This window comes from Hibiscus syriacus, unplaced genomic scaffold, assembly GCF_006381635.1.
Source record: "Hibiscus syriacus cultivar Baekdansim isolate YM2019G1 unplaced genomic scaffold, ASM638163v2 tig00110548_pilon, whole genome shotgun sequence".
NCBI classification, from domain to species: Eukaryota; Viridiplantae; Streptophyta; class Magnoliopsida; order Malvales; family Malvaceae; genus Hibiscus; species Hibiscus syriacus.
This window is the reverse complement of record NW_024062775.1, coordinates 1,731,026-1,803,114: the sequence shown is the minus strand read 5'-3', so window position 1 is coordinate 1,803,114 and position 72,089 is coordinate 1,731,026. Positions and strand designations below refer to the sequence as shown.

Sequence of the window (72,089 nt, the reverse complement as noted above, 5' to 3'; positions counted from 1 at the left end):
GCTTGTTGAAGCGTTTCCCCATACCTCTATGAAAGATCTAACACTACCTGGAACAACTAGTTTTATATTCCATGAACACCACCACTTAGTCCAAACAGATCATGTGACTTGGCAATGGCAGAATAGATGAGAGATGGTTTCCACCTTTACTTTGCAGAACGTACAAATCTGATTTTCAACAACCCTTACACCACGCTTGCCTAGTTCCTCAAAAGTTGGGATTCTTTCATACACTAATTTTCATACGAATGCTTCAACTTTTAGGGGAACAAGGCTTGCCCACACTATCTTCCATATCTTATCTTCCACCGAACCTACGTCAAGACCATTTCACAAAAGCTTTTAGAACGATAAATTCCATTGACAGATCTTGTCCACTTTGTTGTATCCACTGAATATGTAGTGTTGAAAGCATTAGTAAGAACTCCCATGAAGTTTCCCCAGATCAGAATTTCCCATTCAAATAAAGTTCTCCTGAGATCGATATTCTAGCGCCACTTGCCCTCATCTTTAACCCTAAACTCAACTATTTTCCCTGATTTATAGAGTGCTACGGCGAACATTCTTGGGAAGGCCATCTTTAGAGATTTAACCTCAGTCCAGTAGTCGTTCCCGAAGTTAGTTAATATACCAAAAGGTTTGAAAGGACCAATTTCACCAACGTGAGTCAGCCTCTCAACGACAACGTCTTGCCTTTCCACTCGTCTAACTGACTTTGAAATTTGTCTCTGATCAGCTTCCAAATTGTTGTGGAGTTACGATGATGGCCAAGAGGGAGGCCTAAATATTTTGTGGGAAACTGATATACACTACAATTAATTGAGGTTGCCCTTGAACCAATGAATCCTTCAGATTCACCCCGTATAGCTTTGTTTTTTAAGCTAAGCTTTAGACCGGATGCTAGTTCGAAAATCCTCAGAATGCATTTGGTGTTGTGCACATACTCATCTTTTGACTCTGTTAAAATAATTAAATCGTCTGCAAATTGCAAGTGCGAAATACGCATCTCATTGGCTCCAATTGGAACACCCTTCACTAACCCTTCTGCTGCTGCTCAATGAATTATGACGCACAATGTTTCCCCAACCTAGTTGAACAAAAGCAGAGATAGAGGGCATCCTTGACGAAGTCCCCTCTTGATATTAATTTTTTAGTATGGGACCTATAAACAGAATCGATAATGAAGCTGTCAATACGCACAGATGAATCTGTTTTCTCCATCTTTGTATAGAACTCATTTTCTGCCTAACTAAATCCAAGAAACTTCAATCGACGGTATCATACACTCTCCTAAAATTTCTTATAGAAATTGAGGTTAAATCCATCAGGTCCCGATGCTCGATTCTCATCTGACCTTTCAATGATTGCCCAAACCTCTTCCAGAGAAAATGAAGCTTCAATAGAAGCAATTGTGACAGGATTTTAACACTTTCAGATGCCCTCAAAACTCAACACTGGGATGGTGGGCACTTCATTGTACATTGCATGAAAATAACTTTCAAACGCAGCAGCGACGAGATCCTGGTTTGACAAAGAAACATTGCCCATTTGAATTGAGTTGATGTGGTTCTTCTTGTTCCGAATTGAAGCTGTTAAATGAAAAAAAAATTATGTTCTTATCACCTTCGACGAACCATTTCAACCTTGATTTTTGTAATCACTCTTTCTTCATTCCTGAACTTTTTTCTTAAGGACGATTTTAACGAACTGATCTCTGTTCGACTTGCATATTTAACTTTTTTTTAATTATGAATTTCATCAATTTATTATATAAAAGTTGATAAATTAATCTTTCTACTTTAATTAATAAGATACTATTTTTTTTGAATTAATCACTGGTATTCGATCTATTGACCGACTAATCCAGATCGGATATTACAGAGGCGAGGGCGACCCTCCCAACCCAATTTTCTCCATTCACAAATGCCAAGATTCGAACCCCTGACATTGCATTACTGATTTAGTTGTTGTCAAAATGTAAACTTGTGTTACTGATTGATTCGAATATTTTCTACCCTGCTGCCTAACTTATAGTATATCATCCGAATTGTTCTTTCATTTTCGTAAAATTATTGCTTTGCTTTATAAACAAATATTTTTTGGTCAATTTTTAGTATTGGTTTTTATATTATATATAAGCAATATATTTTATTTGTATACTCTTAATTATTTTTCATTATTGTATATTATGAGTTATGAATTCATTAATCTCCCGACTTAAACAATAAACTGATAATGTGATTAAATTAAATGAACTTTAAATAATTAAATCGAAGAACATGAATTAAGTTTATAACAAAAAATTAAGAAATATATGGACTAAATTCATAATATACTTACAATACAAGGATCAACATAAAATAAGGGTTTATAGATTTTTTTTAATTGACAAATAGTATTTTAAATTAGTATATTTATTTTTTGTCCATAATTAGTGTATTTATTATTATTCAAATTTAATATTAAAATATTTTATCAAACTAAAAATACACTTTGTATTCATATTTAATTTCATGTTTAATATGGTTTAGACTATATTTAGTTTTGAATCCATTTAGTAATTTCAGTTATTAAAAAAGTATTATTCTCTTAGAGTTCTTGAGTTCGAATAACTGTATTTATATGATATGTCTATGTTGTCCACGGTTAAGAAAGAATATGAATAGATATTTACCTTATAATTACTTAATTTTTTTTATGAAATAAAAGGTCGAAACTTTCTCATTTAATCAGATATATTTAATCAAATAAAACTTTTGAAATACTTTGCGTACAGACTTTGAATCAAGTAAAGTTGTCTTGAAATAGAAAAGTTTTTAAAAAGTAATTTATATGTTTTATGAAGCAAAAGAAAAGGACATTGCTTTTCCAACTGAAAGTTTGTAGAATCAAAGACCAGATTCTTGTCCTACTTGTATGCTTTTTTAATTTGAAATAGACAACATTCTGATTCCAAATCCTCCTCTAAAAATGTTATCAACTTTCTTCGACATGACATAAAAATATTGGTGCTTGGTGCTTGCTAAATTCGAGCCTTTGATTCTGATGGAAAACAATAACATAATCATTTGGTGACAATAAAATGAAACATGCACCGTAGAATTTGGAAATATTTTTTTTTTATAATTTTCGATACATTAATTTGCCTCTGAATATTTAAAAATTTATTAAAAATAATACTTTTAATTCAGTTTATTTCATTCACAATAATATTAGTATTAAAAAATTAATTTATTAAAAAATTTAATATTTTATTTTATTAAATAGAATAATAATTGGTACATCTAAAAATAACTATCGGTTATCTTACACTTATTTAAAGATATTGCGATTTATGTATGAGATAAGACTTACATCGTTTAGATTCTTAATATCTACGAACTTTATACTTTTATTTATATCACACTAATAAGTGAATTTTATTTGTCTTTTCCGACCGACGACGAAAGTCAAAGTTCTGGTCGCCAACGGTATTCACTCCCCATTGTCGGAGACGGAAATTCAAAATATTTATCAAGGGTACGATGTTTCATAAATATTTTGTTTCCATTATTAGTGATCAAAGAGTAAGTATTTCCGATCTGTACTCGAGTAGGTGTCTCTAGATAGACACGATAAGATATCTATTTGGATAAATTCTATATTTAGTCACCAATCTATTATTTTGGTTATGTTTTGGTCAGTAAACTATTTTCTCAAAATCGTCACTAACATTATGTTTTGATTTCATTTTGATCATCGGTCACTAAAAAATCAACGGTTATATTAACATGTAACCATAAGATAATATCAAGTGACTCATGTCATCATTGAAAAATGCCATATCAACAATCATGTTAATTTTTAATGGCGGCTGATCAAAATTAAACGAAAATACAAACTTAGTGATTATTTTTTAAAGATAAACGATCGAAATGAAACTAAAATGATATTTAAGTGATTAAACATGTAGTTTATGTTATTTATTTTGTGATAGTGTTGCGAGATTAAACGTTTTAAAAAAGTATTCTTATCATATACATCAATCTTTAATTACTATCTTATTAAGTTTTCAATTATTTATTACTTTAAAAAAATTAATAATTAGATTGAATTTAAACAAGAACTGTGAATATCTTAAGTTGTCGTAACAATAATAATAATAAAGATTAAGAAGAAACATTCTACATACATACTTATTATTTTATAAACTATATATTACGTATCTAATTTATCGCAATATAAACAGAATGCCATCCTACTTTACATCCAAATATTTCAAATATTAATATTTATTATTTTTAATATAATCATATTAAATTAATTAATTAAATTAAGGCATAAAGCCCTCAAAATTTTAATATTAGTTAAGTTTTAATTTTTTTTCACTCAATTAAATCCTCAATCCAAAAAAAATTAATTAATTTTTTAAAACCAAAAGTTGAATCGATTAGATCTTTTGATCATTTTAGAGCTTCAATTATTAATATTTTTTAAGGCATTTCTATCAAATGACATGTTGTGGTTATGCTATGTGGAATCTGTTGATTTTTAAAGAAAGTTTTTAAAAAATGTTATTGAAGTTTTAAAATAATTTTAAGAAAATCTAAAATATTAAAAAGTTAATATATTTTTAAAAATATCATTCAATAATATCATGATGTGATATGTGGTATCAATTGATATAAAAAAATTGTTAGATTTAACTATTAACGTTAATCAAATAAATGAATTGATAAAATTTTAAAATATAATAATTTAATTAGGTAACATCTAATTAAAAAAATAAAAAATAGGGTAATGGAGTTCTATTATGTTATCAGCATATGTTTTTAATTGTTTGAGCAAGGTTCAAATTTTTTTTTTTTTGTTCTCTAGGTAAAAGAAAATGACAAGTTTTAAAAGTTTAATTTTATCACCTTATAGAATCTGAGCTAGGGCTGTAAACGAGTAGAGTCGAGCTCGAGTATTGTTGAACTCGACTCGACTCGAAAACTCATGAGCAAAAAATTAATAAGCTCAGTTCGAACTCGAAATATAATATTGAAACTCGACTCGAACTCGAAAAAGATCGAACTCAAAAAAATTCAGAAACTCAATTGAAGCTCGAGACTTGAGCTCGATTCAAGCTCGAACTCGATTCAAGCTCGAACTCGATTCAAGCTCGAACTCAAACTTGAATTTGAACTTACAAAATTCTTATATTACATTTAAAAATATATTTTTAAAAAATTTATAATTATCAATAATGTATTTTTAATATATTTTTAATAATGTAATTTTAAAAAATCTAAAATTATAATATAACATTTTTTCGAGCAGCTCGTGAGCTTTACGAGTCGAGTATTAAGTAGCTCGTTTTAATTCGTTAAGAATTCGAGTCGAGTTCGAGCTCGAGTCGAATTCATTCGATTAGAGTATTGATAGAGCTTTGACCGAATCGATATCGAGTAACTCGTGATCTGTCTCGTCTCATTTACTACCATAATTTCCAATTCCAAATAAACTCCGAATTATTACTCGAATAAATATTCTTTTATGGTACATGCCTATCCCCGAATTTCTCCATGGAATAGCCGTTACCATGCCACTGCCAAAAGCATCACATCAAACCAAATATGATGCTGGTTTAACTCACGCGCCATGATAGCTGGTTTGAGCCACGCGTTAACTCATTATCCCGCGAAACACATTTATTCGCCTTCGCCTTTCACATTCTCCACCTTTGTCCCCTTCCTCGCCCAGGCTCTTAGATAGCGCTTAAACCTCACTCTCCTCCTTGCCAAGTATATCAACTTTCCATTGAAGACGAAAAGAGTGAAAAAAAAGGGAATTCCGTCGGAAAATGACGTGAGATATCAATATCTGCAGGAGGGGTGTGAGTAGGTTAAGAGGAAATGGAGCGTAGGATAAGACGCCACCTGTGCGCACATAGCTATAGTGGAAAGATAGCATTTTTTTATGTATAAAATACATAATAGTTGATAAATAAATTTGTTTAATGATAATGCTGTTGAGTCCGTGTAGAGTGTAGATAACGATAACACGAATACAAAAATACAAAGGTGATAGTTTAAAAAAAAAGGAAAATTATACGAAAAAATACAAAGTATTTGATGCAAAAACATTTTAAAATCAAATATAAAAAAAGAAAAAGATTGCGGAACAGTGAAAGGGGTGTATTAAGGTGTGGTGTTCTCACTGAGACTGATGATAGGAATAATGGGACTGAGTGCGATTTCGGATTGAAGAAGAAGCCATTGCTTGTTAAAGTTTCAACATTTTTTTGCTGTTTTTGGTCCTATAATTTTAGCGGGAAACTTGTTCTAACGACCCTTTCAACGAAAAAGGTTGGGTTTTTTTTCCTTGTTTATTCTCTCTTTTTTGAAAGATTTTGGTGGGTGTTTGGTTTCCGGGAAAGCAAGGGAGAAAACCATTGGGAAAACATGATATCTAAAAGCTGGTTAAATATGATTTTGGTCCTATAATTTGAGTTTTGCTATGCTATTTTAGTTTTTCTATAAGATGGAAATTATGAAAAGTATTGATTTATTTTTAATTTTGATTTTTTTGTTTACGAAAATAGAATTTTTCTGTGAAACAAGTTGTTGGGAAGCAATTTTTGGGCTAATTTGATCATTTATGGGTTTAGCGTTTAATGGTTGGCCATGCATCTTTTGATCTATTTTATCTATATTGAATGAAATATTGGCTATTAGAGTTAATGATTTACTCTTTTCATATTTGACTTTCTGGAGTTATTGAATGTCTCAAATATATGTTCTGAAAATCCTCTTGATCATATTCGTATTCGTATGTATAATTTATTTATTTATTTAGGGTTTTCTTTGAACTCTACTTGTATTTTTATTGAACCTGTGGCGATTTCATTAGATTTGGAATTGTTTTCAGTGCCATCCTATCTAATTCTGAAGCAGAAGAATCTGTTTTCTTTCTGCAAGTTTTGTTCTGTGCATAATAGGAAAGTTCCAGTGGAAGAAAATCTTTGCTAGTTTTGATGGTAATGGAGAATTTTAGGACTAAGAATTGGTCCACCATGAACACTAGAGAAAAGTTAACAGTGAGCTCCAATAATGGCAACAGTTTACATCTTAAGACATAAAGTGGATAGAGGAGAATCATAATTGGTTTTCAATCTTTTCTTACACTTGGACTCAAATAAATCTGTGTAGAGGAGAGAGCACTAAATTCAAGTTGATTCTGCATAATTGATTGCTTCTTAGTGGGATCGTAAATGGGATGGGGAAGCATAAAAAGATGTGATGGTTCATGCTTGATGCTTTACTAACTATTTACTATAATCTACGACCGCCGTGCAGTGCATTCACCACTGTTGCCGGTGCTACTATGCAGCATAGACTTATCTTCGTTAACTGCTAAGCTTCTATAATGTCTGGAATAGAGGGAACTTTAACTTCATGATAGCAAAATTAACGGAAAGGGGAAAGAAGTTAAGAAGAAAAGATTGCAGGAGCTTGCAGAAGAACCAGGGTCGTGATTGTTCAAGCTGTTATACTTGCATAGGAGCTTGTAAATGATTCTTTTGAATTGAAGTTTAAACTGAAAATCAAAGTTTAGATTAGAGCGATTCTTTTCTTTCTATTTCTCGGTAGCGTTTACTTCTTTCTCCTTTGTTCTTACAGTTGAGAAATACGTTTCTTGTGTACTCTTGCAAATTTACTGTTTTTTTTCCTCTATAAGATGTTTGTTGAGTTCTTTAACTAAACTTCGGTGGTGTCGTTGAAGAGGTAACCGAGACTGGTTATACTCTCTTTGATGGCTTCATTCTATCCGTAAAATCTTGCAAATTTACCATTTCTCTTCCAACTTTTATATATGGAGTGGTTCTGTATTTTAGTCAAAGCTGTCAATATACATTAATTTTAGCAGTATATCTAATGTTTTGTGTAAAAGCTAATCACAGAGATGCTGCATATTTTAGGACAACCCCAATCAGATACTCTTGCATCAGTTTTCTTCTTTAGTTAAACATCTTGATTTATTGATGGGCGATTCTCAATTGAAAATATCGTATCTGATTAGCTTTTATAATTATGTTCTTTGTTGCTTGTTCATGTTGTTCTTCTCCTCAAGCTTATACATTTCGATGTACTGTTTCCTTACAGACTTTAAGCTCTCAAATGCCTACAATATCAATTTAACTTGTACAAACGCCTCCTCTATTATCAGTTGAGGAAGTATGGACTTCCCGTCCACCCAGTTTGTGCCTTCCAGAACCATGGGTACCTATGAACCTATCCACCAGATTGGGATGTGGGGAGAAAATTTAAAGGGTATTGGCAGTCCAAATATATCTCCATCAGTGATTGTCGATGTGGCTAATAAACTAGAAAACGAGGTACAGATTTTGAAAATATTGTTCTTTGCTCAGTATCAAATCACATATATCCTATTTTGGAGACAAGTAACATTTTATTTGAATTTTTCAGTCAGAGACTACTTCACATGAATTGCTGGCACCTTCTAGCAAGTATGACCAAGAAGCAAGTAAACCTTTTGATAAGGTACCTGTGAATTGTATGCGATGGTGATTATTTATTTCTTTTCTCATATTAATGGACATAAATATTGTCTGGATCATACTGTATGATATTGGATCATATTAAGGTACCTTCTTGTCATGTCAATGATGACCCAGGCATGCAGATGGTCTTAACAAATCTAAATTTAAATGGAAAAATATGCGTTCCTCAAAGCACTTTGAGCATTTTACCTTAAATAGAGCTAATCTGCTTTGTGCATTTTACCTTTAATATCTATAGATACAAAGACGTCTTGCGCAAAACCGTGAGGCCGCTCGTAAAAGTCGTTTGCGGAAAAAGGTAAGATAAAGATAAATATGGATTTGCACTGTAATAGGTTACCAGAAGGCAACATTCAATCTTTTTTAAGGACTTGATTTTGCATCATCTTTCAGGCATATGTTCAACAATTAGAAAATAGTCGCTTAAAGTTGATTCAATTGGAGCAAGAGCTTCAACGAGCAAGGCAACAGGTTTGAAGCAGATTAATATCATATCTATTTTCATTTTCTATTTGTTTTTTTGTCATTGTTGAACTCTTTAAAGCAACTTGATAAATAAAACTTTTACAGCAGGGTCTTTCTGCTGGTGGTGCAATAGAAGTTGGTCATCTTGGAATTTCTGGTGCAGTAAACTCAGGTTTGTTTGTTAAAATGCTTTCAGTTATCACTACTACTTTTAATCTTATGTTTTAAATATTTTTCTTGTTGAATTTTTATATGATATTTCAGTTGTTTTGTTATTTGACATTTCGGAATGCATTAATGCTTGTAACTTGATCTTGCAAGCCGTGCCTTATTAGTTATTTATAGTTCTATAAAGGCATTTTTAATGTCTTCAATATTGACAGTTGGTCTGTAATTGGCAGACCACATTGAAAATGTTTTGGTATTATATGAAGTTCCATTGCATCTGATGTGTTAAATGCCATCTTTCTGCAATAATTCCCTTTGGCATCATTTTCTTCTGGTTCTTAGTTGATTTCGTTCTTTAATGTTATTCAATGATTAGCCCATCTGAGGATTCTGCAGGGATTGCTGCATTCGAGATGGGATACGAACGTTGGATGGAAGAACAAAATAAACAAATATGTGACCTCAGAATTGCTTTGGATGCCCAGATAAGTGATATAGAGCTTCACATACTTGTGGAAAGCGGCATGAGCCACTATTTGGAACTGTTCCGCATGAAATCAAGCGTTGCGAAGGCTGATGTTTTCTATGTGATGTCTGGTACGTGGAAAACAACAGCAGAGCGATTTTTCTCATGGATTGGAGGGTTTCGGCCTTCTGAACTTCTTAAGGTGATGCATTATTTAGTTTAATTAACTTCTTAAGGTGATTCCTGTTCTAGGTCTTTTGAGGGGAAGAGAACCTATAGCACAGTATCTAACTGCAAATCCTTTCCGCTTGGTCTTTTTACTCACATGGTTACAGCTCAATCAATGGTACTTTAACCCATGTTACTCAAACTCGGATGCAAGTATTGGGTACAAGAATTTGTCCCATGAGTATGTTTGGTTCTTTTAAAAATTTTCATGTATTCGAAGGATCATATCTTATATCCATGTTGCTTGAAGGGCATAGTTTCTTGTGTTTTTCACCGGAATTCTGGTCCAAGCTCTATTGCCAAATGTGGAATCATTTTTTGTGTGATTATATTTTGATTACAGGTGCTAGTGCCTCAAATAGACCCCTTGACAGACCACCAAATTTTGGAAGTTTGTAATTTGAAACAATCATGTCAGCAAGCTGAAGACGCCCTTTCGCAAGGCATGGAGAAACTCCAGGAAACTGTGTCTGCAACTTTAGCATCGGGTCAAATGGGTCAAGGTACTTACCTTCCTCAGGTGGCTATGGCAATGGAGAAGTTAGAAGCTCTTGTCAACTTTGTGAACCAGGTAATGATATACAATCATCCTGCGGTCTCATAGGTTTAATTCAAGAACTTAACACTATTTTTGGTTTTTTTTTTCCTTGCATATGCTCTTCTCATCATTGTTATTATACCTGTAAAGCTGTAACTAACACTTGGGTCTGACACTATTAAGATATGTGTACGGAAGTATGAATGAACAATCCTCTGAATATGAAAAACAGAAAAATTCAATGTTTTTAAATCATCCGGTATAAGCACAACATGGTCCTATTCCATGTCACCTTGACTTGGGGTGTGTTTTGTTAATAGATGTCAAATATAAATACTTAAAGAGAAAAACAAGAGTTCGAATAATATAAATCTTGTTTACTAGAATCCTTGGTGATGTTTTATATACGAGAAACAAGATATCTGGGTGATGTTTCAAAGTTTCAACTAACGTCTGATATTTTTATATATGCAGGCCGACCACCTACGTAAAGAAACACTACAGCAGATGTCTTCCATCCTAACTACTCGACAAGCAGCTAGAGGCTTACTTGCTTTGGGAGAATACATCCAACGTCTTCAAGCTTTGAGTACAGTTTGGGCTAATCGTTCTCATGAACCGGCCTAGCCTTACGGTAGAAAACATTAGATGATCACTGCAAGAACTGTTCTTCTGGCAAACAGAGACGGCGTTTGGTAAATGCCATTATAAAGATAAGTAACATCAATTTATGCAGCCCACAATTTTTTTGAAGCAGTTTATGTTAATTTTACATGGGTAAGATTGAGATCAAAACGATTTTTAGTATGCTATGTTGTACATTACATATAATCTTGAAGGTGTGTATATACATACAGATATATATATATATATATATAGGTTCAACATTTGAGTGATATATTGCAGTTGAAATTTCTATGTAAATTTTGTGGAAATGTTGTATCTATACTATGAACATGGCCAATGAGTAATTGTCAAAAGTTGCCCATGTAATGTAATGGTACATTCATTGTTAACAAAACTTCACTAATTCATTGGCTCTTAAAATGCTTCCGCTCTGAAAAAGCACAATATTTTGTTTTCATTCTAGTGCATGGCCAAGAGTTTTCTTAGTCTCCAGGCACTTAGCCGGAATCCAATTAATATTAATCAAAGCTTACATTGCATTCTATAGGAGGATGGAAGTTGTTTTGTGTTACTCGTACTCGATCATCTTCTGCTTCTTTCACTGGTATGCGTGAGATTGAGCTCGCCAGTTGCAGCTACTTCTCCCTTAGAATCTTCAATGTGATATATAGCTAATTAGCATTTAGCATAGTAAAGAAGATAAGGACAATAATCTTGTACCAATCCAGCTCGACCAAGAAGGTCAACCATCAATGCATAATGGCTCAGTGTTGGTTCAATTTTGTGATCATCTTTCATCAAATTATAATACCTCCAGTCCAACATGTGTACAAGCAGAGAGCACACCTACATATGTTATATGGTCAGCAACTTCTCAAAATGCCATGTTGAGCAAGAGCCATTATCATGGATGCCAAAGATACAATATCTCTGAACCATTGTATCTGATTAAATACTTTCCTTGCACAATTAATGCTTCCAGCTCTAGCATGCATGGTAATTTGTATGAATTTGTTTGCCATGATTCATTGAAGTCAAACTTGAACTGACACTCAGCAGCATGGCTGCCAGTGCAGTTATTTGGTTTAGGACTTTCTCCAACCATCAACCTAAAAAGCTCCAACGCATCATTATTCAAGCCATTCTGCAAGTACCCAACAATCATTCAACCATGTCAGCAAAAAGTAAGAATCCGCTTAGGATCGGGATTTTGAACACGACGTGAATCGAACACGGATCCACGGGTGAAAACTGATGACAATAAAATATATATCACTTTTAAAAACTGGAAGAATGCCATAAGACATCGAGTAAAGTTGCTGGAAATCTGCAAATGATATCACTTCTATTTTGGAACTTCTTTAAAATAATTTATAGATGTATTGGTTATATATAGATATATATATATATTACAAATAAGATACGCTACAATCTGTAGATGGTACAAGTTCTGTTCTTTCCATCCACACATCCGAGTTTTTTTTTTAATTTGGTTTAAATGCATCATTATTTTTCTAAAGTATGTTACTTGTATCAAGTTATTTTTTAAATTATATTTTGAGTTTGAAGTTTAAATCGTTATCTTGTTTGCACCAAACTATTAATTCGGTTAAAAGAAGCAAACTAAATTATATATTTAATTACTCGATTATTTATATGATTCTTTTCATCATCAAACTGTTTTTTCTTTTAAAATTATTATTAAACTTAAATTTTTATTCCATTTTAATTACTCAATTCAACTGAATTTATTTATATTTTAAGTTTATATCACATGTTTTTTTTACTTGATACATAAATTTAATTTATAATAATAAATAATATTGTAACGTAAATAATAAATAATATATTAAAATATTTGTATTTGAAATTTTAATAAAAAAATATTAAATGTTAAATTAAAATATTATAAATATTTTAAAAAATAAAAATATGAATGAGTCATTATTCATTTGTAAATATACATATTCAATACAATTTAAATCTCACATTTTGATTTGGATTAATTTTTTTATTAATTTGTGGTAAGTACAAGACAGTATATGTTCAAACATAAATCTCAATCTTTCGACATTGACGCTTACACCCCTGACATCCATAGTGCTTGAATCCGAGTACTCAATGAATAACAACAATTCTTTTATCACATATACCACTTGATGAATTGATTGCTTTTAATATACGTTGATTGCTTGTAGTTATGATCTTCATTATAAGTTTGCCCCATTAATGGAAGACTGAAATTTCAACTACAACTGGTATTTATAGTTAGCCCCACTCAATGATCTCTTTTCGGTGCAGCTAACATCGTTACAACTACAACTCCACTTATTGTAATTACTAAATTTCAAAATAAATTTTGAAGTAAGACCCGAACAAAAATTGGTATTTATAATTACCTCTCTTTGTCCATTGAAGACATGAATAGGGCAAAGAAAAAAAAGATGAACAATTTTTGTTCGGTTATATCTTCTATTGTGAAATCTTCTGTTGTCTTATGAGAGATAAAAAAATGATTCTTATCTCAAGGGTATAGGGTTTTAATAAAGAAATTTTAAGCAAGACAAGATTTTTTCATGAGAAACTATGTCAATGCTTTGGGTTTCTAAGGAAACTGTCTCGAGCAAGACAAAATTAGTTTCTAAAGAAATCATCTCATATGAGATAAATTTTTTAATTTTGAAAGTAAATTGCCTTGAGTGAGGCAAAATTTGTTTAAGTTTTTGTTTCAAGGGAAACTGTGATAAGCAAGATGAAATTTTGCTTTAAGAGAAATAATCTCAAAAGATACAAACGAGTTGTTCTTTCGCATTGAGGAAGTTTAATCATTGTTTAAACATATTTGGAAACAAAACTGCTCCTTCGTGTTGAACATATTTGGTCGCTTCTGGGTGATTTGCTTGATATTAAATCTGGTGGTAACATTACTCTTTCGTATTGAGGAGATCTAGTCTATGGACGATATTGTTCCTTCGTGTTGAGGACGTCTAGTCACATTTGGACAATTGTACGTACAAAGACAACATTGTTCCTCTGTGTTGAGAAAGACTGATCGTCTAGAGATAATTTGATTTTTCGAACGATATTGCTCCTTCATATTGAGGAGATTTAATCTGGGGACAACATTGTTCCTTCGTATTAAAGACATCTAGTCGTATATGGATGATTTGTTTTTTCGCTTGTGGAAGTCAGATTTGAAAACAATATTGCTCCTTCATGCTGAGGGGATCTACTTATCTTTAGATAATTTGTTTGTCGAAGACGATATTGCTCTTTTAAGTTGAAGAGATCTAGTCGTCACAAATCATTTCTTTCCTGAAATGTCTGTGAAAAATGGGCATATACGAATGCAACTATCTTAAATGTTTCCATGGTTGCTAGGCTAAAATCCATCTGATATATTTTTATCTTTTGAAAATGATCTTTTGAATTTTTTTATCACGAGAGGAGAAAATAGTCTCACTTAAGACAAAATTTCAAGAGAAATTTTAAAGGCATCCTCGTGAGATGGAAGTCGAAGTTTATTATGTTGCATGTGATGACGAATGTATAATACAAATATGCAAATTCATGAGATAGGTATGTCCATGTTGATGCATATTTTCTTGATCGATAGTCAGGAATGGACGCACGAGTAGTCTTTATTCTCTTCCTGGTTTGGTTGTCTTTATTTTTTTTTACACTAGAGTGTACCTTTGTAATTCTTGACTTGTGTAAACCTATTCATTGTTCCCTAGTAAATCTTGCCCAAAAAATTACCATCTTTTCTTACCCCAGTTCTAATCATGATCTTATATGTTTGAGAGATATTTTTCAATTTCCACAATCTACTTTTTGAGATTGTCTTGTTTAAAAATGTTTTCCTTTTCTTTATTTTTCAAAAGGTGAAAAAGTTTGACAAAAAGTTTGGAACATGTTTTATGAATGATTTTTGAAAAATGTTTGAGAATTTTTTTTTTGAGAAATGCTTGATGAAAGAATTTTGAAGAATGTTTGATAAAAGAATTTTGAAAAATGATGCTCGTTACTTTAAGTTCACAATTGAGACAAATTACAAAACAATAATTCATTAAATATCAAAAGGATTAACTACTCTTAATCTTTCAAAGTAATGATTCATTGACAAGTGTCAAGATTTGGCTGATTGATTTTAGGTTGACTTCCTAAATTTTATATGGTTTATATCATATAGTTTTTATTCTCTTTTCAGAACTTTGAACATTTTGGCATGCTCCTCATTCTTGATTTGGCATTATAATCGGATGCAGACAAAATGATGTAATTAACATACTCAATTGCTAGACTTTTTAAAACACTTCTATTTCGATTCTCTGAAATCTTCCATTTGTTCACGCTTCATAGACTCCTTTAGTAGAGACATTGCTGAGACATCAGTCTAAAAATGAAACTTCTGAGTGCTAATGTGAAGTTGACTATAGCATATGTTCCTCAACTCTCTTAGTTCATCTTCACCGAAACTCCTTATTTATTTAATTTAATTTAATTTTCCCTTGTTCGACTAGCTGAACGAATTTATCCATAAAGCCAGAGCTTTTGACCAATTGCTTTAGAGAAATAGCTCAATTTTATTGTATATATATACATATATATATTTCAATTATATTTGCCTTTATAACCAATTGCTTTAGAGGGATAGCTCAGCTTTATTATATATATATATATAATTACATTAACTTCCTGGGTATACGGATTCAAGTTCTTAAGCTCATCGAGAAGAAACTATTATAGTCTAAGTGCCATTGAAGGTCATAAAATTTCATCCTTAAAGTTTGCTTCCCAAGCAACTGACCTAAACTAGATTATCTACTCCATTATTACATCCATGAAGATTAAAATCATTATTGAATGTGTAATCTAATATGCTTTACAACCTCATATGCAAGATGCCTCATTTTGTCTGCTCCTATACATACCTGAACGACAAGCCCTTTGACCATCTTTTCGTAGGTAGAGAAGGCTATTTTTTTCCGTGCAAGAGAAAGGTATAATGTTTGGGTATATCTTATGTAGTAGGATTAAGGGTCCTTATTTTACAAAGATTCAATCTTGTCACTTGCCAAGGAGGCTATAGCTTTGATTCTCAAGCGATCATTTAGTTTAACTGATATTTAAAGAACTTCAAGGTTAAAACTTGTTTCATTGCTCATAACCTTAGAAAGTAGCATTTTATTTAACATGTTCTGATGTCAGATGCCTTTTAAACTTTTTAAACAGAGGAAGAAATAAAAGCAAGTTCAAATACGATGAAATATTTTTTCATGCAAGTGCAGTAAAGCTTCATTGTGGATACAATGATTCATTCTCAATTCGCATCAAGAATAACCCATTATTCATTGAATGTCCATGCCCCTAAACCAAACGGATTATGTACCTTGCGCTTTAGTGCCTTCCAGTTTTTAGTAGTGTTCCATGAGCTTCCTAAGTGATAGCTGATATAGCATCAACATCATAGCCTTCGGGGTATGTTGGCTCTTTTGGTTTAGATCGGATTAGAGTCACAAGGTTTTTCTCAACCAGTGTTGAGAGAAGTTCCTCATAGGGTTTTGGAATTGGGTTTATATGAGTCTTATCTCAGATTAACCTAGGAGGCTTGGTCCCTTGCTCAACTGAATAGAATCCTAACATACTGATCTCAGCTGCTTTCTTAGAGTCAATACTTTTGGTGCCCACTATTTTACCATTATTGATAGCTATTTCGATCATCTCTCCACACATGACAATGTCGGAGAATTGCAACCGACGAGGATGATGAAGATGAGACATCCATGGAGATTTCTTCTCTTCTGAAACTACCCTCATTCTCCTCTCCAAGTTTCCACCATGTCCCACGTACTCCCTCCTTGTGTTCCTCCTTCTCATCTCACTTCCTCATTTCAGAACGTATCCTCTCGCTCTTTTTTCACTAGCCCTTTCAACACAATGAAAGGATTATCCATTTTAAATTGCAACACTTCCATCAATCATTGTTGTTTCTCATCCGAGGCAGCTGTTGAGCAAAAAGACCCAGATCATGTTTTGGTAACTACCGTGATTGATATTTTTACTAGATTTAGTGATAGGGATGATATTAAGAGAGAATTAGAGTTAAATGGTGTTATTTTTAGCCATGAAATGATTTTGAAAATGCTGAGAAATGTCTACTCCTGATGTGGCAAGGAAAATTTTTAATTGGGTTTTGGAGACTGATGGGGAGAGACTTAGCTCCAAATCATATAATCGGATGTTAGGTATTTTGGGTGTCAATGGATTGGTCGAGGAGTTTTGGGGTTTAGTTGATGTTATGAAGAAGAAAGGGTATGAAGTCTCTGGTGCCGTGCGTGACAGAGTTGCTTTGACATTTGAGAAAGAAGGGTTGGAGAGCGATTTAGAGAAATTGAGAAGGGTGTTTGCTTCTGGATTGACTGATAATTCAGTCGAAAAGGTTTGTTCTAGGATGTGTAAAATTATTAAGAACCAGTTGTGGGGTGATGATGTTGAGGAGAGGTTGCTCGATCTAAATGTAACATTTTTGAATGATTTGGTGAAAAGGGTATTGGAAAATCTTGCTTCAGAGCCAGCAAAAGCTTTGATATTTTCCTGATGGATCGATGAGCGTGGTTTGGTGAAGCATGATGAGCGGAGTTATAATGCTATGGCGAGATCTTTGGGGAAGGAAGATTTCATTGATAGGTTCTGGAAGGTTGTTGATGAAATGAGGAGCTTTGGGTATGAAATGGAAATGGAGACTTTTACAATGTGTTTTGAGCACTTTTGTAAGAGGAAGATGATCAAAGAAGCTATAGATTTATACGAGTTTTCAATGGCTGGTTCCCATAAGACTACCATGAGTTGTTCTACCTTTCTGCTGAAGAAATTAGTGGTGAGTAAACAATTAGACATGTATCTGTTTACAAGAGTTGTGAGGACTTTTGTGGAGAGAGAATGTCGACAGATTCTATGGCTGATTCAGTTATCAAATCTTTGACTAGTGTTGGTAGACTAGGAGAATGCAACAAGGTTCTAAAAGTAATGGGAGGAACACAGATTCGATGCCAGTGGTAATTTGAAATCTAAAATCACATTTAGCCTTGCTAGTACTGGTAAAAAGGAGGAGGCTGTTGAGTTTATAGATCGTGTTGAAGCATCAAATACCAATTTAGATCCCAAGGCATGGGTATCTTTAATTGAAGGGTGTTGTGCTGCCGGGGATCTTGAAACATCATCAACTCATTTAAAAAATATGGTTGAAAAAGAAGGGGCCTCTCATGCTGGCTATGCCTTTGAATGGTTAGTCTATTCTGATCGCAGTAGGAAAAGTGCAATGGATGCATGCAGGCTTCTACACAAGTATGTTAGTGATTATCAGTTAAGGCCATGACATGACACCTACAAGGAATTGATAAGGAAGTTATTAGCACAGGGTGGATTAATGATGCTTTGAGTGTAACACCCCAATTTAGGGGCTAAAATTAAGAAATTATAAAGTGGTGGATTTAATTTGGTATTTTGAAAGAAACAGTGGGTTAAATTGCAAAATTTTAAAGTTAGCAGACCGTTTTATGAAGTACAGGAAGTTCAGTGGCTAAACACTTGGTTTAATTATTTTTAATTATGAGATGATATAAACCCCTAATTTCCCGTATGTTTCTGGAAATTTTTCCAGTTTTCCCTCTCCCGTCAACCCCTCTTTCAACTCCGATCTACTCGCCGTTCGACCTCTGATCGACGAGCCGAAACCACCATCGTGTTCGTTGTCGAGCGAGGAACAAAACCCCTCAAAGCTTTTGTCGTGAATCGTCGCCGTTCGTCGTTAATTTCAGTCGGAAGTATCGTCGGTAATAACTCAATTTCAATTGGTTTTTCGTCGATTCATGACGATCCGAGCATCCGTTTACGACACATCCCGCACCATCATGTTCCTTGCATCGTTCTGAGTCTGCCAGTGTCATCCTTGGTCTCCGTCGACGGCGGCGCGTGAGGAGGTGAAGCGGTCAAAGTTTTCAATTTGTTGAAATCGATTCTCCGCCGTTCAAAATTGTGAACCGAGCTTTGTAAGTATCTCGAAATCGCTCAAAATAATTTTTAGGAATTTTTCCGGGAATTTAGCACTGTTCACGCACTCCCACGCGCCGCCGCTGCGCGTGGGGAAGGAAAAAGTGACCGGTTTGACCAGTTTTGGAACTGTTTTGACCGGTCATAACCCGACCCAACCCGTTGACCCGACCCGATCTGTTGACCCGACTCGTTGACCGTTGACCGGCGTTGACCACTGTTGACCAAAACTTTGATAGGCTTTGACCGGGCATTAAACGACCTTTGACTTTGACTGAGTATACCTATCCTAACATTTTTTGACGTTCCAAATCCGATTCCGTAGTCTATTTTTCGAAATTCGGACCCGAAGGCCTCGATATTGGCAGTCAAACCCATTTACTTTAATTGTGACCGAAAATTCCAAATTTTTGAAAAGTCATATTTTATGCTTTCGACGTCCTGAATCCGAATCCGAAGTCTGTTTCGCCAAATTCGAAACTGGTAAGCTGTTTTTCACTGATTTATCACCCGATTCGATCCGTTTATCGTAATTAAGCTCCGTTTTTTATATCATTTATGTTGATATGTATCTGAGGAATTATTGGAAGTTGAATTCAAGATCGAGGGGGTTCAAATGGAATTTATTGGTCGATCAGTATTGCACGAAAATCGAGGTAATACTTTACTACCTCTTTATGCTTTATAGAACATGTTGGTATTGGTAAATGCATGAATGAAAATGTTTGGTCTCATATGTGTAATTAATGAAGATCTACACTAGATACGAATACGGTAGAAAGTAGGTAATTGAATATGGCTCAGATGACTATTATAAGAAATTGAAGGACAGTTGGAATTAAATTACAAGTTCTGGAATTAAGTGATAAAAGAATCAACCATAGATATGTAGATTATAATTTATCTCATTAAAGGTACTTAGATGATAAATTATGAGAATATTTCGATTAGGTAAAATTACGAAATTACCCTTATGTTGGAAAATGACAAGAATTATCCCTGGAAGTGGATTAATAAATCTGAAAAGAATTACTGATCTGCTAAAACTATTGATGTGCATAAGAAATGTTAGTTTTACTTGGAAATTATGGATAACCGGTTTTTAACCCCAAGAAGGTTTATGCTAGATACTAGAAGTCTTTTAAGGAATCATTTCAAGATCAAAGAATGTTCGAGGAAGCAATTAATCATAGGATCTCTATATTATATTATTTTCGTTAAGAGCTAATATCAAAATTATATGGTTAAGAAATTACGAAAATGCCCTTGAGAGGTAAAATAGTCAGAATTGACCCTGAAGGAGAAAGTACTTTGAGGATTTGTACTTAACTCGATTAAGTACGAATTTAATTATTAAGATCTGATCTTTGTAAAGAAAAATTCAAGATTTTTCATTTGTAAAATCCGAGAAGGCACTTGACCAAAAAATATCCGAGTTATGAGTAAATACCTAAAGAACAATTTATTGGAGGGTGCTCTTTTATCAGAATTGTTCGAAAGGACTGGAATAAATGATAAGTTTGAATTAAATAATAAGACCGAATAGAAAGAAATGATTGAAATATTCTAGATTTGTAAAATAACCAAAATACCCCTGGAATGGAAATGACTCAAGAATGTCACCAAGCTCAGGAATGAATGGATATACTCAAGCTTTGAAATGAATAGAAAAAAGTTGAGCACCAAAATGACCAAAATACCCTATTGGCCTAGAATAAGTAAATGTCTTGGATTAATTAAGGAATCCAAATAAACATGGATGTTGTACTGCTCTTAAAAGTTATGGAACACAACTTAAGTGATCAACCAACGTTAGTGCTATATCATTACCTGAATGATATAAGTATCACTTGAATGTTTGTTCATCTTCTCAAATTTGGATCGATGATAATTCTGGAAGTACTTGGCTCAGCTCAACTCTAGAGCGCATATAATACTAATAAGTGGGTATTCGTGAGTCAAATCAACCACGAATACCAGAATGACTTTATTGTATGAATAAATTGAACTGAAATGAAGTACAACGTGTATTTGAAATTCAGAAACGTCTGAATTATTCTGGAAAACTTTAAAGTAATCGGGATAGACTTGCTTACTAAACGAACTAAGTAACATCAATGACTGAGGATTAAATAGGTGATTGGATGAGTTTGGAAACACTGTTGAACTTACATGATGAATTGTCCTTATGGGTTATGAGCCATGGATCAAGTACGTCCGTATTTCCTGATATTTTTGAAACGTGGAAATGAAATAAAGACCGTTGGAAGATTTATTCAGTGATGATTATGAGGATGATCTATGGATCTGCATTATGGTATTAAAGAGTGAATACACTGGAAGGATAATGAATTGACTTGTTGACATGCATCAGTTTGGGAGTTGTGTAACTCGAGTTGTTTGATAATATGATCGATAGTCATAGATTGTAAATGACTTGAATCTTCGATTCTATATTTTCATCTAAAATCACTTCGGTCATGTTGGAAAACGCAAGTAACGCAGAAGGAAAAGATTATGAATACCTCATTTGGTTCAATTGGGTTGAAATCCTATGAATTCAAAGTATATTCTTGAATACCCCTGATTGTTTGGGTAATGGAATCACTCGCAGTAAATCTGAATTTAGAATTATTCTGTATAAAGGTTCCTAAACGTTTTCCAGATGCATATAGAAACTTAGTGGAATTCTAAAAGTATCAATCTAAAATGTCTGATTAGATCAGTTAGAAATCTATTCTCTTCAATAAGATCTTATTATTGGAATCCGATCAAATTGCACAAGTTCATGTTATCCATATTGATAACTACAAAATGCATCTGAAAAATAATTGGATTCTCTAGTGTGTTCCTTATATTTTGAAAAATTGTTTTATTATTTTAACATGTGGTACACTGAAATATATGGTTACTGTTTTATGGAATGCACCGACTTAACAGTGATGGCTTATGGATTTGTATCATTGTATAAACTGTATCTTGGAGATACAGATTTGTAAAGTACAACTCTGATCAAGCTGGAAAATTTTTATGGACCTAATGTGACTCTTAGGTAGGCTCTGCGGCCCTGAGATCATTCTTGGGTAGGCCCTGCGGCCCTAAGATGTGTTCTTAAGTAGACCCCACGGCCCCGAAATCTATCTTGGGTAGGCTCTCAGGCCCTAAGATATTCCCTTAGGTTAACTCTTTGTAAGATGGTTTTAAAATACGAGTTTAAAAAGCTCCACTACAGTATGGTTTATGGGATTTTACTGAACTATCATTTGATTAGTGTACCTATTATGGTTTTATCGTACTGATGGAACACACTAGGCATCCTATTCGACCTCATGAAAACGTGATAGTATGAAAGGTTTCTTATGAACTGAGATTCATGGCTTCTACTCGATGAACTTCTAAGTGAACCCCAGATTATTCCGCCCACTGGTATACGTATGATTCAATAAGGAAATTATGACTTCTCATTTATCTGCATGTCATATAACATCATCTGGTAGTTCTGTATTACTGAGCTTTCCGAAGCTCACTCTATTACTCAACATTGCAGGTTAAAAGAATTGTACCAGTGCAGCTATCGACATCAATAAGGGAGTTCTTCCGGCGTTGTTTTCAGAGTATGATACATGTGATTAGGGGGCATGTACTTGTATTTTGTTTTATATATGAGTCTGAAAATCTGTTTTATTTCTGAATACTAATAAATGATTTTATACGTTATATGTTTTAAGAAAAGTTTTAAATTTTCCGCTATTTTTACAGTGGGTCGCTCCGGTGGCCCTAATGTGACACTCCAGATCGGATCGGGTTACTCGCATCGGTCTGAGGGGGTTACATTGAGTCTATTGGGTTTGAAGAAAAACGATGGTTTCCCACCCTTTGTGGATCCCTTCATTGAGTATGTTTCAAGGTCCGGCAGTAGTGATGATGCTATTACTTTCCTAGAGTCTGTGACATGGAAAAAGTTTCCATCCATGTCAGTCGTTCTTTGCGTTTTCGAAGCGTTTCTTAAAGCCGCGAGGCAAAATGAAGCACAGGATTTGTTATCTAAATGCCCAAGTTATGTTCGCAACGACGCCGATGTTTTGAACCTCTTTTGTTCCATGAAATCAGGTCAAGTTGTTGCTGCACCTGGTATGGTTGCTTAAACTTCATCGGCTGTATTTCATGATGTACCATGGCATTTGTCACTTGTTAAAATTTTGTTATCTAGGCCGTCAACATTTATGGCTGCCTGGTTAATAAGAAAACATTCGAGATCTTTATGATTTTTCCCTGTAGTGTTGCTGTTTTTTTTATGTAAAATAGTGTTAAAAGAGTTTTGTCATTCGATTAAAGTTCAACTTGATTCCACTTTAAATATAATCGAAATTCGTATAAGGATGAACAATTTAATTTAATTTTAAATATAATCGATAATCGAAGTTCTGCATTAACGTCGTTGGAAAATAACTAGACGTTAGTACTGCAATGTTCTATCATTCTAAAGTTTTAATCACATTTCTTTCTTTTAATTCTGAGAGAACAATTTTATTATAATAACTATTTATTAAATTATTTGTAATTTTAAACTCTTAAATAAAAATTATTGTGTATTTAAATACCATCAAACTGGCAATATCTGAAATATTGTAATAACAATAGTATTAATGAAATTAAAATTTAATAAATATTATTTAAAAAAAGATAAAATACCAATATCGTTAATATAGTATTAAATAAAAAAGCAGTCATGCCAAACTATAGTAACCAAGCTAAACGGATGGCTTAGTCTAAATCCTTAAGGGTGCGTTTGATTTATGGAATGTAGCATTACCTTCGGGAATAGAATTACCGGAATGTAACATTACCTAACATATTACTGGGATGTTGCATTGTTGTGTTTGGTTCGTTTAATAGTAATGTAATATTACAATGTTTGGTTAAATGAATAAAAGATTATTGGAATGTATATTTGACCAAAATTTTCTTATTATATATTTGTTTTTTAACAAGTTGAATTCTAAATATTCAAATGAAAATATTTGTATAAAATATCATAGAAAATATATAATTTTACTATTTTTTAATTTATATAATTTTTTACAAAATTTAAAAGATAAATAGGTTTAATGAAAGAGTTTAATTTTATTTTAACCCCTGAACTTCATATAAAATTCTAATTATGGATTTTTTTGTAAATCTAAAATAGTTTAAGGATAAATTTGTAATTTAACCTTCGTAGAATTTTTTTATTCAACGACAGAAGAATGATATTTTTGAAAAAAAAAATATTTTAAGGACGTTTTAGTCCAAAACGTCAAGAAATGACAAATACCTAGGCCCCGTTTGGTTCACGGATCAAAACATTCATGGGAGGAATCTTTTTTTCCCGTTTAACTTACCTACGTTTGGATAGTTATTATTCCCAAGTGAGGGTAAACATTGAATACCAATAGTAATTTTTTTCCTGTTTTACTGGGAATGTTAGTCCTGTAGCTTCCTTAGGTATTTGAACATTCCGGGTCCCGTTGTCTAAAATACCCTTTTTCCCTCTTGGTTCTGGCTAACGCTTCCTCGATTTCCCTCTTTTAGCTTCAGCGTTCTGTTGTTATTAATATTTCAGGCTTTGTTCTTACAATTTGATTGTGGTTTTGTTCTGTTATGCTCGGTCGGGCTTCTATCTATTCGAAATTTTCTTTATTTCATTTGGCTCGGAAGTTATTATCTGTATTTGGATCAATATGAAGAAAATGGAATTATTTGATACTCTTTTTTGGTTTTGTTTATGGTTGCAGTTTCACCAGTATCAAGTTGTTGGAAGGGCTCACCCAATGGAGAGTGATGAACATCCCAAGATTTACAGGATGAAGCTTTGGGCCACCAATGAGGTTCGAGCCAAATCCAAGTTCTGGTTAATGATTATTTTCATGGACATCTGTGTTTTTTATTTGATTTGGTATCCCATTTGAATGAAGCTTTGAAGTTTTCTGACTTTTGGGTGTTGTTGAATATATTCATCAGGTACTTCCTGAGGAAGCTGAAGAAGGTTAAGAAGAGCAACGATCAAGTCCTCGCCATCAATGAGATATATTTGCCTTTTATAATTCACTATGTATTAACTGATTTATTGTTGGGATGTTGTGTTGAAAATTGAAATTTCATTAGGTAAATTACCCTTTTCATTTTGATTAATGTTCGAAACTATTTTGCTGGAATTACTGATGTTTAGCTCATGTTTGCGCAATTTACTCTGTAATTTTTGTTTGATAGAAGGGAACTTGTATAGCAAAGAAACATATGATCTTCAAGGTTTTCATGCCAAATTTATTTATACTTTTAAAAAGTTCATACATCTTTTTTTGGTCGATTGAGATTTCATTGAATGATTTATTTGGTCACTTAACTTTTTGGAGCTTCATATGTAAGATCAAATTAAAAAAACAGTCATTAAAATCAGTTTGAAACTTTTTATAACTAGATGCTTGCAACTAGTTCTCAATATTTTACTTTGTTGTGATCTCCTAGCTCTGTACTGTGGAAACTTCATTAGAAAAAGAGAAGTTATTGTTAATGCTTGACACACAAGGGAACATGATTTCATATTCATTCTTTGATTTTCACTTGTAATGCTTGATATTTAAGTTAAATTCCTATGCAGATTTTTCAGAAGAACCCGACCAAGATCAAGAACTATGGTATTTGGCTCCCTATCAAAGCTGTACCGGTTATCACAACATGTACAAGGAATACCGCGACACTACTTTGAATGGAGCTGTCGAATAGATGTACACCGAGATGGCTTCTCGTCACAGGGTCAGGTTCCCCTGCATCCAGATTATCAAGACCGCAACCATCCCGGCTAAGCTATGCAAGAGGGACAACACCAAACAGTTCCATAACTCGAAAATCAAGTTCCCATTGGTGGTCAAGAAGGTGAGGCCACCTACCAGGAAGCTGAAGACAACCTACAAGGCGTCAAGGCCCAACTTGTTTATGTAGTGGAGTTAAGGTAATTGTAGTTCTACGATTTTTCGTAGTGAAGGTCTTATTTGTTTGTTGACCAGTTATTGTTTTCGTTTGAGAAGCCTAGGCTATCAGGAAGATTGAACTTTGATCTTTGGGTTTCAATAGCTTGCTTTGTTTAGTTATAACAGCTAGTTTGCTATGTGATTGTCGTTTTCTTTCTTTGGAATCACCTCCAAATGACTATCAATCAAACTTTTAGATAACATAGAGCAAATCTTCGATAATATCTTCTTTTTTATAAGAAATGTCGGTTGAATTAAAATAGTTACTACTAGGACTTCGCAAAAAGATTTAACGTCATTATCTAGTTGAGGAATTGTCGAAAAGATGTTTTACTACATAGGTTTAACCATAATGTTTAACAAAGATTTTGTAAGGTTGAGGGATTAACTTTCAGTGTTTGGGAAGTCGATGGATGAAATTCACAACTTAGTCATAAGTTGAAGGATGAAATTCACAACTAAGCCATAAGCAAGAGGGATTAATCATCTTGTTATTAAAGATTTAAAACAACTCATATTTATTTCTATGCAATGATTGAGTGTCCCATTTAAACCACCTTGAATTTATTTTTTTATAATTTAAATTTAATATTATGAATTAAAAATATTAAAATAACCATAAAAGGATTTTAGTGGAGTTATAAACATTGAGGTATGAGTCTTTAAGTATATACATATGTTTGAGTTATTTTTTTAATAATATGATGTGATTATCATATAATATTTATTTAAAATCTTTTTTAGTTATTGACAATGTACATGTAATTCATAGACGTATTTAGGAATTCACTTGTTAAAAAATATAGAACAAAGACAATTTGGTAAAATTAATCTTACATTCCTGTCAAACCAACCAAACACAGTAATGTAACATTCCCAGTAATCCTATTTACTAATAATCTTTTATTCCCATTAGTAATCTTACATTTCGTAAGCCAAATGCACCCCTAAGGGATTAAGGGAAATAACATTCCCGATAATAAACTCTCCAAAATATTACTGTTCGAAATGAATTATTAATGAGGGTTGAGAATTTTAATTACGGGATATCATATCATGCCAAAGAAAGAAAGAAAAATGACCGTACGCTATGATTATTTCAATTTCTCCCCTTGTATTTTAAAACAGTTCAATATCGCCCCTTGAATTTTAATTACCATCGCCCCCCCGCCCTCCATTCCCCCCTCTCCCAAATAAAACCCTCAAAATTTGGTAGCCCAACACCGCGTTGGATTGACGCTCAAACACACACACGTATAAAATCCAGAAAGCTCCTTCTTCTTCATATTATTTAAACACTCATCCGAATCTTCTTTGCCGTTACCATTGAATTTGTTCTTACTTTGTTGTTTCGGTTGTTCTATTTTGATAAAAACCAAATGAGGAAAGGAGCAAAGAGAAATGCCGCCTCTAAGAAACAAGAGGATACGCAAGTAAAATCTTCGCAAGAGAATCAGAATGGGAACCATAAGCCTGCTCCCAAAGCTAAGCGTGCTAAGATCTCCAAGCCTCAATCCGAGCCTGAGTACTTCGAAGATAAGCGTAACTTGGTATAAGATTTCTTTGCCTTGTTTTTATTATTTTCATTTATTAAGGTGAAGTTTTGAATTTGTTTTCATTTTTTTTTAAATTGGATTTCCTTCAGGAGTTCTTTAATGACTTCACTGTTTAGGTTTATTTAATATCTGAACAAATGTGACGTTAAAAGGTTTAGGTTATCATTTGACTTTTCCAGATTTGAATATTGAACTGTTAATTCTGGATTACGCAGCGTTTACAAATTTAAATTGTTATACGCTCGACTCGTTGTGTGAAGATTAAAGCTGAAATGGATGCAAATTTAGAGCTTAAAATAATTATCTATTTGAGATGATTAGTGAGGATATATCTTGCTATAACTTTGTGTGATTTTTAATGAAAATTGTCAATTTGCATTTTGCAGGAGGATTTATGGAAAGAAGCATTTCCTGTTGGAACAGAGGTTGGAATTTTGAGTTTGGCTTGTTTGATTTTTTGGTTTGTCTTTTTGATGAATTTAAGTTCTATTGCTTACCATTTCGTTTTTCTTTTGTTGTGGCAGTGGGATCAGTTGGACACTGTTTACCAATACAACTGGAACTTTTCAAATCTAGAAGTCAGTTGAAAAACTTGCTTTTTTTTTTGCTCTCTCTGTTGTCATCTTCAGTTGCTTGCTTGCTTCCTTCTTTTGTTTTCCCCATTTAGAGCTAACGGCCAAGGAGATTTTTTTACTGTTCTGTTTCTGGTCAGGATGCATTTGAAGAGGGGGGGAAGCTATATGGAAAGAAAGTTTATCTTTTTGGTTGCACAGAGCGTAAGTAGTTCATGGCTTTGGTTCTAGTGTTTTGCTCCTTTATATAGAAATTTTCATTCTCTTGGGGTGGGGGTGGTTCTTTTATGCCAGTGCCTGTATTATTTATTCTATTTTTATTTACTTTTCATTTTCTTAAAAAGAAAGAAAGCTTGTTCGCGGTTTCCTTAATTTTTGCTAAGTTCCACTAAGCTATTTTTTGAATACTGAAGTTTCAATTTCTTATGACTTGTCCTTTTTATTCATCCATTAAACTTCATTAATTTTATTCTTTTATTGTTTGTGCAGCTCAATTGGTCCCTTTCAAGGGAGAAAACAAAGTCATCTGTATACCTGTGGTTGTGGCTGTAAGTTGTCCGGCATGGGTGTGAAGTGCTTTTAATGTTTTTCTTGCTATGTCAATTCAAGGGATGTTTCTTCTTTATCTTGTGATAAATGGACAAGTTGATTGCAGCGTCTTTTATGCTGAAGGCTTATTCAATAGTAACTTTATGTTGCTTTGAAGTCAAGTATACACTTTGCTCATTTCACTTAAACATTTTCCTTTGGCGGAACAGTAGGACTGTTCCTTTGAGGCGCAGCTTTCAAGCTTAGAATCTCAGAACTTCAGGCTTTTGCCTCTAGGATTAATGGTTTTCTCACTTCACCTCTATTCATGTGGACATGATTTTATTAGACATTAGGCTTTTGATGGCCATCTTTAACTACGTATTATGGGATGGTTCATTTTCCATATGATTTTTTTATCATGTCTAGAATGTTGGGAGTTAAAATACTCCTTCAATTTAGTTTTCTTTTATCATTAATAGGCACAGATTCCTGTTGTTTTAGCATTGGTTTGTTATTTTCCACGACTGCAATGACATTATATTTTATGATTTATGAGGTTAATTTTCTTAAAGTAGTTGTTTTCTCTACAATCTCGTTGTATTTTCTTGCTGAATAGTCTTTGGCTTTTGCTGGTTCTTTTCAGGTTGTCTCTCCTTTCCCACCTTCAGATAAGATTGGGATTAACTCAGTGCAGAGAGAAGCTGAAGAGATTGTTCCTATGAAACAAATGAAAATGGATTGGGTTCCATACATTCCACTTGAGAATAGGTACAGAGTTTTGATATTTTTAAATCATATTTAAAGTTTATGGAAAGGAGTTATTTAATTTAATTCATCTATATGATTTCTATGCTGCCAAGGTGATAAATATAAATGTTCTCTCTTTTTTGTTCTTTTTTACTTTTGAGTTTGAATTGACCTAAATCCAAACTTTGAGGTTATTGTACATTTTGATTCCTCTACAGAGACAGCCAAGTTGATAGACTGAAATCTCGGATATTCATCTTAAGTTGCACTCAAAGAAGGTATAGTCGTGCAAACTAACGATTATAATCGTTGTTAATGATCTTTTTACCTTTTGTTTAGCATGAGATTGTCAACAAAAGTAAATCAATCATTTGCGTCTTTATTCAACTATTTCAGTATGAGATTGTCAATTTGGGTCACTTATGCTTTGCTTGGTTATCTCTGAAGAAATTGCTATATTGACTTACACTTGTATATTGTGAATTGGTCCCCCAGTGTAAAAAGAAAAGAGGGGGTGGGCTCAAGTATTGGGATTAGTTTTTCTTATTTTTTTGCGAACAGTTCATCAAATGAAGTGCTGATGCTTGCTGAAAATAATAGTATAATAGAGCTTGTGGATGTGGTCATCCATAGAGGCTTCAGCTTCAGCCCTTTCTTATCAACACATATTTCTAATTTTTGGATCTTTGTAGATGTGTGGTTTCCTACTGAAATTACATTGTATGATATGTCCACACTCGTATGAGCCAAGTTGATCATTTGATACTTATTTTTTGCCTATGAATTTGCATAGATTGAAAAATTATTTTGAGCAAGCTTATGGGTGTACATTTCTTTATCTGGATCATATATATTTTCTCCTTGAATGCAGAGTATATGCGTATTCCTAATGCAATCATGTATTTTGGTTAATTTTTTGTATTTGATATTCCTTCTGCAGGGTTGCTTTGAAACAAATGAAAATAGATCGTCTCAAGAAGTATGAGTATTGTTTGCCTTGTAAGTTCTCTAGATATTCTGGATTTCATATTCTGTAAAATATGAAAAAACAATAAGAAAAAAGTGAGGAAAAAGAACTTATATTTATTACTGTGTTGTTTGGCATGCCCCTATTGACAGATTTCTATCAGCCTTTGAAGGAAGATGAGCTTGAACAAAGCACTGAGGTTCAAATAATTTTTCCAGCAGAACCAAAGCCGGTAAGGTTTCTGTATCTTCTGAGGAAATCAATTATGACAAACACTGGACACTTTGGATATCAACGTGGGTGGAGTTGATTTTGGGGTTTTGAACTTGTCATGCTTTAATAAATGAACTGTTACCTTAACTGTAGTTGGAGCCTCTATTTTAAGGCTCAAGGCTCGAATATAGGTGTTCTCCCATGAGTCAGTAAAAGACTAATTGCTAAAATGATTATTAGCACATAACGTTTGCATGTGTACTTGTGTATTGTGTCTGTGATTCTCCGATGGTTAAAAGTTTGAGATTCAAACCTTATGGAGGCTGAGGTTTCCACATGTTCTGGTGCATCTTTTACACTTGTAAACTTCAGTATAGATGCACTAATAAATGTTAGAAGTTAACTCTACACCTTTTCCTGATGCAAAGATCAAGCATCAGTAAGCATCATTACTCTAGTGCTTAATTTCCTTAACTTACAGATATTATCATTTTCTTATTAATCATGAACTGTCCTGTCTCCATCAAACAAAAATATATTACTTATTAGAGGAAAATAGTTGAAAATGAAAAGGGAGCTTATTTGAGCTGTGCATTGCACCTTAATAAAGTGCTGTGTTTGGGAGACGTGCTTTTTCTAGACTTAGTTGTGCGTTAGTATCTAGGTACTCTTTGATTTACTGCTTGTATCCATTTTCAAATGGATAAATGAGGCAGCTATTCTGCAAAGTGTTATGTAAATTGATACATCCTTTCTGGTCCTGCAGGTATTTTGTGAATTTGATTGGGAGTTGGATGAACTTGATGTAAGCCTTCAACTCTTTGCATTTTTATGTTACAGTTCAATTAGCATGATTTTTTATGATGTTTGACTTATGCGAACGGGTAGCTTGGAATTTGTTTTCAATTTTAGTTCCTTCCCTTAGACTTCAGTCTTTGGATGTTATTTACTCGTCATAGGAATTTGTGTCTAAATTATATCAACCAATTTGCAGGAGTTCACTGATAAACTGATCGAGGAAGATGAATTAGATAAAGATCAAAAGGATGCCTTTAAGGTGAAGTTCGTTTGAATATCTACCGGTTATTTGTGGATCATGTATTTATAACTACTTTTCAGCCTGACATGCCTTTGATTTTTTAGGAGTTTGTTAAAGAGAAAGTTAGAGAAGCAAAGAAAGCTAATCGGCAGGTATATTGTCGACAACATTGCATCTTGACTCGTAAACGTACAGTTGGTTAGGCTGATTAATTCAACCAATTCATTGCTGCAGGCAAGAGAAGCTCGAAAAAAGGCCCTTGAAGAAATGAGTGAGGAAACTAAAGCAGCATTTGAGAACATGAGATTTTACAAGTTCTACCCTGTTCAAACTCCGGATACTCCCGATGTATCAAATGTGAAGGTAAGGTTTTATTATTTACTTATGGTGCAATTATTTATTTTGTTAATTTGTTTCTTGAGTAATGATTATTTTGACTGAATGGACTTAACAGTGGTATGGTTTATAAAATATGCTGTAGCATCTCTAAAATTTGTTTGACTATATTTTCTATTAGCATTGTTTTATATTTTTCTGTAGGAAATCAAATGGATTACGTACTCCTGTTTCTTGCCATATTTTATCTCCCTCTATTATTGGCTTTCTGTCCTCTCAATTCCTTTAGTTCAAGTAACATAGGGGGTTGTAACTCCTTTAGTTCGATTCCTATGTTACTTGGACTCGGGTATATAGGTATGGTGATATGACCTCCAAATGTATAGAAAATCTAGGAAAAAAATTAAACGTGCCTATATACCCGAGTCCAAGTAACATATGGGGTTATAACTCTAGTCCATGATGTTGCTTGTAATGCACATGTTGCTTGATTAATTTCACTTAATATTCATGTCACTTATTGCTTTTGTGCTCTTAATAAATGTCTCTGTCTTGACGTTATTTTTATCTTCATAGTCAGTGAGACATAATGCATTCCCATTCCTAAATTTATTTAGAATATAAGAGTGACATTTCTGAAATTTGTTTTCGTGGTTCTGTGATTCTTTATTGCAGTCTCCTTTCATAAACAGGTATTACGGGAAGGCTCACGAGGTTCTTTAATGGAAGTTTCGTCCATGATCTTGTGTAAGTTGTCGAGAGATGCTCTAAGGCCCGTGTCGGCTTGCAAGAGCATAATATGTTGCATTTTTCTGTTACATGGAAGCTTTGGGAGCCATTCATCTGGTGCCATTACTCTTTAGATGATTAAGCAGATGCTCATCTTGTGACGATAAGAGGGATTTGTAGAATACTCTGTTGAGGCATTTTCAAAAAAGTTTTGAAAGATTTCTTAGAGCTCAATGTTTCGGTTGCAGCTTGAGTATGTCTGTTTTATCCGCCGTAGACGTTATTCAGTTCTGACTTATTGTACTATGAACAAAGTCAATGAGAAAAACTAGCCAACTGCAATGTAATTCTATTTGAAACTATGGGAATAGCATGGTTTTGGAATGCCCTGTGTTCTTGCAAGGTAACCGGGTGGGGCTTTATGCAAGCTTCAAATCGAATAGAAATGGAGATGCAGTATGTCGTGTCATCCCTTGTTATTTGGTAACAGGTTCATGAAGAATGAAGAACAAAGCATCCATCAGATAATATTTTCAACCATTTATACTTTTATTTAATTTGATATCATATTTATTATTTTATTCTTATGAATTATAAGTTTTATAACATATAAATCTTTATTCGTCTGATATAAAAAGTTTACAATTGATGGATTTATTAATTTCTTTAATAAAGATTAGGGAATTAACTCCCCACGTAAGTAACTTCAAAAAAAATCTTTACAAGCTTCTGTTAAATGAATTATTCATGTGTTACAAAATCTATTTTTTTAATCTGGTAAATAAATAATGATGGATAGACGTGATTGTTTCTTTAATTGGTAAAATAAAGAAATTAATTCTCAAAATTCATACATGTGCCTATTTAATTTTAATTTTAAAAATTTTAAACTCAACGTTTACAAATAGTATATATATAATCCTCAAAATTCACCAAAATTATATAAATTAAAAAAGAGAAGAAAATGTGTAATGCTGCCTGGGTGGAATCCTAGAATACCTTTAAAATCAGGGGGGTGTATATAATATATTCATGACTCGGCATCATCAATCATAAATCAATTGGATTGGAGCCCATGATATTTCCTCAATCTCCATTGATGAACCACGTTAAAATCAGAGCTTCACAAGAAATATACCGAGTTCAGGCCCCTTTTTCGCATCAGGACTCACCGTGTAAAACGTCTGCGAATCCTTCGATCCGATAACTCGTTCGAAGCAAGCCCTCGTGTAGGCTAACTCCCCGTCCGGACCTTCGACTTCGGTGTTCCCTGTCAACACCCCAGCCCCCATTGAAACAGTCTTGACTCTTGTGAAGCTCCATCACGTCCAAATCCTCCTCCGTCGCCTCTCGCTTTACGCAGTACCCGGTTTTCCTACCGTTGCAATACATCGTCCACAACGGCTCCTCGAACAACGTCATCTTCTCCTTCTCCGCTTTCTTCTCGCATTCGAGGACGATTCTAACTATCCCACCACTCAGTTCCTTCTGTAGCACATTGGTCTCCAAAGCTAACTCGACAACTAACCATGGCAGGCACGTAGGGTTCTGCTGCAACAAAAGTGATACGTTACCTTTATGGAACCCGATCAGAGTCCCCGTTACTCGAATCCCCGAGTTGAGTTTGGGGCACGTGGGGAACTTGCATCTGGGTTGATGATCGGAAACGCACGGACCGCGGATCGAAAAGCAAGGACCACTTTGGGTTTATCTTTCTTGTTGTTTTGCGACGGTTGGACGAGTGAGATCGGCTGAGTTCGTAGGATCGAATTCGATTGAGCTTTCGATGACGTCGTTGTCGAGGGTCGAGATTCGTAGGTTGAGGGTGATGACTCTTCCATTAATGGACTTTGGCTCCGTTGGCATGCATGCAAGAGATGCGTATGGAGAGAGATATAGTGTTATTGGCTGGCATGAAAGCTGTATTGGTTAGCCTACATGATGTTAAAATGTAGGGTTTGGAAAACCAAACGAAACACATAATGAATGATGAACCCCTACTCTCTTATTATGTTTTCTGTTATATTTTATCATTGTTTGGTAGGTATATTGTTTTTATTTAACTTGGTGGTTTTAATATTATATGTATTTATACCTCATTACCATCGAATAGCCATCCTAAAGGTGGATCTCCCATTCATTATTTAAACCAATTAATTCAGGGCTTCACCCTAAGAATGTCTATTCACGCTTCATTTCTATTTTACACGTAATAATAGTAAGCTTCTCACAAAAAAAGAACAATAGTAAGCTTCTCAGTGATAATGAGTTGCATTTTTTTTTATGTACAACAAGTGAGGTGATGGTTTTAGGTAGTCAATGAAATGATCAAATTCTTTATAATCTATCCTTTTTAATTTGGATGAAAAGTTATTGATCGGTTAAAGTTTAGGATAAAAGAGGAATTAAGTTTTGAGAGTGATAGATCGGTAATATAGAAAGAGAAATAGAATCGATTTAAGCAGATGATGTTTAATCTTGTGGACGTTCATATGGTGGCGTAAGTTGATTCGAATGATGAATGAAGTTAAAATTGTAGATAATTTCGCATGCTTTGATGGATGGTTGGCAATTTACAAATTTTAACCCATTTACGTAACCTATTAAAAATGCAAATGTCCATGTACATTTTCTTTATCAATCTAAATTCCCGTACCCATTACCCATTAACCCTTAAGACCCATTATATATTTAACCCAATACATCATAACCCATTACAATACCCAACCCATAACCCATAACCAATTAATCCCATTGCAATCCCAACTGACCTAAACAATTAGGTTTACCAAAATGTAACGCAACTCTAATGATACAACAGCCACCAATTTTCATTCTAGAAGATTATACGAGCCGTCCACGCCAGCAACACCTACGGTGGATCTCCAATAACAAGATGCTTCTCCACACTTCTAGGACAACTGTAATATGTCAGAATTCCAGATGCTTCCCAACAGATATCGAGCTCACCAAATCCACGTCAGCAACCAATAACAAACCAATGGCCACGTCAACACATGCAGTCAAAGAAGAAAATGGAGAGGAAGTTAAAGATTTTATTCATTGTTATCCTTTGTAAAAATGTGGGTATAAAACCCATAAACCAATCTCGTAAAGGGTCTTCAGCCCATCCATTTTTCAAAGCAATAAACAGAAACAAGCTTTCCCCATTTTTTTTCAGATTCAAATCATTACAAACAAATCGAGAACCCATTCAAAACAAAACGAAAAGGAAAGAAAGGAAGAACTTACCTTTCAGCCGAAATCATCCATCGGTTAATCCGAATGGTGAGAAGCCATGCTAGTTCCCTGAGAGCAATATATTTTCAGACCGGTTCGATTCAACGGCTTCCAGAGGAGATCGGAGCATTGAAAATTGAAGAGTTGTCGGCCGATTTTGTGAAGTTGGGAGCCAATTCTCATTAAACCAAGCCCGAATCTACATTCCCAACGTCGGTGTCAGTTAACCGGTGTATTTTGGGTCTAATCGACCACCAGAGACAGTAGTCGACAGTGATTGAAGCGATGACACTCATCGTCGAATTCTAGAAAATTTAGAGAGAGGAGGGATTTATTTGCAGGGATTATCCCCATTACAGACGCGTATATAAAGACGGCATATGAAGACTATTCAACTATGTATTTATTTATTTATATATACATACATTGCATTTTATCTTTATTTTAAATTTTCTGACTGCCGGAGGCCTTCTACGGAAGCTGCTCTCAACCTGGCGTTGGGGGCAACCTACTACCATACCTCCCCCTTACCTCATTGCATATGAGAATATGGTTTTGTTGTTGTTGTTGTTGTTGAGAGAATAATGAGAAGTAGAGAGAGACGAGTAACCAAAAATGAGGAAAAGAAAAAAAAAAGAAAAGGTTTTTGTAGCCCGATCAGAATGACATCGTTTTGGTCATAAACCCGTGCGTTTTGGACTTTAAGGGTCTAATCTTTCATGCAATCATCCTACTTGTTTTTTGTTTGCAATTAAGTCCCTAATTTCTGGTTTATTTCATTGATTTCGAATTTGGAGCCCCAATTGAGTGATTTACCCTTTATTCTTTTATGCTTCTAATTATGAAATTAAAAAAGAGAAAATTACGTTTAAATCCCTCATAGTTAGCCATGTTTTCACATTCCATTCACTAGAGTTTACTTTTTAATTCTTTTTAAATTTAGCATGACTTTTTGTTTTATTTCAATCTAGTCATCTTTGATATTTCTTTATTTCTAAGTAATTTTTTAATTGCAATTTAGTCCCTGCTCTAATTTATTGTTCGAACTTTTCTATTTTGTTTTTTATCAGGTTATTTGAATAAAGTTTTATTTAACTCTGTATCGATTTAGTTTAATATTTTATAATTTTTATTTATTCAATCCTTTTTTTTTTATTTTCTTTCCTAGATTAACTAATCTCTTCATTTAAAAATTATTTATTTTAATTAAGATGTTTGGTTATTATTCTAATCCCCTCTTTTATCTTTTCAGGTATATTTTTGATTAAGGTATATTTTATGTTAACTTTAATTTAAATTTTATATCAATTTGTTGTTTTTATTATTTTGTCCATGTATTAATTATACCATTAATTAACCCTAATATTACCTTAGTTTAATAATTCACTTCATAATTTGTATATTATTAATTAGTTTTTATTTTTATTATTAATTTTAACATTTTTGTGTGTTTAAATGCATGCTTATTGATTTTATTTCAATTATTTCTAGCATATTTTTGTTTTGAGATTAACTCTTTCTTTAATTAGTTACAACTTTAGGATATATCCTTTAGATTTAGTTCTCTTTAATTTAGTCCATAATTAGAGCCTTACACTTTAAATTTAAGCTTAGATTTAGACTTCTCACACACAGTCTTTTAATTTAGGGAATAATTCGATTTGACTGTCGTAATAAGATGCCCAAGGGTTCATTTCGATTATTCAATTCTATAATTGGTAAAATTAATTAGGTTAATAATGAGAACTCTAACGTTAGATTCTTCATTATTTAGTCCTTGAACTTTTTAATTAGATATTCTTTTTGACATAATCAATTAGGTTATTAATTAGAGCCTCTACTTTAGGTTTAATTTCACTTTAGTCGTTTAATTTAGGGGTAATTTGTATGGCTCTCGCATTAACATGAACGAGGGACCGTTTCGATTATTCGATTCAATAATTGGTTAAAACAAATTAGGATTAATATTAGAAACTTAATTTTTAGGTTTAGTCCTCTAGGTTCTTTAATTTTCATAATTTGACACTTTAAGTTAGGAAAGTCTTAATTAACCAACCTAGAATAATTAGGTTTTTAATATGGTTGTATGCTTGCATATTGATTTTAAAACAATAAGGAAATGTTTGTTTATCAAGGAATTAATAGTGTATCCTCCATGTTATGCTCATGAGGTGACCACTGGTAATTATCAAAGTAAATCGACACCTTTTTCAAAACTTATACCATGATTTATCAATTCGACATCCTTTTCCAAACTTTGCATCCATAATGATTTTAAATTAAATAAAATATCAAACTTAAAATTTCAAATTCTAAATATAAGGTAATCAACTAAGTACCAATATCTGGGCGCTGTGGGGGTGCTAACCCTTCTCCACACGTAACCGACTCCCGAACGTGCTTTTTGGTTTTCTCAGACCTAAATTTGGTATTTTTTATAAAATAAAATGTTTTATTAAAATCGCTATATTTTTTGTGTTCTAATCGCTCCTAAAAATGATTGGTGGCGACTCTAAATATTTCATTTAAAAACTCCATTGTTAAAACTAGTTAGTTTTTCCCTCGAAGGGCTGGTTGCGATAACTTGACGACTCCACTGGGGACTATTGTTTTCTAAAACAAAATTGAGAGTCAAGTGATCACACTATGTGAGTGTTATAAATTGAACGCAAAATATGTGAAAGTATACACAATCAAGCAAGTAATATAGTAGTGAGTGAATATCATTTCCACAGAGATTGGTATGATTTAAAGTGAAATTATTGACAGAGTTGTCACTAAGTATATATATAGTGGTATAAACAAGTGGTAAAAGTTGTCTCTAATAAGGAACCTGACAGAAAAATGCTACGACAATACCTCTCAGTGTGAACTACAGAATTATCCTATCGTTTACGTCCTACACCTTTTAGTTAGTGAAACCGTCTCCTTATCTTTAAGAAGATTAAAACCTCACCATCCCAGTTTAGCTCCCTTGCTCATGTCAATCTAGCCTAACTCTCTCGATATTAAGCATCTATACTTAGAAAATAGTTAACTCTCGAAAGCTCTTACAAGTCTAATCAATTAAAATATAAACAATGAGAAAAGAAACATTTAAACATAAAAATATCCAACCATTTATTAAAACAAAATAAAAATCGTTCAAAGCAAACCCCTACCAAATAAAGTTAGTTCATGGCGGGGTTGTTCAACCATCACCATTTAAGTAAAAACCCATTAAAAATATAGAAATGCAAGCACAAGGAAGAAGAAGACTCCCAACTTGAGCTGCTGCCTTGAGTCGCCTTAGTTAGCTAGCCTCTCTCAAGGACCTAACTTACTACCCCTTTGAAGCTTGGCTATGGAAGACACCACGAAAGGAAAATGAAGGAAGAAAAATGGGAATAAAGTAGTTCTTTGTTTTTCTTTTTTTCTTCTTTTTCTCTCATATCTTATTTATATTAAAATAAATAATAACTTTTTAACTCCCAAGAAGCTAATAAATTACCCAATAACTCTCTAACTCCTAAGAAGCTCTTAAATTCTCATAAATTCTCTAATTCTTCCTTAATAATAGGATATCATTATCCTTATCTCTTAAAAATAGACTATTCCCTTCATATGTGTAGGGTGTACAGGCTTGTAGGTAGGCTTCACATGTGGGCTTGGACAGTTGGTAGCGAAATATCTTCAGATTTTTCTGCACCCAAAAACACTATAAAAATGTTGTAGCAATATTTTATCTTGATCGACTCATCAACCCTTCAAATATTCTCATCTAGAATGCTACAACAATTCTTTACTTCTCATTTAGCTTTCTTTACTTGTAGAGCACCACAAACAAAAGATTTTCCCTTCAGCAATATAAGTTTTAGCAATAAAAATTTGTTGTAGCAAAACATTTCAACCACATGTAATTATATGACCTAAATGCAACTAAATGCTATTAAATGAGCTTATAAGCAACCAATAACCTAAGTAAAATGACACAAAATATAGAATTTTTACGGGGTTATCACCCCCCAAACTTAAGCCATTACTTGTCCTCAAAATATGAATAGTAATCAACAAAAGAAATGTTATGGCAAAGTTCAGTCCAAGATAGTTGTAAGGTATAAAATTTAACCCTCAGAACAATTGACTTCAATATGATAGACAAATCGAGAATTCAAGAACTTTTCCCTAGAATAAGATCCTTTACATGTGTTGTTCTAGGAAAGCTTTCTTTTCTGCTATAACATTTATTCAACCTTTAAGAACACAATTACTCCAATTTCTTTAAGATTCCAATTTTTTTGTACTGCTACGAGGGGATGCATCATATCACAACTATCTTCCCGCACTTTATATGAATTGGAATAGACATTCCATCCTCAAGCTAGTAGGTAGAGTCATCTTGTGACTACTTTCATTCACTCGTATGTTATAACTATCGTTTATTAAAGGGGGTTTTCATGCAATGTAATAGTAAAGAGAAGTGTTCCTCTACAGATATGCCGAAGCATTTATTCATAATTGAACACATTCAATAAGCACAAGGGAGTTTAATTTAGCCTTTCAAGCTATCATTTAACATTTAAGTTCATTACATCAATTAATGCTAAGACATACAAGAGTTCTTTCATAAAAAGTTTCTAATTTCCTTAAGCGTAGAGAACATACAATTGTGTATCAATTATTCGCAAAAAATCAAGTCCTAAAGTTGGTTATATCAATCTTTACATTCATATACATTCAATCAATCACAACCTTAAAAAAATCTCAAAATCATTGGGCATCATCAAGTTATTTCAAAAACTATCTTAAAACCTAACAAATGTTATAGAAAATATTTGTTAACAACTATCAATGTAAATACCTAACTATGAACACTACCTTCCCCAAACTTGAAGGAAACATTATCCTCAATGCATTAAAACTAAATTAAAACTAAACTAGATGAAATGCAGTGCAAACTAAAAATACAATGAGGTACCTCTTTTTGGTGGTAGTGTGGTCATGCCCGCCGATCGGTTAATGTGCTTTCTTGATGGTTTTGGGCCCTGTTGCTCCAATTCTGGTTCTTGTTCAGCAGGTGAGGACACAACCTCCTCACGATAATCAATGTGGAATCCAAGAATTTTCGATTGATCTTTTCAAGTGATTCATGGTCATCCGTATGGGAGATTGTTGTGGTTTAATGATAAAATAAAATTAAAATCAAAACGTGTGAAATAAAGGGTAAAAGACAAAATATAATACTAATAAAAGTAAATAAACAATTTATTTATGGACAAAACATCAAATAAAAATACTATAGCAATTTGAAATGGATAGAGGGGGCAAACTCATGCAACCTGAAGGATAAGCGTTGACTTGTCATGCAAGATTGAAGCTTTGGTGTAGGCCTTCAGTCTTTGGCAGTTACCCTTAAAAATGGTACCATCATCAAGGTTCTTTATATCTACCGTTCCATGAGGGTAGACATGATGCACTTGGAATAGGCCTGACCATCGTGACTTGAGCTTGCCATAGAATAATTTGAGCCTTGAATTGTATAAAAGCACTTGTTGGCTTGCATGAAAATGCCGTAGAAAAATATGTTTGTCATACCACTTCTTGGTTTTCTCCTTGTATAAACAAGCATTCTCATAGGCTTAGGCTTAGAATTCGTCCATCTCATTAAGCTCTAACATTATTCTCTCTTTAACTAGTTGGGCATATATATTGAGCTTTTTTATGGCCCAGTAGGCCTTGTGCTCTAGCTCCACTGGAAGATGGCATGCCTTGCCATAGATAATCTTAAAGGGTGATATCCCAAGCAGTGTCTTGAATGTTGTGCGATAGGCCCAGAGTGCTTCATCGAGCTTGGAAGACCAATTCATCCACTTGGGATTTACCACTTTCTCAAGGATCTGCTTGATCTCATGGTTGAAGACTTTAGCTTGTATGTTAGTTTGAGGATGATATATCGTAACAATTTTGTTTCACACCTCATATCTTTATAATGCCTTAACAATTAATTTGTTGTCAAAGTGGGTGCCTTCATCACTTATGATGAATCTTGGTGCTCCAAACCTTGTGAAGATGTTTTTGTGGAGGAACTTGAGCACGATCTTGGAGTCGTTCCTTGGAGTTGACACAACTTCTACCCATTTGGACATATAGTCCACTGCTAGGAGAATGTAGAGATCATCAAAAGAAGATGAAAAATGTCACATGAAATCTATTCTCCATATATAAAAAAACTCCACTTCTAAAATATTTTTCCATGTCATTTCATGTCTCCTCAATATGTTCCTAGTGCGTTGACATCGATCACATGGCTTGTAAAAGTAATGCGTATCTTTGAAGAGTGTGGGCCAGTAAAAACCAGATTGTAGAACCTTTGCAGCAGTCCTAAGTCTACCAAAATGACCTCCACTAGGGGCGATATGAAAATGGAATAGAATTTCCCTTTGCTCCTCCTCGGGGACACACCTTCAAATCATATAATCTGTATATTGCTTGAACAAGTAGGGATCATCTAGTAGTAGAATTGTACGTTATGTCTAAACTTTCTTTTACTTTGGCTATTCAAATCAGGAGGCAAAACACCACTAACAAGAAAGTTAACTATGTCAACATACCACATAATTGTTGTGGCATATAAAATTTTCTCATCAGGGAATTCATCCTTAATTTCTATTATTTCAGCACATGCACCCTTGTTCTCTAGCCTAGAAAGATGATCAGCTACCTGATTTTTAGTTTATTTCCTATATTTAAACTCTATGTCAAATTCTTGCAACAAAAGTATCCACCTAATAAGTCTACGTTTGGCATCCTTTTTATTCACTAAGCATTTGATGGTCGAGTGATCAGTATGAACTATGACCTTAGTGTCTATCAAGTATGCCCTAAACTTATCAAAAGCAAATACTACAAGTAATTATTTCTCAGTGGTTGTGTAGTTTTCTTGGGGTTTTATAGGTATGACTACCATAATAAATGACATGAAATTTTTAACATTTCCTATAAAATCTTTTAACCATGTTCGATAAAATGGCCAACATGCACATTTAAAAAGTTACTGGTGCATTGCAGAGTCCAAAGAACATCCTCTTAAAGGCGTACGTACCATAGGGGCATGTGAATGCAGTCTTCTTTTGATCTTCCGATGCTATAGAAATCTGGTTGTACCCAAAATATCTATCAAAGAAGCAATATTAAGCCTTGTCTGCCAATCGATCTAGCATTTGATCGATGAAAGAGAGGGAGAAGTGATCCTTCTTGGTGGCCTTATTCAGCTTGCGGTAATCTATGCACATCCTCCATCCGGTGACGACTTGTGTGGGTAAGATCTTATTGTTTTCATTTTTCCCCACAATCATGCCTCTTTTCTTGGGGACACATTGTACCGAGGAAACCCACGAGCTATTGGATAAATGATATATCACTCTAGTGTCAATCATTTAATAATCTTCATCATCATCACCTTCTTCATAATAGAATTGAGCATTCTTTGTGGTTCGACAGAATTTAAATGACATTCATCAACCAAAATCTTTACATGCATATCGTTGGACTTATACCCTTCAAGTCGGCTATAGTCCAACCTAGGGATTTCTTATACTGTGACAATACATGAAGCAAACTACATTCTTAGTCAGGCATATGAGTAGAAGAGATAATTACTGGTAATGTTTCATTACTACCTAACTAAGCATATTTAAGATTTGACAATAAAGCTTTCAGCTATAAGGTAGATGCATACTGTAGCGAAGGTTTTAGAGGAACAAATTCATCAAAATTCAAGGTTTTGAATCGCGTACCTGATCTAGCTATGAGTAAGCTAGACTGCTGTACCTCTAGTGAAAATTCCTCGAGATCTTTGGTTTTATCTTCATTGAAATGTACATAATCCTCGATCTGCACAAAATTATTGCAGCAAAAGTTTGTAGCTTCCTCGTCTACCATCAAGTTCATGTCTATAACATATTGACACTCATCAAAATCATCCACATACTTAGGAGTGTTGAACATATTTATGGTCATACTTTGATCAGTCACCCATATGGTAAATTCACATTTCTTACAATCTATCAATATCTGACTGGTGGCTAGTAAAGGTCGTACCAAGATAATGGGCGTATTTTCATCGACTTCACAATCAAGTATGAAGAAATCAGCTTGGAATTCAAACTTGTTCACTTTAACAACAACATCCTCGATCATTACTTCGGGTCAAACATGGGATCGATCGTCTAATTGTAAGATGAAGGTGGTCGATCTCGCTTTTCCCATGCCAAGCTTCAAAAATACCAACTTAGGTATCAAATTCACGCTCGATACTAGATCGCATAAGGCTATTCCCACATAATTATCACCTATAGAACATGGGTGATAAAGCTTCCAGGATCTTTTTGCTTTGGTGGCAGCTTGCTCAACACAGAAAAACACTCATTTACTGTAGCAATTATTTCATACTTCTCAACATTCCTCTAATTGGTAACAATATCATTGAGGAATTTTGCATACGTGGGAATTTGATCAATGGCTTCCAAAAATGGGAAGGGTGGTGGAGGTTTGACTATTTTATTCTTTAGCCTTTGAATTAGAGGTCTTCATTTTGTTTCTTTACCCTTTGAGATAAGGGTGGTGGGGATCTATATTTTACTGTAGTAATATTTTTTTGTCCCTCAACAGATTCACTTGTTAAATCCTCATTCTCATCCTTCTCCAACAGTTCATCCTCCTCCAACAGTTCATCCTCTTGCAACTTAGGTTCTTCTTACATGCTCTTAAGGGTTGAATAATTTGCCTGCCTACCCCTAAACTTAGTGTCTTAATTAATTTGGGTGTCACTCCTCAGCGTGAGTGCACTACACTAGTCCTTACCATGTGGTTTAGTAACTTCATTGTCACTGAGCAGACTACCTTGTGGATAAGCATGTAACGCTGCAGTAATCTAACCCACTTGGTTCTCCAATACTTTCAGAGATGAGCTATGACTTTACAACAAGGCCCATTGATTCTTGATAGTTGTAAAATGATCTACAACAGAGCCTTTGTAGTTTCCATGAAATCTTGGAGTATGGCTTCCAATGAATTGGTATTTGATGAAGATGTTGCCCTATTGTTGGTATTTTGCCACATCATATTTTGTTGAAAACCCGGGGTTCATTCATATTCTACTATCGTGTGGAGCTGCTTGCATTGTTATTCCCTTCCCCCATGAGAAGTTTGGATGCTATCGCCAACCAGGGTTGTATGTGTTCAAGCAAGGGTTGTTGTTCATGCAAAAATTCCTCAAATAGTTGGAAGACTCATGGTTGTTAAGGCATTCACTCACACGATGATTGTTGCGGCATAAAATACATACAAAACTAGTCATCTTAACTTCTTTTACTTCGTTAGGGCGCTGAAGATTTTTAACATGTTTGTGATGTCAGAAAATTATGCTGACACAGAGTCCTTAGCATCTAATTCAAAGGTTCTTTGAGCCTCCCGCCCTGTTCCTAGCCTTGAAGAGGAAAATTGGTAGTCATTGTTTGTTATCCGGTCGATGATATCAAAGGCCTCTTCAGGTGACTTGTTCAACAAAGTTTCATTTGATGAGGCATCTAACATCATTATTTTGGGAGCATTAATACCATTGTAGAACATCACAACTTGCATCTAGTCATGGAATCCATGGTAGGTACACTTGCGCAACAATCTTTTATATCGATCCCAACACTCATACATTGATTCATCATCAGCTCGATGAAAAGATGTTATGTCATTTTTGAGTTGAGTGTTCATGTTGGAACCTAATAGAACTCCACTAAGGCAAGCCCTTGCTCAGTCATACAATGAATAAGGAAATAACTTTAGCTTCAAAACATCTTAATGCACCCCTTGTTGTCTAAACGAATCGAAAACCTCCAAGAAAACACAGATGTGTTGCCTTGCATCTTCGTGAGGTGTACCTCCAAATTGACCAATTGAGTTCAATATGTTGAACATCACTAGTTTAAGCTCGAAGGGAGCTGCTTGAATCTTGGTAACTACAGTATCAGGGTTGAGATCATCTAAGATGAGAGCTAAATGATCTCTAATGGTATATGGTTGAGCAACAATCCCTTTGTTAGGAATTACTATAACATTTGGATCTTCATGATCCTCCACCTGTTGACCTCATTAGTTTTGAACTCCTTACATGGTTCTTTGAGCACGTTGAACACATATTCTTTGATGAAAAAACTATTCAATCTCAGGCTCAATAAGAAATAATGGTTCCTCAGGTCTTCCCCATGTCATGAACTATATAAACCTGAAAAAGTAAACTAAAATAACATGTAAAACAATAAAAGAATAAAGAAAATGAAAATTTTGCTATAACTAAACTTTATATCTCAAATTGCCAATCCCCGACAACGGCGCCAAAAACTTGATCTTGTCGTGTGTGTGCTATAAATTGAATGCAAAATATGTGCCAATAAACACAGTCAAGCAAGTAATATAGTAGTGAGTGAGTATCGTCTCCACAATGATTGGTAGGATTTAGAGTGAAGTTATTGCACAGAGTTGTCACTGAGTAAATATATATATATAGTGGTATAAACAAGTGATAAGGAGAATGTTGTGGCAAAATTGATCTGTGTAAGGAGTGTATGGAAATGCTGCAGCAAATAATTAAATGAAAATATATGACAAACAATAAACGAATGTTGTAGCAAAATAAAACTAAACTTCGAAGAATGAAATAAAACTTAACCTTACACAATTAAGTTTCTATAGGGATAAATGACTGGGTTTGCTATGACAATTAATATTTTGTATCTAGAACGGTCTATGTATTCTATGAGTATGTTGCTCGATAGGGTTTTCTATTAGTGCTCCTAGGCTATCTCTAATAAGGAACCTGATAGAAAAATGCTACGATAATACCTCTCATTGTGAACTGCAAAACTATCATATCGATTACGTCCTACCCCTTTTTGTTAATAAAACCCTCTCCTTATCTCTAAGAAAGATTAGAACCTCACCATCCTAGTTTAGCTCCCTTGCTCACGCCGATCTAGACTAACTCTCTCGATATTAAGCATCTATACTTAGAAAACAACTAACTCTCGAAAGCTCTTACAAGTCTAAACAATTAAAATATAAACAATGAGCATTACAACATTTAAACATAAAAACATTCAACCACTAATTAACACAAAATAAAAATCATTTAAAGCAAACTTGCACCAAATAAGGTTAGTTCATAGCGAGGATAAGTTCAACTATTATCATCATTTAAGTACAAACCCACTAAAAAGATAGAAATAAAAACACAAGAAAGAAGAAGACTCCCAACGTGAGTTGCTGCCGTGACTTAGAACTGCTGCCTTAGTAAGCTAGCCTCTCTCAGGGCCTAGCTTACTACCCCTTTGAAGCTTGGTTACGGAAGACACCATGAAAAGAAGATAAAAGAAAGAAAAATTAAGAATAAAGGAGTTCACTGTTTTGCCTCTTTTTGTCATTCTTTTCTCTTATCTTATTTATATTAAAATAAATAAAAACTCTTTAACTCACAATAAGTTAATAAATTACCCAATAACTCTTTAACTCCCAAAAAGCTCTTAAAGTATCCTTATCTCTTAAAAAATGGACTATTCCCTTCACATGTGTGGGTTGAACAAACTGGAAGGTGGGCTTGGAAAGTTGGTAGCAAAATATCTTTGGATTTTTATACACCTAGAAATGTTGTCCAAAAAAAATGTTGTAGCAATATTTTCTCTCGATTGGCTCGTCAGTCCTTCATATCTTCTTATCCAGAATGCTACAACAATTCTTTACTTATCCCTTAGCTTTCTTTACCTGCACAATACCACAAACAAAATACTTTTCCCTTCAGGAACATCATTTTTAGTAATAAAAATATGTTGCAGCAAAACATTTTCACCACATACAATTATAAGACCTAAATGCAATTAAATGCTATGAAATGAAATTTTAAGCAATCGATAACCTAAGTACAAAGTCACAAAGTATAACATTTTTATGGGGTTTTGTTTGTCACGACACCGTCAATCTCACATTGTAGCTTGGCTTGTACCTCCAGTTGTAACACCAACTCAGCCATGACCCACTCGATTAATAACGTGATCGTATCAGTTCCTCTAAAAATCATTCCTGCATGACCCAACAATGAAACTCAAAGTTAGCTCAAATGTCACAAATCATGCAAAATATCAATATGTACACATTCAAGGAACTATACTAAGTACTAACCCATAAAATGAAAATAATGTTGTCTTCTTAGATTTTTTCTTCACCATCAAGAGACATCAAAACATCTACAAAATCAACATTATCAGACAGGCTTTTGAACTCACATAATCGTTGATGCTACTAATGATGCCTTTGACGATCTTTCTAACTTGGGGAACGAGTTTCAAGCAACGTTGGTTGATACGAAACGGATCATAAAAATAACTTAACCATGGCAAAAAATCATACCATTTAAAAGCTCCCAAGAGTTCAAACCCTTCTTTCACCATATCCCCGACCTCTTCTAGTTCTTCACTATCTTTTTCCTGATCATACCTCTTTCCAAAAACACTTGCCATAATATTGTTTGAAGTAAAAAAATGAAGATGTTTTCTCAAGGAAACAACGCCATAGAGCTACTATTCGTTTGCTTTGTTAATTAACATAGTGACATAGTCTAGTTGTCGACCGACTTCCTGTGCCATTAGGTGCTTTGCTACGAAGAGATGAGAAGAAACTATTTTTCTCAAAAGTCTCCAATAGGTTCCATTGGGAGCGAAGCCGATGACACAGATGAACATAAGACTCTTTGCCGACTGCTTGATGGGCTGATCGGCGAAGTGTGGGAATGTCAAGAGTAGGGTATCAAATAGCGTTCCAAAAACGTCATAGCGACCGTGATATTGTGGTCGCGCCACCGTCTGAAAATGATTCTCATGATTTTTGCGGTGGGTCATGGATTCACACCAATCTCGGTGGATTGTGCCCATAATTTAACGGGAAACGGACGATTGCACCGATAACGGGACGCAACAACCGTTATTCAACCGTGGTACATGTTTTTTTTCCAAACAATGATGGGGGGAAAGAGGAAGGGGATGAGGAAAGGAATAAGGAAGGGGGGAAGAACCAGAAAGATCGGGGAAAGGAGGAAGAGAGGTCGAGGAAGAGGAGATTTATTTATTTTTAATAATTTTTAAAATATAATTTTAAAGGATATATTAATTTGAGATCCCTCTCACTTTTAGAATTTATAATTTAATCCCTAGTTTAAATTGTAAAACTTTAATTTTTATTTAATTTAGTCTTAATTTCAGTAATATAAATTTATGTAATTTAATTTTTACAATTTAATTTTAATTATATTTATTTTAGTCATTTTAGGGTAAGTTGTATGACATTTTAAAAAAATTCACGACCGCGATACCCGCAATGACCGCAATGACATCCGTTATGTCCGCAACCGTGATAAACGCGACGCGACCGAAAACATGACCACAAATGCAATTTAAAACCCTAATCAAGAGTTCTCGAGCGGTGCGGGGATTAGAAGAAACAATGATGGGTGGAACCCAGGCTAATAGCCATGAGCTGAGTGTTAGAGCGGGTGCAAGCCATGGCGGCAAGAAAATGGTGAGCCAAGCTACTACTCAAAGTAAAGAGACTATCAATTATAGGGAGACCACTAGGACCAGGGATGGGAGGCGACCTTTTTGGTTCATTCCATTTATTCATGCAATTCCTCCGACAACAAAAACCCATGTCAATAATGTAAAAGACAGAACCCATGAAGAGTGAAAAAAACATAGACAACAAGAAAATTTTTTATCTGAAAATTACTAGAAGAGTGAAAACCCACCAGGTTGTATGATCAGCTTTTGAAACCAAACACAACTCCATAACAATGTTGAAGAAAGAGAGTGTCTCACCCCTATGCTTTCTTTTAAGCATTTTAGTCTCTATGTTTTTTTAAGATCATTTTAACTTCTAATGTTTCATTTTAGAGAAAACCCCATTTATAGACGTAAACAGTTAGTTAACAAATTGTTAACACTTCAAAATATCAATATTTTACCTTAAAATAAAACATTAACAACCAAAATGCTTTTGAAAAAAATAATGGACAAAAGAACTATTTAGTCAAATATTAATACTTTTTTTATTCCTAAAATGAAACGCTAAAATGAAAATGTTAAAAAAGATAGGAGTCAAAATGATCATTTTAATTAATATTAAAAGTTACTTTTAGTATTATGCCAAATATATAGACATTGATCAAATTTGTTAGTATTATACTCATTTAGTCCTATTAAAATTGTTTCTTATTAATTTTTCAAAAAGTTAATTTTTTAAACTTTGATTATAATTATTTTAAATATTTTAAAATTTAAAATTTTATAAAATATATATTTCAAAATTATTTGATTGAAGGTTTTTAAAAATATAAATCTTCATATTTTTATCAATAATAAATTTTAAATAATAAAAAGTTAAAGTTAAAAAATTGAAAAAATATTCGATAAGAGATAATTTTAATAAGACGGGAATTAGTACTAATTTTATACCTCACGTGATTGGCACGAGGTTAAGTTCGTGGACTTGACGTTAAAACTGATTGATTAGTATCTCATTTTCTCCCTCTTTCCAAGAAAAATGAGAAAATTACAGCTCAAGAATATTAAAAAATCAACAAAAAAATAAGCCTTCAATTCATCCACTTTAGCCTTAGATCTTCTTCCTTCCAAAGACCCATTTTTTTCCTTCTAGAATCCCACCTCAAAAGGCGCCAATTCGCTAACCTTCTTCAAAAGCAGCCTTCCCAACCCAATCCCATTGCACACTACAAAAGAATCCACGCACAAATTTTTGTGTCTTCTTTCCAGTTTGATACTTTTCTCACAAACATTCTATTAAATCTCTACTCTAGGCGTGATAATGTACTTGACGCGACTAAGCTGTTCGATGAAATGCCTCAGAAAAACTTGGTTTCATGGTCCACAATGGTTTCTATGTATACCCGACATGGGTTTACCGAAAAGGCGTTGGTTTTGTTTCTGGAGTTTCGAAGGAGTTGTTGTAAGAGTTCAAATGAGTATACTTTGGCTAGCGTTATTCGAGCTTGTATGCAGTTGGGGGATGGCGGTCAACTTAGAGTTCAGATTCATGATTTTGTTATCAAGAGTGGTTTTGATCAAGATGTTTATGTGGGGACTTGTTTGGTTGATTTTTACATGAAGAGCAGGTGTATAGACGAAGCAAGGTTGGTGTTTGATGGTTTAAAAGGGAAAAATACGGTGACTTGGACAACAATGATAACAGGGTATGTGAAGAGTGGGAAGGCTGAGGTGGCATTGCATTTGTTTAGACAAAGGAGAGAAACCGATGTGATGCCGGATCGATATGTGATGTCTAGTGTTTTGAGTGCATGTTCAGTACTTGACTTTGTTCAAGGAGGAAAGCAGGTTCATTGTCAGGTTTTGAGGAGGGGAGAGGAAATGGATGTTTCCGTCATTAATGTGCCAATAGATTTTTATTGTAAATGTGGTAAGGTAAAATCAGCACGCAGGCTTTTTGATGAGATGATGGTTAGAAATGTTATTTCTTGGACTACAATGATTGCTGGTTACATGCAGAATTCATTTGACAGGGAAGCTATGAATCTCTTCACTGAGATGACAAGATTGGGTTGGAAGCCAGATGGCTTTTCTTGCACTAGTGTACTCACATCATGTGGTTCGCTTGAAGCTCTGAATCTGGGGAGACAAGTGCATGCTTACACCATCAAGGCCAATATTGAGTCTGATGAGTTTGTGACAAACGGTTTGATTGATATGTATGCAAAATGTAACTCCCTGATTGATACAAGAAGAGCTTTTGACATTATGGGTGATCAGAATGTGGTCTCATATAATGCGATGATTGAAGGATACTCAAGTCTTGAGAAACTTTCTGAAGCATTGGACCTTTTCGGCAACATGCGACTCAGGTCACTCCCTCCAAGCCTTTTGACTTTTGTTAGCCTTCTTGGTGTATCAGCTGCATTATGTACCATTGAAATCAGTTGGCAGATTCATGCACTTATAATCAAATTTGGGGTATCACTGGACTTATTTGTTGGAAGTTCTTTAATAGATGTTTATGCAAAGTGTTCATATGTTAAAGATGCGAGGCTTCTATTTGAGGAGATGAACAAGAAAAACATTGCTGTTTGGAATGCATTGTTTTTTTGGTTATACAGAACTGTTGGAAAATGAAGAGGCCCTGAAACTCTCCTCACAATTACAGTTATCAAGACAAAAACCAAACGAATTTACTTTTGCTGCCTTAATGACTGCTTCGAGTAACCTAGCAAGTCTCCAACATGGTCAACAGTTCCACAATCAGCTGATAAAACATGGTCTGGACTCTGATCCTTTTGTTACAAATGCCATCATTGATATGTATGCCAAACGTGGAAGCTTGGAAGATGCTCGTAAAACATTTAATACCACTGCTTGGAGGGATCTTGTGTGTTGGAATTCCATGATCTCAACGTATGCTCATCATGGAGAAGCTGAAGGTGCCCTTCAGATATTTTAAAGAACGCTGAAAGAAGGAATGAAACCCAATTATTTGACATTTGTTGGTATGCTCGCTGCATGTCTGCATGAAGGGTTTGTAGACCTTTGACTTCATTACTTTGGGTCAATGACTACATTTGGAGTTGAACCTGGGATAGAACATTATTCTTGTGTGGTCTCTCTGTTGGGCCATGCTGGTAAATTATATGAAGCAAAGGCCTTGATTGAGTCATTGCCAATAAAACCTGCTGCAGTGTTATGGAGGACCTTAGTTCATGTAGGATTGCTGGTAATGTTGAATTAGGAAAATATGCAGCAGAAATGGCAATTTCAATTGATCCAATGGATAGCGGTTCATATACTCTACATTCAAATGCTTTTGCATCTAAAGGCATGTGGGCAGATGTTAAGAAGGTGAGGGAGAAAATGGACTTAGAAGGTGTACTTTAAGAACCTGGGTGTAGTTGGATCGAAGTTAATAACGTAACAAATGTTTTTATTGCAAGGGATAAAACTCATAATGAGTCCAATTTAATATAATTAGTTTTGGACAATTTGATCATGCATATTAATAGTGCTGGGTATGTTCCCGATATTGCCACTCCTATAAATGATTGAGATGAGATGCGGTGGCAATATATTACACATATTGAGGCTGCTGGATATGTGATTCATATTGCAAACTCCCGATACAAAATTTAGATGATGTGGTGGCAACTGTGTACTTGACAAATAATTCTTACAGTTTGTGTAAGTAGTGTTTAAGTTAAACTCTTAATCCTAATTTATCTCTAAAAACTATCTCCTAATTTGTAGAAAATATGACACTTATTTTATCGAGGTCTCTAATTCATGTATATAAATACCCCATGTCCCCTCTTTTGTAATATGCAATTTTCTTTTGAATAAAAGTATTTCAATTCTTTCGTTACCGGAAATATCTGGTTATTTACATGGTATCAGTCGTCGGCGTCGATCCTAGCCTTGTTACAGCCACCGTTTGTTGTCCTCCCAATCATAAAATTTCGTCCTCCTTGTTGCAGCGTTGCTCCATTGAATTGTTGCACCCTTTGCAATGCCGTCCTTATCGCAGTGCTGTTCATTTTGCATCGCAACACAACCCTGTCCTAGACTCATCCTCCTTGTTGCGTAATCACAACGCTTATCTTCTCCCAGTACTTCTCTCATCACAACGGCAGTCCTTCCTCGCTGTTTGGTCACTGTTCTGCCAACCCGGTCTCCCCGTAACACATCTTTCAATTCCTTTTCTCGGCTGTTATGTTGTATCCTTCTTCATATAATCTTCCATTCGAGTCTGAAAATTCTATTATCCAGTCGTCTCCTTCCAACTTGGTTTCCTTGTCCATTACTTGTCATCGTCTAAATGGTGAGAATTATATTGCCTGGTCTCAATCCGTGCGTTTGTTCATCACCAGCCGCCAAAAACAGCAATATCTCTCGGATAATATGCCAATCCTTAATCCCTCTAATCCCCAATACGACAATTGGCTCACCGAGAACACCACAATCATGTCGTGGCTCCTCAACTCTATGTTGCCTGACATTAACGCGAACTTCATGTTCTACACCACCGCCTCGAAAATCTGGAATGCTGCCAAGGAGACATACTCCAATCAGGAAAACTCATCCTCTTTGTTTTCCATTGAATGCCGGATCAATGACTTGAAGCAGGGCGATCTTACTGTTATGGAATACTTCACTCAGCTGTCTCGCTTATGGCAGCAAATTGATCTGCTCGAAACTCCAGCTTGGCAAACTGGTGTAGATGCCAAACTCTACAAAGGGTTGCTTGAAAAACAACGTATTTTTCAATTCCTGTCGGGGCTGTCCGTCTCTCTTGATGATATCCTTGGTCGGATTATGGGCATCAGGCTTCTTCTGTCTCTTCACGAGGTGTTCTCTGAGGTCCGCCGCGAAGGAAGTCACCGCTCTCTGATGCTTCCTCCATTCGTTGAAAGTTCTGTCTTAAATACTCATTCATCCGGTGACACCCGTGTCAAGAAAGGTCGTCCCTGGTGCGATCATTGTCGGAAACCTGGCCATGTTCGTGATAAATACTGGAAGCTACATGGTCGTCCGACCAACTGGACTCCATCAAAATCTTCCTCGTGTCTATTCCACGGTAACTTTGTTGTAACAACATTGGAAGGTGGTTCATTTTCTCGTCAATAGCTGGATGATCTACGGCAGATGTTTGGTCATTTACATATTCCACCTGCTACTGAGACTAAATTTGCTTGCACTATTAGCGAAGGTAGTTCTCTTTTTGCCTCCTTATCCCCTTCACCCGGATATGTCTCTTGGATTATTGATTCCGGAGCTAGTGATCATATGACAGAAACTTCAGTTTATTTTCAACGTTTCACAAAAATGGTATCTCATGCAATGTTCGTACTGATGATGGCTCCATATCACCTGTTAAGTGCAGTGGCTCAGTTCGCATTAATAGCCGAATTATTTTGTCTAATGTTCTATTTGTTCCAAGTTTGACTTGCAATCTTCTTTCAATTAGAAAATTATTTACCGATTTACTTCTCATTTTACTCGTGATCATTGTGAATTTCGAGATTTTACGTCGGGGATGGTGATTGGCAATACTAGGTGTCGTAGTGGAATCTACATCCTTGACACTCCTCCTTATGCTCCTGTTCCAAACCACTCACTCCCACCATTTATTTATTCTTTTGTTTCATTTTCTCCTATAGATGCGGCCACCGACATTGTGTTATGACATTTTAGGTTAGGTCACCCAAGTTTTCCTTATCTTACAAAATTGTTTCCCAAATCATTTATTAATAAAAATCCCGTATCATTTTCTTGTGAAATTTGTTCACTTGCAAAACACATTAGAAGCTCTTATCCTCTTTCTCCATCTCGCTCACCTAAACCTTTTTCCTTAATTTATAGTGACATCTGGAGACCTTCACGGGTTACGGATTTACATGGAATTCGTTGGTTTATTACCTTCATTGATGATCACTCTCGTACCACTTGGACATTTCTTATGAAAGATAAATATAAGTATTCTATCATTTTCAAACGCTTCCACAAAATGGTTGAAACACAATTCCAAAGTTCCATTGGCATCCTTAAATCTGATAATGGTGGGGAATACATCTCTCAGTCGTTGGGATCTTTCTTCAAGGAAAACGAAATAGTCCACCTCACTTTATGTGTCGACACTCCATAACAAAATGGGGTCGTTGAACGTAAAAATCGTAATCTTCTTAAGGTAACCCGTGCACTCATTTTTTCTTCTAATGTTCTGAAATACCTTTGGGGTGAGGCTATCTTAATAGCTACTTTTCTAATCAATCGTTTTCCTAGTAAGATTCTTGCCTTTAAGTGTCCACGGGATATTCTTTCCACTAAATTCCCTCATTTCAAACCTTTTACCTCTTCTGTTCCAATTCGTGTCTTTGGTTGTACTGCCTTTTTCCATGACCATAATCTTCGTAAATCTAAACTTGATCCTCGAGCAATTCGGTGTGTCTTTTTTGGTTATTCATCCCATCAAAAAGGTTATCGTTACTACTCTCATTCTAAAAAATGGTTCTTCACATCTATGGATGTCACTTTTCAAGAGCATAGACAATTCTTCTTAAAAATCGAAATCCAAGGGGAGAGTGAGTTACCCATCGTTCCATCTTCGACTGAAAAAACTACCACTCCACAACCTCTTAACACCACCACAACTGATAATGAAAACCAATCCATTAATCCCATAGTCTCTCATATAACACCCAGGCCATCTACCGATATTCTCACCTATACAAGACGACCCAAACGAGCCCTACCTTCCACACCACATCCAATGCATTGTCAAGATCCAGAACCAGATTTAAATCAATCTACAGACAAAGGAGATGATGGCCAAAGTAAGTTAGATGTGGTAATTGATACTAGTGAGTTACTAATTGCTCAAAGAAAGGGAGTTAACGATGTACAGCTCATCCAATTAGTAAATTTATTGCTTATGGGAAACTAATGTCTGGTTTTAAGACTTTCACAACTTAGGTTGATTATATTCACATTCTAGAAACCATAGAGGAGGCATTAAAAAGTCTTGAGTGGAAGAAGGTAGATGAAGAAGAAATTTCAGCTCTAGAAAACAACAAAACCTGGGTCATCGTTGATCTACCTAAAGACAAGAAACCAGTCAGCTGCAAATGGGCCTTTACCGTGAAATTCAAGGCAGATGGAAAATTTGAGGGATATAAGGCTAGACTTGTGGCAAAAGGGTTCACTCAGACTTATGAAGTTGACTATCAGGAGACCTTTGCTCCAGTTGCAAAACTCAACACTGTTCGAGTTCTATTATCCTTGGCAGTAAACAATGATTGGATACTTCACCAACTAGACATGAAAAATGCATTTCTCAATGGAAATCTTGAAGAAGAAGTTTATATGCAAGTTCCACCAGGAATTCATTATGGAAATAACCGAGTATGTAAACTACTAAAATCCTTATATGATCTAAAACAATCATCTAGAGCTTGGTTTGATAGATTCACGAAGGTAATATTACAAGACAACTACAAACAGTGTCAATCCGATCACACTCTATTTGTAAAAACTGCTCCAGATAAGAAGAAGTCAATCCTGATTATCTACGTTGATGATATCATCATCACTGGTGATGACTTAGTAGATATCGAAAAGTTGAAGACTTTACTAGTAAAGGAGTTTGAAACCAAAGTGTTGAGAACTCTAAGATATTTCCTAGGCATGGAGGTAGCAAGATCACGAGAAGGAATTGTCATAAATCAAAGAAAGTATATTCTATACTTACTTTCTGAAACTGGAATGACTAATTGTAAGTCATCGGAAACTCCTATGGAAGTTAACTTAAAATTGAGTAAAGATGGAGACCCGGTAAACAAGGAACATTATCACATGTTAGTGGGTAAACTCATTTAGCTATCTCTCACTAGACCTGACATTGCTTTTCCTATTAGCATTGTTAGTCAATACATGAATGATCCAAGAGAAGAGTATCTGGAGGTAGTCAATCGAATCTTAAAATATCTAAAGATAACACCAGGACATGGGTTGATTTTCAGAAAACATGAAGACATAACAGTTAAAATCTTCTCAGATTCAAGTTGGGCTGGAGAATTAACAGATAGAAGGTTAACCTCAGGATATTGCTCATTGGTATGGGGAAACCTAGTAACATGGAGGAGCAAGAAAATTTCAGTAGTCTCCAGGAGCAGTGCAGAAACAGAATATTGGGCGATAGCACTCGGGATATGTGAAGGAATTTGGCTTCAAAGACTATTAACCAAACTAGAGATGTGCGACAACTATTTTGAACTTCAAAGTGACAGTAAATCTACGATAAGCATTGTAAAGAATCCGGTGCACCACGGCAGAACAAAACATCTTGAGATCGACAAACACTTTATCGCAGAAAAAAGTAAATTGCGGAATTGTGAAACTCAACTACGTCTCTTCACAAAACCAGCTAGCAGATGGATTGACCAAGGCACTTCCAATGATTACCTTTGATGAAATTACATGCAAGCTGGGTATTCACAATATTTACTCCCCAAGGGGAGTGTAAGTAATGTTTAAGTTAAACTCTTAATCCTAATTTATCTCTAAAAACTATCTCCTAATTTGTAGAAAATATGACTCCTATTTTATCTAGGTCTCTAATTCATATATATAAATACCCCATGTCCCCTCTTGTGTAATATGCAATTTTCTTTTGAATAAAAGTATTTCAATTCTTTCACTACCGGAAAAATATGGTTATTTACAGTTTGTTGTCATGCAACATACAAAGCTTAAAGGAACATAAGTAATCAGACCGCGTGAGTTTAACATCCTTTTGCTATTCAGAGTTTTGATGTTTGGAGATAAAGCTGGTAAAATTTCTCAATCTTTTCCTTGTGCTATCAAGGCTATGTCGCTTTCCTTACCTGGCAGCCAAAACCATTTGGATGCTGTTGGAGTAGCATGAATGCAAAGATGCTGCAATTACTAGATGGATTTGCTACTCTAGAGAGGATTTGAGGAGTTAGTCACGGACTCACGGGTAAGTTGGAAGATCTTGCTAAGAGCATGCATATTGAGCATTGAATTTCACTTTCCTTTTTATTCCTACTAGCTGATCATGGTTCGATTGCTAAGATCAGGGTTGCATTAAATAAATCCATTTAACCCATTATTTGATCTGCTTGAATGTCATGATCTTTATAAGAGGTAAAAAGAATGAAGATATGGAATCTGAATTTATGTTTCTTTATCCTTACCATAACGGCCATAGGAACGACACTATATTGTGCACTGATAAGCAATAAATGAGGTAGAAATCAGGAATTCGTCCATTGTATTCTTTGCCATGCGATCAGGAATCTCGAGATCACCTACTTTGTGATTGCAGTTTTTACAGGATCTTAAGGATTCAGATTATGCAGCAATGCCAAACTATCAGAGAGACCTCATATAGAATAATGTTCTTAGCTGGACAGTTCGAAAGCTCAAGGGCAGATCGCTTCTCCCTACTGTTATCATCTTGAAGCTTATGTGGAACACGATCACGTTTTGACAGAAAGAAACAGAAAGACCTCATGGAAGCCCTCAGATTGCAAGTCTTTGATATAATCAAGGAAGAGATTCAACACTAGCTGACCAACCTGGTACGGATTAGATTCAACACTAGCTGACGAACCTGGTACGCTCGGATCCTGACGGTGTAAATAGAAGTCCTCACATTGATGAATATGCTAGCTACTCGGTTTTGATGTAGAAGCTCATTACTGCTTCCTGGATAATTAAAATAAATGCAAGGAGGTACACTACAACCACCTTGCTTAAATCAATTATGAGATTTGAATTTACTTTATAGTTTGTACTCTGATTTTTTTTAAACAAATGAAATTTGTTTCACCAAATTAATGAAATTGATGTCTGACTGTTCAATTGGAATCCTCGTTGATCTTCGGCTAACATATTGAGATTCACATCTTTTAAGTTATTACAATTAGAGTGGTCAAATTATCTGAGTTTAATAGGTTTCAATTTGATTTTATAACATTATATTTTTTTTCTTAAAATTTGAATTCAATTCGGATTTTATAAAGGGTGAAATTAAATCGAACTTAGATTAAGGGTGAAAAATCTATGACCTAATCCAACCCGAGAAATACTATACTTTCTCTTTATACTTATAATTCATGATTTGCTAAAAGTTACAACAATAATAACATCAATTAAACTAATAATATTTTAAAAACTCATTTCATCAATCGATACATATAATCGAAATCCACAAATACATAGTTTTCCCATAGTTTCCATACATTTCCATGATTTAGGGAATAGGGAGGCTGGCCCTTTGCCGGAATCAGAATCAATTACTTACACATACATAAATTTGGAAAATACTTTTTGGCAAGTAAAAAACACTTGTAGAAGATGTGTATCCTTAGCCTTTCCTCGGGTAAAAAGGATTGTTGAAAGATTGTCGAGAAGCCATTTTTGTACCATGATTAAACTTTTGCCTGTTGGATTTGGTGTTGAATGAAGTTGATCTTCTTTGCTCATGCTTCCTTGTTGCCTGCAATGATCTCGGGATAAAAACTCCCGTGCCTTTGCTTTCAAGATGTGGGGGTCGACCTGTTTGATAATTTCTTCCACAGAACGTCTGAAAATAAATCCCAATATATATGGTAAGTCAAGATACTAGGGAAAAAAATGCAGGATATGGAAAATATATGGTTAATAACCTGGAAAGAAACTGAAGGGTATGCAGAAACTGGGTCATCATCATCATCCATGATTAGCAAAGATATTTGCTTTCTTAAGTCTGCAAAAAACACATCATCTTCAACATCATGAACACCCACTTCCATGTCTTTTCAAGCTTCCCTTCCTTTTTTCCCTCTTGTTTTTTTTTCTTCCCATGCAATGGGGGGATATAAATAGAGAAAAGTAATAAAGGGAAAAAGTGCATGTGGGGATGGTGGGGGTATTAATGGCAGTTATCAAATCTGGCTAAGCCCCACTACCCCAAAAGAATGAAGTGGTGCTATGATGTCATCCAGTACGAAGAAAGAGATGAGGAAACAAGAAGCAAAAGGCCACACTCAGATATCTATTCCAAGATAGACATAGATTTCCTCTATTATAGCCTATGGTATGCTTGGTTGTAATTTGGTGAGCCTCACTTCCTCTATCCTTTCCATCTCTTATATCCTCTGTTATACAAAAACTATCCGATATTTTACAATCTACATGCTTTATAATAATCTTTAAGATACAATATATTTATATGAACTTTTGACCCTAATTATAATTGCATTTGTAGTACAATAGTCATTTGCTCTGTTGATGGAGAATCAATCAAACACATTTGTTCTGTTGTGCACAAAATTTTCTGCAAGGAGACTCTTGCCTGACAAATTTGCTTTAGGATCCCTGGAGAACATCAAGTATGAAATTCCAGTGTGGTCTTGAACTGTGATGATCCTTTTGAAGATGCAATGGCTAATTTGTGTTAGAAAATAATGAGTAATAATCTAATAATTATTAAATAAGATTATCGTAAAATAAATAATGGGAGTAATAAGAAATCCTTAAGAGGCTTTAAAGGTTCACTCCAATGGAGAATCTCTTCGACGAGATTCTAAGGAACGACATATTAATATAAGGTTAAAAAATAACGCAACCGAAAATTTAAAAAAACTCTTAATAAAGCTGGTTAGCGGGATTAGAAATGTTAACTTATTTGTAATATATTGGATTGTAATTATTTTAAAATAACTTAAAATGGTGTAACCGGGAAACCTATCTTAGAAGTTAAAAGCAAAACACAAAATGTTATAAAACGAAACAGGAAAAATTATCAATGCAATAACATAATAGGTTACGCCTAAAATGTTATAACCGATAAAAAATAAGTTATAAACTGTAAATGTTATGAATATTATTAATATTTTAGGATGACCTAAAATGTTACCAGAATTTATGTTGATGGGACCTTAAACATTACTACAATAAGAAAATAAGTTAAAACTAAAATTGTTATGAATATATAAAAGAAATATGGTTGTGCCTAAAAATGTCATGGTTCATTAAGAAACAATTTGCGATCTATAATGTTAAGATTTTTATTAATAAAATGGGTTGCACTCAAGAATGTCACGATTCACTAAGAAATAGGTTGTGATACGGAATGCTAATTTTTATTATTAATAAAATAGGTTGCACCCAAGAATGTCATGGTTTACTAATAAATAGATTGTGATATGGAATGTTAATATTTTTATTAATAAAATGGGTTGCCCCCAAGAATGTCGTAATTCACTAAGAAATAAGTTGCGATCTGAAATATTGATATTTTTATCAATAAAATGATTTTTGCCCAAGAATACCATGGTTCACTAATAAATAGGTTGGGATCTAGAATGATAATATTTTTATTAATAAAATGGGTTACACACAAGAATGTTATGGTTCACTAAGAAAGCAAGTTGCAATCTAGAATGTTAATTTTTCTATTATAAAAAATTTGAAAGTAGGAACATTTTTCCAAAAATATCGATACTTTCAAATTTAAAGAAAAACATGGAAAATGAAAAGACTGCAAAGTATCGACACTTTTCCAAAAATATTAATACTTTTAAATTCGAAAATTAAAATATCATTTTTTTTTTAAATTTGAAAGTATCGATACTTTCAAATTTAAAGAAAAACATGGAAAATGAGATGGCCGCAAAGCATCAACACTTTTCCACAAATATTGATACTTTCAATTTTTTTATAAATATTCATAACATTTTAAGCTTTTTAACTTGTATGTTAGGCCTGTGATAACGTAGTAAGTAATGTTTTTTTAATGTCATCCATTTAAATTATAAGTATGAAACCGTTTATATGATACGAAAGTACAACAAAACATGTTTATCATGATAACATAATAGATAGCACCTTTTTTATGTCAACAAATTAAGTTATAAATATGAAATTGTTTATATTATGCAAAAGTAAGACAAAACATCTTGCTCATGATAACGCACTATGTAGCGCTTTTTTTAATGTCAATCGTTTAAATTATAAGTATAAAACCATTTATATTATACAAAAGTAAGACAAAACATGTTGCTTATGATAATGTACTATGTATCGCCTTAAAAAATATTAATCATTTAAGTAATAAGTATGATACCATTTATATTATGCAATACTAAGACAACATATTGCTTATGATAATGTACTAGATAACCCTTAAAACTATTAATAATTTAAGTTATAAGTATGAAGTCGTTTATATTAATTAAAAGTAAGACAAGACATATTTTTCATGATAACATATTAGGTAACACCTTTTTTTTTTTAAAATGTTAATCGTTTAAGTTATAAGTATGAAACCATTTATATTATATAAAAGTAAGATAAAACATGTTTTTCATGACAACATAACAGGTAGCGTATTTTTTATGCTTATATTCCGAAGTCATTTATTAAATAATTTGTCTTACAATTCACTCATAGTAAATATTGATAACTTTCGAATTAAAAAACATGGAAAATGAGAATGCTGCAAAGTATCGAACTTTTCCACAAATACAAGAGCATAAGTGTTGAGAAAACATTTTGATATTTCGATATAACAAAAGTGTTAATGAATTTTAAGAATTTATATTCGATCCAAAATTATATATTCGATTCAATTATTTGAATATAAAAAATATTACTCCAAGTTTTCAAAGATCAATTTTTACTCCTTACTTAATGAAAAATTGTGATTTATACTTAAAATATTTTTGGAACAATTTTTACAAAGTATTTCGAATCATAATCGAGTCAAAAATGAGTTTTAAATAGGGGAGTATCGATACCCCTCAAACATCTAATGCAAAAGAGGTATGGATACCCCACAGGGTATCAATACCCCTTTATATAGAGGTACCGATACCTAGCTGAAAGGTACCGATAACCCTTATTTGATTTTGACTCTGAGAAATAACAGAATGCAATATGTGTACCGATACCACGACATGTATCAATACCTATTTACATAGTAGTATCGATACCCTCTTGAGAGGTACTGATACCATTGGTCTTATAACGGTTGAAATATTTGAATTTTATACAGGTAGTATCGATACCCCTTGAAGGAGTATTGATACCTATACGCTCCCAGCAGTTTTTTCAAGAGGATTTTCACACTACAACGACTCTATTATCACTAATTTGATTCCCAACGGTCTGAATTCACCTAAGGTGTATTTAAACAAGTTATGTAGCCTTTGATCATCAAGTATTATACAAGAATTGAGATAGAAATAAGAGATAAAGCATAAAACCTCAAGTTTGAGCAATTCAAGCCAAAATCCTTTCAATATTCATTTTGATTTCAAGAACACACTTTGTGCTCAATTGTATTCATCTTTGAGTATTCTTTCTTTGTTCTAGAATTATGCAAACATTCTACCTTGTGAGGTTTTTCTGTAAGTTTGCAAAATTTGTAAGTTTCTCTTTGAGAGAGAGTGCTCTCAAGAATTTGGGGTATAATTCTTAAAGGAGTTGTAAGGTTACTATTTGTCCTCAAAAGAAAGACAAATTAGTGATTTTGTGGAGATTCCTTAGTGTGGATAGCTAAGGTAGTGGATGTAGACTTTGGTTGAGAAAGTCTAACAACTCTAAATCGTTGTGCAAATATTTTCAATTTTCTGTCAAAGTTTCCACCAAAGTTTTAATTGCCAATTCACCCCCTCTTTTCCGATTCATTCAATCGATTAACTCAACAATTGGTATTAGAGCTACACTCATTTGAAGATTTTACCACATCTTGAGTAGATTCGATAAAATTTCAATCAATAATCAAGTCATCAATGGCCTTTACATCAAACTTCAACTTCGTTCTTGATTCTCAGCCCGTCAACAAACCTCGTTTCTTCAATGGAGCTAACTATGCCTATTGGAAGAATAGAATGAAGTTCTTCATTCAAGCTAGTGACATGGGAGCATAGAAAATCATGATGAACGGATACTCTGAACCATCCACAAATCCAGAAATGTGGAGTGGAAAAGAGACGAGATTATTCCAGCTAAACTCAAAAGCTATCCATATTCTTTTCTGTGCACTTGGACCAGATGACTACGAGAGAATATCATATTGTACAACTGCCAAGGAGATATGTGACAAAATTCAAGTCACACATGAAGGAACTGACGAGGTAAAAGAATCCAAAATTAGTCTTCTTACTCATAGCTATGAAAATTTCAGGATGAAATCAGATGAAGACATCAAAGCTATGATGGATAGATTCTCGGTGATTGTCAATGGCCTCAAGGGATTTGGGAAAGTAATCCCTAATAAGAAACTTGTGAGAAAGATAATTTATTCTCTTCCAAAAGCTTGGAAATCGAAGAAGACTACGGATATCGAAGCTAAAGACCTAAAGTCTTTAACTCTCGATGAACTCATTGGTTCTCTCCTCACTCATGAAATGATGATTCAAGATGAGGTAGACCTCGAGAAGAAGGAAGATACAAAGAAGGAGACTGAGAAAAAGAAGAATGTTGGTGTTGCTCTTAAATCCACGAAAGATGATAGTGACTCTGATGAAAATGAAGATGAAGAAATGGTTTTTCTTTCTAGAAGACTCAGAAAATTAATGAAGCCAAATAGAGGAAGAAAATTCCAACGAAATGAAGGCTTCAAAAATGAGTCAAAGGAGAATGACCCAATCATTTTCTATGAATGCAAAAAGCCCGGGCATATTAAATACGATTGCCCACAATTGAAGAAGAAGGGTCTTTCAAAGAAGAAGCATAAATCACACGTGGCTACTTGGAGTGATGATGAATCATCCGATGAAGAGGAACAAGAAGTAGTAAACTTGCACTTGATGGCCTTCGGGAAGGATTCTCAGGTAATCTCTAACTCATCTAATTTAGAAGATTATTCATTTGATGAGTTATTAGAGTAATATAATGGGTTGGCATTAGATTATGAGAAATTATTTTCAAAATACAAGAAAGATATTTCAAAATTGAAAAATGAAAAAGATCTCATATCCAAGACCAACAATGATCTTGAAAGTAAAATAAAATAATTGCAAATCAAAATATAAGATTTTGAAAAGAAAAATTCTGATTTCCATAATTTACTTTCAAGAGTCAATGATGATCATCAAAAGAAAATTGATGATCTTAAAGCTTCTTTCAATAAAGTTGGATCAAAATGTTTTGAAAAAAGAGAAAGTTCAAAATCCAACTATATTAGAAAGAATTTTAAATCTTACAATCATAGAGGTCCCCAAAAAACCTCCATTGGTAAAATCGTTTGGAGTATATGGGTTCCTAAAGGACTCAATACTACTAAAGATAAGGATATCCTAAACAAATGGATACCAAAGGGGATAAGGCTTTTAGGGACTAATGAATATGGACCCAAAAGAATTTGGGTACCAAAAATAAAAAATTAATCTATGTTTGTAGGAAAAGGAACATTGCTTCAAGGCATGAAATTCAATTTCAAACACATGGTACCTTGATAGTGGATGCTCGAGACACATGACCGGAGACAAGAGCCGGTTTACTAAGCTTAATGAAAAAAATGGAGGAGTGGTAACCTTTGGTGACAACTCAAAAGGTTACATTGGAGGTATAGGTACTATAGATAATACCTCTTCCATACAAATAGAAACTGTGTTATATGTCAATGGATTAAAGCATAATCTATTTAAGTATTAGTCAATTATGTGATCAAGGATACAATGTCTTGTTTGAAACAAATGGTTGTAAAGTTATTGACATTGCATCTAATCGGATTATGCTTATTGGTCGTAGAATATAAAACATTTATATGGTGCATTTAGATTCTATTAATATGACTAATTTATGCCTAGTTGCCAATGATGAACATGATAGTTGGTTATGGCATAGAAGACTATGACATACAAGCATGAGTGTTTTGCGAAGACTAAATCAAGGAAATTTAGTAAGGGGCTTGCCAAAACTGAAATTTAATATTGATAAAATCTGTGATGCATGCTCAAAAGGAAAACAAAAGAAAGTTTCCTTTAAATCCATTAATGATGTATCAACTAGTAGAGTATTACAATTGATCCATATAGATCTTTTTGGGCCAATTAAAACTACTAGATTGGGTGGAAAACAATATGCCTTTGTATTGGTATATGACTATACTAGATATACTTGAGTTCTATTTTTAAGTACTAAAGATGAAGCATTAGAAAATTTTATCACTTTTTCAAAAGTAATCTAAAATGAAAAAGGTTACTCCATTTCAAGTGTTAGGAGTGATCATGGTACTGAATTTGAAAATCTTGGATTTACTGATTTTCGTAATTCAAATGGGATTAGCCATAATTTTTCAACACCTAGAACCCCTCAACAAAATGGAGTTGTTGAGAGAAAAAATCAAACTTTAGAAGAAATGGCTAGAACCATGCTTTGTGAAAAAAAAATTCCAAAATATTTTTGGGCAGAAGTCACAAATACCGTTTGTTGTGTAATTAATTAAGTATTGATTAGGCCTATTTTAAAGAAAACTCCATATGAAATTTTCAAAAATAAAAAGCCTAACATTAGTTATTTTCATCCTTTTGGATGTAAATGTTTTGTTTTAAACAACGGTAAAGGCAATCTTGGCAAATTCGATGCTAAAAGTGATGAAGGAATTTTTCTGGGTTATTCCTTAAATTCTAAAGCTTACCGTGTATTTAATAAAATAACTTTAGTGGTAGAAGAGTCTATCCATGTTGTTTTCGATGATAATCCCCTTCCGAGTAAGGATTCTTGTGTTGATGATGATGTAGGTATTATAAATGCAAATGATGTTGGAGAACCATCATCAAAGGAAGAAGTGAAGGATGAGGAAAGTCAAGATGCCTTCAAGAATCTAACCATTGAAGAAAGGGAAATCACATACCCAAGAGAGTACAACTATGTCTAGGATGGTGAGATTTTAGGTGATCCATCCAAAGAGGTGACTACTCGATCTTCTCTTAGGGACATTTGTAATTATGTTGCATTTATATCATGCATATAGCCTAAAAATATTAAAGAAGCATTAACCGATGAAAATTAGATTATGGCTATGCAAGGAGAGTTAAATCAATTTGAGAGAAGTAAAGTATGGAAATTAGTTGAAAGGCCTAGTAATAAATCTACTATAGGTACTAAATGGGTGTTTGGGAACAGACTAGATGGCAGTGGTAATATAGTGAGGAACAAGGCTAGACTTGTTACTCAAGGCTATACTCAAGAAGAGGGAATAGATTATGATGAAACATATGCTCCCGTAGCTAGGATGAAAGCTATTAGAATGTTGTTGGCATTTGCATGTTTTAATGAATTTAAATTATATCAAATGGATGTTAAAAGTGCATTTTTAAATGGTTTTATAAAAGAAAAAGTGTATGTGGAACAACCTCCTGGATTTGAAGATTCAAAATTTCCAAATCATGTTTTTAAATTGACAAAAACACTATATGGTTTAAAATAAGCTCCTAGAGCTTGGTATGAAAGATTGTCAAATTTTTTAATTGAAAAAGATTTTTCAAAAGGGAAGGTTGACACTACATTGTTTTTAAAAACAAAAGGTAAAGATTTATTAGTAGTTCAAATTTATTTTGATGAAATAATATTTAGTTCTACTAATGATGCTATTTGCCAAGAATTTTCTAAGCTAATGCAAAGTGAATTTGAGATGAGCATGATGGGGGAGCTTTCATTTTTCTTGGGGCTCCAAATCAAGCAAAGGAAAGATGGTATCTTCATCAATCAAGCAAAGTATGTTCAAGATATACTCAAAAAGTTTGGATTGGAGAATATGAAACCCCAAGCCACTCCTATGAGTTCTTCTACAAAGCTTGACAAATATGAAGGAGGTAAATGTGTCGATGTTAAATTATATAAGTCAATGATTGGTTCTTTACTTTATCTAACTGTAAGTAGACCGGACATTATGTTTAGTGTTTGCTTATATGCTAGATGTTAATCATGCCCTAAGGAATCACATCTACAAGCCATTAAGGGAATCTTTAGATACCTTAAGGACACTCCTAGTATAGGACTTTGGTATCCTAGAGACTCTAGCTTTAGCTTGCATGCCTTATCTGATGCGGATTATGGAGGATGCAAAATAGATAGGAAAAACACCTCCAATACTTGTCAATTCCTAGGAAATATGCTGATTTCTTGGTTTTCAAAGAAACAAAATAGTGTTGCATTATCTACAATTGAAGCGGAATACATTTTAGCCGGTAGTTGTTGAGCACAAGTTTTATTGATGAAACAACAACTTTTAGACTATGGAATTGAAGTTGGTACCATACCTATCAAGTGTGAAAATACTAGTGCTATTTAGCTCACTAAAAATCCCATCCAACACTCTAGAACTAAGCACATTGAAATTAGACATCAGTTTATTAGAGATTATGTCACTAAGGGAGATGTAATTCTAGAATTTGTAGATACTTTGCACCAATTAGCTGATATTTTTACAAAACCTTTAGACAAAGAGAGATTTTGGACACTTAGGAGAGAATTAGGTTTAACTGACCTACCTTGACTTAGTGTTTAAAATAATTTTAGCACTTTTAATTAGAAAAAGAAAAATACTTATAAAAATAACATTTTTGAATGCCTTCTATGCTAATAATTAGGGGGAGTTTATGATCTTTAGTGAAAATTAATAATATGTTCAAATAAAATTTAAGGGTAAGTTTGATTGATTGAACATTGTTAGTTTTCGTGATATGACTTGCCAATATCACTAGAGCTGATTAATTTTGCATGCTAAGTGTTTAAATACAAATTTTTGACATTTGTGTGCACTAGGTATCGATACCGGTCACCCAGGTACCGATACCCCCTTGCTAGGTATCGATACTAATTCAAATAGTACATATACCCTCCTTGAATGTGTATCGATACCCCTCGATGGGTACTGATACCCCTAGTCGAGTTTAGGCTTTAAAATCCCTAAAATTCCCACATTTTGCCAAAACCCAAAGTTAAAATCTCTCTCGTCGTTCCTCTCCAAAACTCACTAAACTCATCTCCTTGCTCAATCCAACGGTTTCAAGCCGGATTTCATTCGTTTTTCAACTCATAATCCTGCTACAATCATCAAATTAGTGCAAACAACAACATATCTTACTCAATCTCCAAATTTCAAGGTAATTTTTCTAAAAACACTGTTTTATTGATTTTTGAACATAGGATTAGTTTTAGTTCAAATTAGTGATCGAGCATTTAGTAGATTATAGTTTAGGACTAGAATCTACAATTAATTTCATCAAAAACACAAGATTTTTCAATTTTTTTTTTAATTTTCGAGATAAAAAATAATGTTTTATTTTTAAATTGTTTTTTATTTAATTATGTTACTTTCATGAAAACTATATACATTATAATTTTTCAAACCTAGTTTTTTAAAATAGTTTTCAAAATTTTCCCATTAGACTAGTTTTTAGAGAACCTTGAATATTGAGGACTCATATTGAGTTTTGAGATTAATTGTGTTGCATACATGTATTTTAAATTGCAGGTACTACATCACATTCTGATTTCATAAACCATGTCTAAACGATCTTCTAGTCGATCAAACCCACATCCAAACCCACCTCCTATTCCATCTCCAAATCCCAATCCAAATGAACTCGAAATGACGATTCTTAACTCTTGTTTTAATGAACCAAGCCATAGACGTCTATACTCTAGGTTTGTTAACCATTTCGAGTCTTATAACATTTGGGGAGAGTGTATCTCATCTCTCCAAGCTATGATAGACATGAAATTCAAATATCTCCAAACACTCAAATCATGGAAATTTGATAACCTTTTTAAGCTTGAACCAGTTGTTTATCACCAACTCGTTCGTATTTTCTACTCTAATACAGTATGTGTCCAAAACGAGTCCCAAACCACAACCGAGAGTATTCGGTCTTATCTTCTAGGCCAATACATTAATATTGACTCAGATTATATAGCTAATGCATTTGTATTAGATAACAGAGGGTTAGATAATGAGCGAGCTTTCGTGCTTTCCCCTTATAAAGCCAAGTCTAGTGCGAGTGTTTTAGATTATTATGAATGTTTCCTTCATATAATCATCTCTTGGTGGTTCATACCATCCAAAGGAAAATACTCGACTCTTAGAGCCCTTGACTTATGGTGGATACATTGTATCCAACAAAACAAGAAAATAAATCTCCTTCAAATTATCTTTGGGGAACTCGTAGAAACCGTAAACAATATTCCTTCTAAACGTGTTGAAACATTAGTTTACGAATGTCTACTTAGTAATATGTTTATGAAAGTCAAGCTTAAGGTAGAGCTTGTTGTAGCCATCCCTCTAACCACCCAAATCAACTTCACATCTTTACGAAAATCGGGATGAAGTGGAGATAAAGACCAATGGGTTCGCTCAACACAAAAAACTCTGGGTGCTAGCTCTTTACGAGCTGCTCCGACTGCTGCTCAAGAGCTTGACGATCTTCTATGGGATGTCGTCGGTCCCGTAAACTAGGCCGAGGATGAGCCAGCCAGGCAAGACAGTTCAATGCCTCCATATTTTTAGTCTTTTATGGAGATATTGGATTTGAGGTTCACATACTTAGAGTCCCATTTAACTACTAACTACGAAGCAATGAACAAAAGATTTAATGCCGTTGATGATAGACTCGATGCACTAACCAACGATGTTGCTTTTCTTAGAGGACATCGATTTGATCCCGATCCACTTACGGATAATTCAACTTCTCTTACTAGTTTTCTTAGGATGAATTATGAACTTAGAATTGTTAAACATTTTGGATATTTGTATATTTGGTTTGGATTGTTTGTGTTTTGGATGTTTTTTTAATTATAAATGATATTTAGTATTTGAACTTAAATTGATGATTTATTAGTTTTTGCATCATTTACATATTAGACATCTTATGACCAAATCTCATTACATATTGTTTTTGAATATTGATTATGGACTAATGACTAATATTTCTCTTGACTTTGATCTTAGCAACTATATCTATATAAATAAATTGGCTATTTTCTTTAAAAACTTGTTTAAACGTTTTATAGAGTCTTTTTGATTTAACAAAAAAGGGGGAGAAATGTTATAGTAAGGGGGAGTAATTTTTCAAAGTAATTTTTCAAAAGACAAAAATCATAAAATTTCTAAAATGTTTTGTTATATCAAAAAGGGGGGAGATTGTTGAGAAAACATTTTGATATTTCGATATAACAAAAGTGTTAACGAATTTTAAGATTTTATATTCGATCCAAAATTATATATTCGATTCAATTATTCGAATATCAAAAATATTACTCCAAGTTTTCAAAGATCAATTTTTACTCTTTACTTAATGAAAAATTGTAATTTATACTTAAAATATTTTTGGAACAATTTTACAAAGTATTTCGAACCATAATCGAGTCAAAAATGAGTTTTAAATAGGGGAGTATCGATACCTCCTTAACGAGTATCGATACCCCTCAAACATCGAATGCAAAAGAGGTACGGATA

General features: G+C 34.0%; 3 protein-coding genes and 4 pseudogenes across 4 annotated transcripts; 5 read left to right on the top strand and 2 right to left on the bottom strand.

Moving 5' to 3' along the window:
- The first annotated feature begins 6,096 nt into the window (after positions 1-6,096).
- On the top strand, positions 6,097-11,304 carry LOC120130478 (transcription factor TGA1-like). Of its 2 annotated transcripts, none has more exons than XM_039147715.1 (9): positions 6,097-6,329; positions 8,127-8,359; positions 8,451-8,525; positions 8,784-8,843; positions 8,939-9,016; positions 9,119-9,182; positions 9,575-9,846; positions 10,216-10,443; positions 10,885-11,304. In XM_039147715.1, exons 2-9 carry the CDS (start codon positions 8,201-8,203, stop codon positions 11,035-11,037), a joined length of 1,089 nt encoding a protein of 362 aa, XP_039003646.1. In that variant the 5' UTR covers positions 6,097-6,329; positions 8,127-8,200; the 3' UTR covers positions 11,038-11,304. The 2 variants fall into 2 exon arrangements, with proteins under 2 accessions (XP_039003646.1, XP_039003645.1); XM_039147714.1 differs by having other exon boundaries at positions 9,116-9,182.
- Positions 11,305-16,812: 5,508 nt separating this feature from the next.
- LOC120130799 lies at positions 16,813-23,319 on the top strand (annotated as a pseudogene).
- Positions 23,320-27,311: 3,992 nt separating this feature from the next.
- LOC120130551 (protein HEAT INTOLERANT 4-like) lies at positions 27,312-33,141 on the top strand. Its single transcript, XM_039147770.1, has 14 exons — positions 27,312-27,646; positions 28,039-28,077; positions 28,177-28,230; positions 28,365-28,428; positions 28,714-28,772; positions 29,399-29,523; positions 29,721-29,780; positions 30,443-30,501; positions 30,622-30,701; positions 31,449-31,487; positions 31,677-31,739; positions 31,826-31,873; positions 31,956-32,084; positions 32,733-33,141. The coding sequence occupies exons 1-14, from the start codon at positions 27,476-27,478 to the stop codon at positions 32,778-32,780; spliced, it is 1,038 nt and encodes a 345-aa protein (XP_039003701.1). The 5' UTR covers positions 27,312-27,475; the 3' UTR covers positions 32,781-33,141.
- A 726-nt stretch (positions 33,142-33,867) lies between these two features.
- Positions 33,868-34,742, bottom strand: LOC120130552 (annotated as a pseudogene).
- A 13,255-nt stretch (positions 34,743-47,997) lies between these two features.
- LOC120130987 lies at positions 47,998-49,796 on the bottom strand (annotated as a pseudogene).
- A 947-nt stretch (positions 49,797-50,743) lies between these two features.
- Positions 50,744-53,285, top strand: LOC120130547 (annotated as a pseudogene).
- A 217-nt stretch (positions 53,286-53,502) lies between these two features.
- LOC120130986 lies at positions 53,503-54,742 on the top strand. Its single transcript, XM_039148115.1, has 2 exons — positions 53,503-53,793; positions 53,885-54,742. Exons 1-2 carry the CDS (start codon positions 53,503-53,505, stop codon positions 54,740-54,742), a joined length of 1,149 nt encoding a protein of 382 aa, XP_039004046.1.
- Positions 54,743-72,089: the final 17,347 nt, after the last annotated feature.

Coding starts and splice junctions, on each gene's coding strand:
- LOC120130478 (XM_039147714.1), top strand. CDS start 8,201: ATGGACTTCCCGTCCACCCAGTTTGTGCCTTCCAGAACCATGGGTACC. Junction 8,844..8,938: donor AAAGTCGTTTGCGGAAAAAG/GTAAGATAAAGA, acceptor ATCATCTTTCAG/GCATATGTTCAACAATTAGA. Junction 9,847..10,215: donor GGCCTTCTGAACTTCTTAAG/GTGATGCATTAT, acceptor TTTTGATTACAG/GTGCTAGTGCCTCAAATAGA.
- LOC120130551 (XM_039147770.1), top strand. CDS start 27,476: ATGAGGAAAGGAGCAAAGAGAAATGCCGCCTCTAAGAAACAAGAGGAT. Junction 30,702..31,448: donor TTCCAGCAGAACCAAAGCCG/GTAAGGTTTCTG, acceptor CTGGTCCTGCAG/GTATTTTGTGAATTTGATTG. Junction 32,085..32,732: donor CCGATGTATCAAATGTGAAG/GTAAGGTTTTAT, acceptor TCTTTATTGCAG/TCTCCTTTCATAAACAGGTA.
- LOC120130986 (XM_039148115.1), top strand. CDS start 53,503: ATGGTATCAGTCGTCGGCGTCGATCCTAGCCTTGTTACAGCCACCGTT. Junction 53,794..53,884: donor TCTGCCAACCCGGTCTCCCC/GTAACACATCTT, acceptor TCTATTATCCAG/TCGTCTCCTTCCAACTTGGT.